This window comes from Phodopus roborovskii, unplaced genomic scaffold (assembly GCF_943737965.1).
Source record: "Phodopus roborovskii unplaced genomic scaffold, PHOROB, whole genome shotgun sequence".
Classification (NCBI taxonomy): Eukaryota; Metazoa; Chordata; class Mammalia; order Rodentia; family Cricetidae; genus Phodopus; species Phodopus roborovskii.
The window spans coordinates 2,697,744-2,769,832 of NW_026125543.1; positions in this window are offsets into that span (position 1 = coordinate 2,697,744).

A 72,089-nucleotide genomic window follows, 5' to 3' on the forward strand; every position below is an offset into this window, starting at 1 on the left:
TCCAAGAGCATGGGAAATCTTTCCATTTTCTGGTATCTTCTTTAATTTCTTTCTTTAGAGCCACAAAGTCCTTATTATATAGGGCTTTTACTTGTTTGGTAAGCTTTACACCAAGATACTTTATGTTGTTTGTGGCTATTGTAAAGGGTGATGTTTCTCTGATTTCTTTCTCTGTCTCTTTGTTGTCTAAATAAAGAGGGTACTGATTTTTTGAGTTTATCTTGTATCCTACTAGTTTGCTGAAGGTGTTTATCAGCTGTAGGAATTCTCTGGTAGAGTTTATTGGGTCTCTTATGTAAACTATCATATCATCTGCAAATAGAGACAGTTTGACTTCTTCCTTTCCAATTTGGATCCCCTTGATCTCCTTTTGTTTTCTTATAGCTTTAGCTAGAACTTCAAGTACAATATCGAAGAGATATGGAGAGAGAGGGCAGCCTTGTCTTGTTCCTGATTTTAGATGTTGGCTGTTGGTTTGCTGTATATTACTCTTAGTTTGTTTATGTATATTCCTGTTATCCCTAATCTCTCCAAGACCTTTATCATGAAAGGGTGTTGAATTTTGTCGAAGGCTTTTTCAGCATCTAGGTAGATGATCATATGTGTTTTCTTTTTCTGTTTGTTTACGTGGTGGATCACGTTAATAGATTTTCATATGTTAACCATCCTTGCAATCCAGGGATGAAGCCTTCTTGGTCATGGTGGATGATTTCTCTGATGTATTCTTAGATTTGGTTTGCCAGTATTTTATTATTTTTGTATCAATCTTCATCAGGGATATTGGTCTGTAATTTTCTTTCTTAGTTGTGTCTTTGTGAGGCTTGCGTACCAAGGTTATTGTGGCCTTGTAGAAACAGTTTGGCATTGCATCTTCTGTTTCTATTTTGTGGAACAATTTGAGGAGTATTGGTGTTAGCTCTTCCTTGAATTTCTTGTAGAATTCTGCACTGAAGCCGTCTGGCCCTGGGCTTTTTTTGGTTGGAAGGCTTTTGATGACTGCTTCTATTTCATTGCAGGTTATAGGTCTATTTAAGTTGTTTGTGTGTTTTTGATTTAATTTTGTTAAGTCATAATTATCCAGTAATTTGTCCATTTCCTTTGAATTTTCAACTTTTGTGGAAAACAGGTTTTGAAAGTATGACTTGAAAGTTGTTTGGATTTCTTCTGTGTCCTTTGTTATGTTCTCCTTTTCGTTCCTGAGTTTGTTAATTTGCATGTTCTCTCTCTGCTTTTGTGTTACTTTGGACAGAGGTTTGTTTATCCTGTTGATTTTCTCAAAAAAAACCAACTCTTCATTGCATTGATTTTTTTTTGTATTGTTTTCCTTGTTTCTATTTTGTTGATTTCAACCCTCAAATTGATTATTTTCTGGCATCTACTTCTCTGGGGTGTGTTTGCTTCTTTTTGTTCTAATGCATTCAGGTGTGCTATTAATTCTCTAATGTGACTATCCTCTGTTTTCTTCATATGGGCACTTAGTGCAATGAACTTCCCTCGTAACACTGCTTTCAAGGTGTCCCATAAGCTCAGGTATGTTGTGTCCTCATTCTTGTTGGAGTTCAGAAAGTCCTTAATGCCTTTCTTTATTTCTTCTTTGACCCAGGTATGGTGCAATTGCACATTGTTCAGTTTCCATGAGATTGTAGGTTTTCTGCGATTTGTAATGTTGTTGAATTCCAATTTTATTGTATCTGTTGAGGTTTGTTATGCCACCTAGTATGTGGGCGATTTTAGAGAAGGTTCCATGTGGAGCAGAGAATAAGATATATTCTTTTGTGTTTGGATGGAATGTTCTATAGATGTCTGTTGAACCCAGTTGAGACATAACTTCTGTTAGTTCTTTTGTTTCTTTGTTGAGTTTCTGATTGGTGGTCCTGTCTAATGTTGAGAGTGGTGTGTTGAAGTCTCCCACTATAAGTGTGTGAGGTTTTATGTGAGCTTTGAGTTTTAGTACCATTTCTTTTACGAATGTGGGTGCCTTTGTATTTGAGGCATAGATGTTAAGAATTATGTATTTGAGGCATAGATGTTCAGAATTAAGACTTTGTGTTGATGGATTTCTCCTGCGATGAATACGAAGTGACTATCTTCATCTCTTTTGATTGATTTTGGTTTGAAGTCTAACTTGTTAGATATTAGGATAGCTATACCTGCTTGCTTCATGGGTCCATTTGATTGGAAGATCTTTCCCCAACTCTTTACCCTGAGATAATATCTGTCTTTGAAGCTTAGATGTGTTTCTTGTATGCAATAGAAGGATGGATTCTGTGTTCGTATCCATTCTGTTAGCCTGTGTCTTTTTTTTTTTTTTTTTAATCTAACCAAGTCGATTTAAATGAAATCAAACATTTATAGACAATATTTGGGAATTTGGGCTACATTCTTTCCAAACTACTTCCTTCTGGTAAGGGGCGCTGTCATGGGGGATTCTAAGAAGATGCAGAAATCCTGCTTGTAGTTTGTAAGACTGCTTTGCCCAGCTGTTTTGAATGTAGGCTCACCTGGTACTCCATCTTTTTATAGGTGAATTAAGACCATTAATGTTGAGGGAAAGTAAGGACCATTGATTGTTAATTCTTGTTAATTTTAGATTTGTTGTTGGCAGTGGTATTGTAAATATATTTGCCCTGCTTTACCCTTTGGTTCTGGTGAAGTAGGATTATCTATTGCAAATATCTATGTGAACCTAGTTAACTTCCTTGGTTTGAAGTTTTCCTTCTAGAGCTTTCTGTACTGCTGGATTTGTAGATACATATTGTGAAACTCTGGCTTTGTCATTAAATATCTTGTTTTCTCAGTCTACAGTGATTGAGAATTTTCCTGGATATAATAGCCTTGGGTGGCATCTGTGGACTCTTCGTACTTGTAGAACATCTATCAAGGACCTTCAGGTCTTGATAATTTCCATGGAGAAGTTAGCTGTAATTTTGATAGGTCTGCCTTTATATGTTTCCTGGCCTTTTTCCTTCTCTGCTTCTATATTTATTGTGTATGTTAGGTGTTTTGATTATTATGTGTCGAGGCGTCTTTTTTCTTTGGTCCAGTCTTTTTGGTGTTTGGTATGCTTCTTGTTCTTTCGTAGGCATGTCCTTCTTCATATTGGGAAGTTTTCTTCAATGTTTTTTTTAAATATGTTTTCTGCACCTTTGAGCTGGGCTTCTTTGCCTTCTTTTATGCCTATTCTTAGGTTTGGCCTTTTCACGGTGTCCCATATTTCCATGATGTTTTGTGTTACGGATTTGTTGGATTTAAGATTTTCTTTGGTCAATGAATCTATTTTCTCTAGGTTATCTTCAGTGTCTGAGAATCTCTCTTCCATCTCTTGTATTCTGTTGGTTATGCTTGCTTCTGTAGTTCCTGATTGCTAGCCCAGTTTTTCTATTTTCCGCATTCCCTCAGTTGGTGTTTTCTTTATTGTCTTTATTTTAATTTTCAAGTCTTGAACTTTTTGAGTTGTTTCCTTCAACTGTTTGATTGTTTTTCTTGGCTTTCCTTACTTTCTTTAAGAGTTTTGTTCATTTTTTTCCAATTATTTGTTTTTTTTTCTTCCATTTCTTTATGGGATTTTCTCATATCATCTTGGAGGGCCTCGATCGTTTTTATGAAGTTATTTTTTTTAACTTGTTCTCTTCTCCTTCATCTGCTTTGGGGTGTTCAGGTCTAGTTGATGTGCAGTCCCTAGATTCTGGTGGTGTTATGCTTGTCTTTCTATTGTTAGGTGTTTTCTTGTATTGTAGTCTTCCCATCACTTCTTCCAATGGATTCAGGTGGGGCCTTTCTCTCTCTATGCCACTCCCCTGATGGACTTTGAGTCAGTAGTTAGATGTCTGTAGCTCTGGGTGGTCCAAGCTCTCTAGGAGGTCTCTCCTCAGGAAGGGGCTTGACTATGGGGGTCAAAGATCAGGCAGGCAGGGTGGTCCTGTGTGGATAGGCAGGTCTAGTGTGCTGACAGAAGATCCAGGAAGTTCCCTCAGGCAGAGGCCTGACTTTGGGTGTCTCCCACAGAGGCCAGGTGATGGGAGTCAAAGATCAGGTAGGGGGGGACTCAGGTTGGTCCCCTAAGAACAGGGGGGTCTAGTGTTCCAGAGCAGATCCAGGAAGCTCTTGGAGGCAGTGAGACTGCTGGACCCACCCTCTGGTCCAGTGCTCAACCAGAGCAGTGGGACAGTGGACTAGGTAGGGCACAGGGTGGGGAAGGCAGGTTCCAGGTAGGGGGGCTTGTGGATTAGAGTACTAGGAGTATTCTTGCTGGGGATAGGATATAGGGGGGAGCAAGATTCAGGGCTAACCCAGGGAGTTCACAGGGAAGAGTGTGGGGGGATTTGACCTGAACTGGTCTCAGACTCACCTCTGGCAGAGGCCTGGCAATGGGGGTCAAAGATCAGGATGGTCCTGCAGGGATAGGCAGCATGTTCTGCTGTGTCTAACTACCCCTCTACCTTTTTTCTTGATGTTCTCCTATGGCAAGAGTTTGCCCTCATCCATGATGATATATTTCAACACTCCCAGTGGGTTCCAGAAAACATGAATAATAGTGAATCTTATATTTTCAATATATACTTATGATAAAATTTATAAATCAGGCAAATTAGTGATTTGAAACAGTAATAACTCACAATATGTAGCACTGTAATGTAAGAAAATATTAAAAGGTTATGAATTACTTATTGCTGGAATTTTCATAGTTTTGGACCATCATTGAAGGTCACTGAATTTGTGAATAAGTGGGAAGTATGTATCTTGACTTTATTTGGAGTCAGCCTTGGTGTCACCACAAATGAACATAGAAAGCATTTCAAACATTAGCATCCTGCTTACCACCAAACAGAATGATAAGGTAGGAAAACCCATTTAAAATGAAGCCATATGCCTAAGATTTAAGCTACTCAGGTGTTGTAGGATATTTTGATTACACTCTGACACTCTCAAGACTACCCATTAACTCATACCTTGAATCAGAGAGCAGAGCCAGTAACTAGCTGACCATAATTGGTCATGGAGAAGCAATTTGGATAGAGAAGGCACACAGGAAGGAAAGGGCAGGGACAAGAGTTTGGGCTTCCTCTTCTTGGGTCTGGGGTAAGGGAAGAGATGTTTCTTGTGATGTCTCTGACTAAAAAGCAATGTCTGTTAGTTGCTATTCAGCCTCTCTGAACTAGCAGGTCTTCACTCCAGTCTTTGACTTCTGAGTCTTATAAATAGGATGATCGAGGCTTCGTTTAAATCTACATATAATGACCATAGCAGAGCTGGGGATGTGGGACAAGAAGCTCTGCCAGGCTGTGGCCTGAGTGACTGGTGGGGGCACTGACTGAGGGGCCTTGGGTCAACAGATGATAATTACAATATTAGCATGTGGTGATATATTGTTTGTGATCTAATAAAGCTCACCTAAAAATCAGAAAGCAAAGCCAGTCACAGCCATAAAACCCAGGCAGTGGTAGTGCACACTTTTTTTTGGGAGAGGAGAGGCGGGTTTCCAGGCAGGGTTTCTCTGTGTGGTTTTGGAGACTGTCCTGGAACTCTGTAGACCAGGATGGTCTCAAACTCAGAGATCAGCCTGGCTCTACCTCCCTAGGGCTGGGATTAAAATCTTGCACCACCATCTAGACATTGGTTGAAAAAAATAAAATAAAATGAGTGTGTAAAAATGGGTGGTACACACCTTTTAATCCCAATACTCAGAAGGCAGAGTAAGGTGGATCTTTGTGAGTTTGAGGCCAGCCTGGTCTACAGAGCTAGTTCCAAGACAGGCTCCAAAGCAAAACAGAGAAACCCTGTCTCAACATAACAAAACAAAAAAGCTTGTATCACAACCACCCAGCTGACAGTACACGTCTATAATCCCAGCAGCTACACTAGTTATTAATAGAGGCCAGGCAGTGGTGGCATGCACCTTTAGTTCCAGGACTCAGGAGAAAGAGGCACAGGATCTCTGTGAGTTCAAGGCCACCATGGGCTATACAAGAGTGAACAACCTAATAGAGAAATGGCTCACACCAAGGAGATCTCAGTACTTGGAATCCTAAGTCTTTAATTCCAGGCCTCAGGGTCTCATGCATGATCACATGGACTAAGAAGTCAGGGCAGCTGCTACCTCCATAGTTGCTGCCTGGGCCTTTTTGAGAGCTGTTCCCTGAACCCTGTAAAGCACGCTTGTGCTTGGAAATTACAGGAGGGGCTCAAACTAATGACGGTGTTGCTACAGACAAACTAAGAAGTCAGCAAATTTGGTGAAACACTTGGGGAGTCCTTAAGGAGAGAGTTAATAACAAAAATAAAAATAGTTTCCATGTTGAGAATCAGAAATATAACAGTTCAGGGAGTTAGGACTCTGTAGAGTACTACTATGGGTGGCTTACAAATGGAAGAAATGATGGGATAAACCACTTAGCTGGTTGCAATTATTATCAGTTTGGTAATTTGTATTTTATCATTTAAAAAGTAGTCTTATAACTGTGCCAAAAATGTAAGTTTGAATAATAAGATAAAAACTTTAGAAAATAAGAAAAATACTCAGACACAGATAGATGAATTTACAGCAGAACCTACCACACCATTGCACTATGCAACAGAAGAGGAGCAGCCTAAGGTTATTAGAACACCAACCTTAATTTATCCAGTTACCATACAAGAATGACCATCAGATGATAGACACCCCTGAGGCTATGAATAAGTTAAGTGGGAGCTGTAGAAGTGTTACATTTGAAGAGCTTTAAAGAGATTTTGTTTCATGTTGTTTGCATTCATCCTTTCTTGAAGAAGATGTTAAATTCATGGGCAACTTGGAACAGGATTATTCCACAAGATTGGAAAGATTTAGCTACAGCAATATTAGAAGCTGATCCTCAGTTATAATAGAAATCACTGTGAAGAGAGGAAGCTAGGGTTATAGAACAACAAAGTAGGGCTAGAGGTTGAAATTTCCCAAGACCAGCTTCTTGGTGAGGGACAGTAAGCTGATTTGCAAAAAATCAGCCTGTGTTTGATGACAACACCTTGGTGTTATTCCATACAGCAGCTTTGACTGCTTGGGACAGGGTTGAAGAACCAGGAAAGATGACTAAGTCATTTACTAAAATTATACAAGGCCCAAAAGAAGCCTTCACTGACTTTTTTTTTAAACAAAGATTGGCATCAGTTATAAATAGAATGATATTAAATCCAGAAGTGAGTCAACTACTTATTGAATTTTTAACTTCTGAAAATGCTAATTCAGAATGAAAAAGAGAGATCAGGACTTTACAGGCAAAACCAGCACCCATAGATTAATGGTCCAAAATACAGCTGCTATTGAATCTCCCACTTACAATGATACTTGGATAGGAGGAGTGATTTATAAAACTTTCAAAAAAATAAATAAAAATGTCCGATGTTTCAATTGTGGCAAACAAACTAATTTGAAAAGGGGTTGCAGGCAAGGTGTTTCTAGAAAATATATATATATATTTTTTTTTTCTTAAGATAATCCACACAGAAGGTTTTGATCTTCTGGAGTATTCACAAATTATGGTAAAGGCTGGTGTTGGTCTTCTGAATGCAAATCAACAAAGGACAGGTAAGGTAACTATTTGCCATCAAGAAATGCCCTAAGGGGCCTCCCACAGGCCTCAATATCAAATGTGGTTCAGTCATTCCCTGTCAACACTGAGGAAACTCATCCTGAGAACATTTAAAAGACTTGACACCTGTTATTAAAAACTACACTACATCTGGGAATTGGTGGCACAGGCCTTTAATCCTAGCATTCAGGACGTAGAGGCAGGTAGATCTCTGTGAGTTGGAGGCCAGGCTGGTGAGTTCCAGGAAAGGCTCCAAAACAATACAGAGAAACACTGTCTCAAAAACAAAAAGCAAAAGAAAAACAAGCAAACAAAAACACACTATTTTGAAAGTTTGGGTGGGGTTAAACACAGAACAGCTTAAATAGACACAAAAAATTTAGGAGAGACCAGAAAACAAGCATTTTGGCAAACTGCTTTTAAATAACCAGAGACCAAAGCTAAAAATAAAAAATAAATGGCATTGAAATTGAGAGTTTAGTAGCCACAGGGACAGGTGTAACAATAATTTCACCAAAATCTTGGCATCCAAAGTGGCCTCTTTAGGAGATAAAGTTCAACTTTTATGAATTGGAATTTAATTTCAGGTAAAAGACACTGCAAGATGGGCTGAGCATATAGGGCCAGATGAACAGATAGGAAAATTAAAACCACATGTGACTAACATCACAATGAATTTATAGAGACATGTTTTGTTGCAACAGTGGAAAACACAGATTAACATTAACAATCTCAGAAACAAACCATAAAATAAAGAATGCTTCTGAGATAAATATTAAAATGTATTATTAAGAAAAGTCACAGACCATTCAAGTTATACATAACCATGTATAGCTGCGGTTGGTCTTTCAAATGTTCCAACAGCCCTACTTTGACATAGTTGACAAACCTGTGTGTATTGAACATTGGCCTTTGACATCAGAGAAATTACAAGCACTAGAACAGCTAGTTCAGGAGCAGCTAGATGTTCAACATATTGAAGAATCAATCAGTTCTTGGAATTCTGTACTTTTCTTTAAAAATAAGTCTGTAAAATGGAGGATGTTAACAGATTTAAGAGCCATAAATGAGCTGATGCAGCCTGGAATTCCCTTGCCTTCTTCATTCCCTAAGGGATCATCTACTATAGTGGCTGATTTAAAACACTGCATTTTTACTATACCATTACAAGAACAAGATAGAGAAAAAAAAATGTCTTTACTGTGCATTCTTATAACAATTCCCAGGCTGTTTAAAGTTACCATTGGAAAATTCTTCCACAAAGAATATTAAACAACTGAACTTACGTCAGTATTTTGTACAACAGCCACTAGGACAACTTAGTAAAGCTTCATCAAACTGTAATTTACCATTGTATGGATGACATCTTATTGGCTGATTCAGTCACAGATTCGTTAGAAAAAGTGTTTGATGAGGTAAAGAGGACCCTAACAGAGACATACATGGTTGATCCCAGAAAGAAAGGGAAAGGAACAAGATCTCCTGAGCAAATTTGGAGCATGGGGGGAGGGGAGAGAGAGTTAAGAGAAAGAGAAGGGAAGAAGAGGAGGGGAGAGGAGGATATGAGGGAACAGAAAGATTGAGTCAGGGGAAAAATACAGGAGAGCAAGAAAAGAGATGGAAGCCATTATAGGTTTAAAGAGAAATCTGGCTCTAGCGAAATGTTCAGAGAACTACAAGGATGACCCCAACTAACAATCTAAGCAATAGTGAAGAGGCTACCTTAAATGCGCTCCCTCTATAATGAGATTGATGACTACCTTATATGCCATCCTAGAGCCTTCATCTAGTAGCTGATAGAAGCAGAAGTAAACATCCACAGCTAAACACTGAGCCAAACTCCTATAATCCAGTTACAGAGAGGGAGGAGTGATGAGCAAAGGAGATCAAGACCAGGCGGGAGAAACCCACAGAAACAGCTGACCTGAACAAGGGTGAACTCATGAACTCAAGTCTGATAGTTGGGAAACCAGCACAGGACCGACCCAAACCCCCTGAACTTGGGTGTCAGTTAGGGGAACTGGGTAGTCTATGGGGCCTCTGGCAGTGGATCAGTATTTATCCCTAGTGTACAAATGGATTTTGGGAGCCCATTCACGTAGAGAGAGACTCTCTCAGCCTAGACACATGAGGGATGGCCTAGGCCCTGCTCCAAATGATGTGACAGAGTTTGAAGATTCCCCATGGAAGGCCTCACTCTCCCTAGGGAGCAGAAAGGGGATGAGATAGGGAGTTTGTGGGGGCAGGGAAGTGGGGGAGGAAGAAGGAACTGGGATTGACATGTAAAGCAAGCTTGTTTCAAATTTAAATAAAATAATCATAAAAAGAAAACTAAATCTTAATCTATCTTTCATATTCCTAAAACACATGGTGACAACTAACTGTTATTGTCATTTTCTCCTCATCTGAGCAAACATCTATTAAACAAACACATGCACACACAGACACACATACCACAGCACACATATACATCTTAAATTTATAAACATGAAACCAAAAATAGTTTTAGAAAATTGATCATAAAGTTGAAAAATGTTTAATATTCATACTTAAGGGAAAGTCCTTTCAAAACAAAGAATGTATTGTATTATATAGAATCATATTTCAGATTCTGTTTTATCATAAATATCTCAGAAACCTCTAATCATTGATAAAATGCAAATATAATATTTTTTCTTTCAGTATCTAATTTTGTTAATAATATTAATATAATAGCTTACCACTACAATTACAAATGAGGAGACATGTTGTGAATTAATAGTATGGTCACTTAAGCAAAAAACAAATTAATTGGCTGTGCATCACCAATTAAGTCCTTATGAGGCACATTCCAGCATTACACTGTTCTATTCAGAATAAATAATGAACACATAAAAACTGACCCCCCCACACACACAAGAAAAACACATAAAAAAGACTTTGTAGGAAACACAAACGCACAAACTTCTTCTTTTTCTTTAAGGGAAAACATTATGGTCTTTCAAATGTTTTGTTTTATTTATTTCACTTTATTTGTGTGTGTGTGTGTGTGTGTGTGTGTGTGTGTGTGTTTGTGTGTTTGTGTGTGTGCGCGCACACTCATGCTCAGCTCTGCACCAGCAGGGGTGTTAGATTTCCTGGAACTGGGGTTATGGTTGGTTGTGAGACACCATGTGGGTTTTGGGGATTGAAGTAGAGTCCTCTTAACTACTTGAGCCTTTTCTTCAGACTCCATAACAAGATTAAAGAATCATGTGGTACTGTCTAGTGAAAATCCCCATGAATCACTCAGTCTCAGTGAAATATACAATTACTACTGACTAAAGAAAAGCTTCCTCACATCTGTGTATACATACATATATGTGGATTTTTTGAGCATCAGCATAACTAGAACTCAGATACCATCCTAGAGTGTGGTCCAGTGTAAAAGACAATTTAGAAGGTCTATTACTCACTTTCTGATGGAAAATGCTACGGTGGAATAGAAATAAAAATACCCATTTTGTTTGGGAGAAGTGATGAGTCCTCACTGAACAGGAATTTTGGATGCCATAGGGTCTTTGTGGTTTCTCAGATGCAGACACCCTGAGCAGGGATTACTCAGGTTTTACCAGCCAGCTAGAGGGAAGTGACAGGGATTTCTGTCACACAGACTGCAAAGCCACAGTAGGTGTGATAAAGTACAGACATAGGACTTCAAATAAACAGACATGTTTCAAGAGCTGTATCCTGCTAAATGTGGAGCAGCTGATAAGACCCTGCTGGGCCTTGCTGGCCAGTGATGGCCCCTCATCATCCATAGGCAGTCACGAAAGGAAACAGAGTTGGTGAAATAGCTTTACTGATTCGAAACATTTTTTCACTTTGTAGAAAATTTTTATCAGATGTTTTGAAAATTGCAGCTGAAGCACAGATTCGAGTGTTCACTGAATCTAGGCTCAAACCCAAGGCTTTGTACTGCCTTCCAGAAGAATTTCCCTGAGCAAATAACATACTTTCATTGGATCATGAGGTTCCCACTTGTACAAAGAGGAAGCTGTTTATTCATATTTGTTTGATTTGGACCTGGAGTTTTCTATCCCTACCTCCCTTTTCCATTTGTGTGCCTGTGTGTGAGAATTTATGTTTGCATGTTTGAGAGCATAAGGGTGTACAGAGATAATGCATGTTGAGTCCTGAGGTTGCTCCTCCTCTTTGAGGCAGGATCTCTCAGTCAAATACAAAACTCACTGATAGGGCTAGTCTTGCCCTAGTGAACCCTTTATCTGGGTTCTGAGGCTGGCAAGGATGGGCTGCAATGTTCACTGAGCAGTTATGTGGGCTCTGGGGATCTGAACTTAGTCCCTATGTTTGCAAGGCAAGTGTTTTAACTATTAAGTGATCTTTCCAGCTCACCAAAGATAGATGTGTTGATGGCAGAGGCTACTGAAAAATGGTAGGAAACTTAGGTGGCAGGGCCTGAATTAAGGCCTTCCTGTCATTGGGTGGGATGAGCATGCTTATGAAGTGGCTAATGGGACCCCTGCCCCTCTGCTGCTGCTCTCTCTCCTGTTTCCAACAGAAGATGAGCAGCTATTCTATGGTACTCTCCATCAAAATAACTGGGCCAGTCAAGCTTAGACTGGGACCTTTGAAATCAGGAGCCAAAGAAGACCTTATCTTTAACATGTGAATGTCATGGGTGAGCAAGTCAGCAAGATAAAGCTGGGTGGGCAATGGGGGGGTAGTGCTGAGAAATACATGAAGGACTGAAGAGGCGGGTGGAACTAAATGTCAATTCTGGTGATGACACTGAATGGAAAAGAAGAACATACATGGTAAAGTTATGTTCCTGGAGATGAAATGGTAGAGGGAATGGAAATGATGGATAGACTGAGGATTTTATTTAAGATGGGAATAGAAGCCATCTATATTACACCAGAGCAAAGAAATTCCATGAACTTTACCCAGGCCCTGGGGTTTTATGGGAAACTAAGCTTAGAAACAATGGGCTAGTTTATTTGACAAAGAAGATTTTGAGCCTTCATAGGATTAGATGGTACAACCACCATGTCACTAGCTGCTTTTAGCAAGTTTACTAAGAATAACAAAGGCAGACAGAGTAGAAATTTATGGGAAACTTGCCCCAAAAGCTTGAAAAAAGTGTATGTAAAGACACAACCACAGAGGGCAAAGTTTCTGATGAGTTTAACAACTTCAGAAGAATTAAGAGACTTTCCTCATGTTAGTAAGGAAGATAGTAGCCTAAGGACATCTCAGAAATTGAAAAACCTCTGCCTGTAGCAGGTCCAGAGATGTAGAAAGACAAGTTTATTTTAAAAAGAAGAAGAAGGATTTTAGAGAACAAAGTCTTTTCGGAAGGTAGTCCCTGGGTGCCTCGTTTACCCTGAACTGCCTAGGCTATCAAGCCCCCAATGAGCCACTGAAGCCATGTCCCTAGAATGTCTGGGGAGAACTTGTGCAAGCAGTAGACCTTGGTGTCCTTATGATACTGGTTTTGCAGGCACATGTGGTGGAAGAGTTGTGGGGTGTTGTGTGACTTACCTGGGGAGACATGAACTAACATTTAATCATTCCTCACTTGGCACCAACAGCAGGTGTAAGAAATGATTCTATCAAAGTCCAACTTAGCAAACTGATGAGTTTACTAGGGCTACTATGGGAAGTTTGGATGGGTACATCACAAACTCATCTCATCCTGGGTACCAGCTTGTGAAAGCTACAAACCCAGAACTCTGTATATTGTGCCTATCGTTAAATAAGGATCAGGATAAACAAATAGGCTGAATAGATGTTTATTCAGGGAGAAATAACTTACAACCTAGACAGATGAACACCAGGAAATTCCACCCGATGCTCTCCTGTCCAAGACTGGGGAGACCAGATGCCTGCCCCACTCCCCGGTAAGAGAAGACCAATGTGAAAATACATAGATCAGCAGAAATGGGTTAATACTTAAGACAGAACTAGCCGATAAGAAACTAGTAACCGGCCAACAGAATTATATCAAATACAGAGTCTCTGTGTGTTAATTGGGGCTGGCGAGGCAGTGGGACAAGACTGGCAGCGGGCAGAAAAACTGTACTCCTTACATATGGCGCCCACGTGGCTAATAAGAACTTCCACTTAAAATTTAGCAAAAGCTTAAAAAAGGGTTTTAGAAACAAAAGAACATAGACAAGCAAGGTTTCTTGGTAACAGCATTTTTCTGGGTTGCACTCTGTTTTGTGTGAGATAAGCAAAAATTTCCGCAGCTCCTTTAAGGGAAGGTTCCTGACTCAGCATAAGTGGCAAAAAACCGCATAGCTTTTAAAAAACTCTGCTAACAATTTATTGGTGTGTATGAGAGATGGCAATGGCAGGGATCCACATCTCCAAGCTGGCAGCATCCTTGCTGGATGGCAGCAAGCAGACCAAGGCAGTGAACACAGCTCTCATTGCTGGCGGTAAAATAGCTGCCGCCATCTTTGATAACCGCAGCAGAAACAACAAAGACTTTCATTTTAGCAATGTTGTTGTTTACCAGATAAAAGACTCGTGGCCACAAAAAGATAAAGATTTACAGTAAAGACAGATTCATATTAAGAAAAACCTCCAAAGGTTTACAGTGTGTTTTAAAATATATGTAGACATGGGAAAAATAAAATAAAATGGTTTTAAAAAGACAGAGAACAGCTGGGTGTGGTGGCACATACCTATAATCCCAGCACTCCAGAGACAGAGCAAACAGATCTCTGTGATTTGCAAATTAAACCTGGTATGCAGAGTAAATTCCAGGGCAGATAAGAGTTACACAGAGAAACCCAGTCTCAAAAAATGAAAAAAATAGAAGTAAAAGAAACAGAGTAATAAAAAAGCCACGTAAAGATGAAAAACACAGAAAAATTATGGATGCTATATACTATTCTGTTGTCTTTAAATTGTTTGGCTGCTGAGGAAATAACAACTGATAAACCAAATGCTACTAGATCAATCCAATTTATATATTTTAAAAATGCTTTGACTCTAAAATTTAAGTTCAAGGACAAGTTACTGGGGAAAAGGATTTCTATTTTTGTTTCCACAGAAAATAAAAAGCTGTGGATTCTTTCCAGACTAATGTGGTTTGATCAAGCCAGACCCCCTGAAATAGAGTCACTGATGATCCAACATTCAAAACAGCTTGAACAAAGCAGCCTTGCAGACTACAGCCAGGATTTCTGCATCTTCTTAGAATCCCCCATGACAGCGCCCCTTACCAGCAGGAAGTAGTTTGGAAAGAACAACGCCCAAATTCCCAAATATTGTTTATAAATGTTTGTTTTCATTTAAGTGGGCTTGGTTATAAATGGTTAATGACCACAACCAATATATTTTTAAAGGTAAAAAGGGGATTATGGTATAGATATGAATACTTTTTTGGTATGGATTTTCATTTATTGAAACAAATTTAAGGTCAATTTTGTGATATGTATACTTCTCCTCTTGTTTAGGTATTGTGTTTATATAGCTCAGTTAGAAATGTAATGTATAATTTTGTGCAGATTATAGATAGTTACCTATAATAGTCAAAACTTATAGTTAAGTTAGTTAGGTTTTCTAGATATACAGAGATGTATTTAAGATAGATAGAATTCTTCAAACCTTTCAAAGACCTACAGAATATGGCATTTAAAATGGTTTAGGGTTTTTCTTTTTCGTTTATTTTTTTTTAATTTTTAAAAAAATTTATTTTACATAACAAAGTCCATTTAAATGAAAACAAACATTTATAGACAATATTTGGGACTTTGGGCGTTGTTCTTTCCAAACTACTTCCTGCTGATAAGGGGCACTGTCATGGGGGCTTCGAAGAAGATTCAGAAATCCTGGCTGTAGTCTGTAAGGCTGTTTTGTCCAGCTGTTTTGGATGTAGGATCACCTCATGCTCTGTTTCAGGCAGTCTGGCTTGATCAAACCACATTAGTCTGGAAGGAATCCACATCTTTTCATGTTCTGTGGAAACAAAAATAGAAATCCTTTTTCCCAGTACCTTGTCCTTGAACTTAAATTTTGGAGTCAACGCATTTTTTTTTTCAAATTTAATTTATGATTTTACATGTCGATCCCAGTTCCCTCTCCCTCCCTCTTTCCCTCCCTTTTACCCTCTCTGCCCTCTCACATGCAGTATAACCACCCTCCTCTCCATCCCCCCACCCCAATTCCATATGTACGGGAATGCCATCCAGTTGGGGTCATGTAGATCTGACAGTTCATGTGGAGTATGTACTAGGCTTCTCTCCTGTCTCTAGATTAAGGCAGTTATCCCTCCATGGGGGATGTGTTTGCAAAGTCCTTTTATGCACCAGGGATATATCCTGGCTCCACTGTCTGAGGTCCCTTAGACTGCTCAGTCCTTCTGGCTGAGACCCACATTCAGAGACGCCTGAGTCAGTCCCATGCTGGCTTCCCAGCTATTAGTCTAGTGGCCGTTAGCTCCTCCTTGTTCAGGTAAGATGTCTGTATGTGTTTCTGCAGCCTGGTCTTGTCCTCTCAATCTGCATCTGGGTTCTAGTTCGACTCAGTGTTTATGTATGGGTGTTTGATCCTGTTTCCAACAGGCATTAGTTGAGGGCTCCATGGAGAAGTTAGTGGTTGATCTCGCTCTCCGGGAAGGGTATTTATGATGGCCTTTCCACGGAAGCTCAAGTTGTTAGTTGGGAGCAGTCTTGTAGTTCTCTAGACCTTTCTTTGTGTTCAATTTTATCTTCAAACCAATATTGGCTCCCTCTTTTATGTTCTCTCTCTCTCTCTCTCTCCTGTCTTCTATTCCTAACCAGGCTCAATCTTCCTGGTCGCACATGTTTTCCTTTCCTCCCCCTCATATTCTCCTACTTCTCTCTCCATTCGCTACCCCCCCACTTCCCCTGAGCTCTGGGGGACTTGTCCCTTCCCAGTTCTATGAGGGACTTTATATGAATCTATTAGAATACACCTTGTATCCTAGTTCCTCTGGTGGTGTGAATTATAGGCTGTTGACCCTTTGATCTAGGTCTAAAATCCATATATGAGTGAGTACATACTGTGTTCCTCTTTTTGTGACTGGGTTACCTCATTCAGGATGGTTTCTTCAAGTGCCATCCACTTGCCTGTGAATTTCAAGATGCCATTATTTTTTTCTGCAGAGTAGTATTCCATTGTGTAGATGTGCCACATCTTCATTAACCGTTCTTCAATTGAGGGGCATCTAGGTTGCTTCCAGGTTCTTGCTATTACAAATAATGCTGCTATGAACATAGTTGAACAGATGTCTTTGTTGCATGGATGTGAATCCTTTGGGTATATGCCTAAGAGGGGGATTGCCGGGTACTGTGGTAAACTAATTCCCATTTTCCTGAGGAACTGCCATACTGATCTTCAAAATGGCTGTATGAGTTTGCACTCCTACCAGCAGTGGAGGAGTGTTCCGGTTTAGGGTTTTTCTTGACAGTGAGACATAAATGCTCCTGGCAATACCATCTGCGTCAGAAAGGAAAATGACCATTAAAGAAACACGTTATGGAGTTTGCCTCCAATATGGCAAGACTAGCCATTTGGACAAGATACTGCTCTTGTTTGGACTGTTTGACTTTGTGCTATATAAACATGCAGGACCAACAGAAAAGTGATTGCTGATTCAAGATGGACATTGCTATAGAGTTCCTGCTTCATGGAAGAGTCTGCCAGACAGTCTGTAGGACATAGAGGAAAGTGACTGACAAACTGCCAATACAAGAATACAGTTTAAAGTTTCCTACTTTGTTGAAGAGTCTGCTAGACACTATGGCCTATGGGCTGAAGATGGAAGATTACAGAACTTCCAGTGACTTGCTAGGCAGTGAGTTGTCTCTGTCATTTCTAGAGTTTATATACTATCCTTCTGTGGTCTTTGATGGAGTTGAAGACAGATAGTTATGGTTATAGTTTTCCTTAGTTAAGCTTAAAGATAAGTTACATATAGGACTTTAACTCACAAAGATAAAATAGATGATGGAATATTTTCTTCAAATCTTGCTAAATGTTAATGGACTAAATAGTGTTAACTGTGATTCTTATTTAATAACTGTTATGTGATATATTTTGCTATGTTAAGGTTAAAACCCTTCTTTTTATTTTAGAATGAAAAGAGGAGATGATGGGAGATGTCATTCTGTATATGTTTCTCATACTGGCTAATGAATAAAGCACTGTTGGCCAATAGGAAAGCTAGATAGGCGGGACTAGGAGGAAAGAGGAAAGAGGAAGGAGGAAGGAGAGGAAAGACAGAGAATCTGGAGAGAATAGAACCGCCAGCCACCTCTCACTGGTAAGACTACGTGGAAATACTTAAGACAGAGCTAGCCTATAAGAAACAAGTAACTGGCCAACAGCATAATATCAAATACAGAGCCTCTGTGTATTATTTGGGGCTGGCGGGGCCAGCGGGACAAAACTAGGTGGATGGAGGAAAAAACTGTACTCCTTACATTGTGCCATCAGCTTAATACAGATGGGGAGTCTCCTCTCTGTCCATCAGTCTTCATTGCTTACTCCTTGGGGAGAAAATGTCATGTGAAGCTTCTATTTTCCAATGACTTCCTAAATCTTTTACAAAAATATTTCTTTTATGTGTATGAGTGGTTTGCTTGCAAATATATTTGTGTGCCCAAGGAGGCTAGAAGAGGGCATCAAATTCTGTGGAACTGCAGTTACAGACCACTCTGAGGTGGTATGTGGGTGCTGGGAACTGAACCTAGGACCTCTGGAAGACCTCTTAGCACTGGGCCATCAGTCTAGTTCCTTACTTCCTAAATTTTAATGTCTTTCTCCTGGGAGTTGCAGGCACTATGCCGAGCCAGTCCTAGTTGTTCCACATCCTGAAAAACATAAAGGTTTGGCTTTCTAAGCCCTGGGGAGCTCACATCTCACCACAATGTGTCCTTGGTGTCTGCAGTGGAATTATCAGGTTTAACCTTTGTCCTGTTGGATTTCAGGTGACTCCTTCTGATCTTTTGGTGTCTATATATTCTAGGAGATATACCCTTTACTTGTCCTTCCATTATGTGATTCGATTACTTCAAGTATAAGTAGATTAACTGAAATCTGGCTAGCACACCACACTGGGTCCATATCATCTTAAAATAAGATAGCGCTTGTAGAGTACTTGGTAGATTAAAGGCATACAAATGTTTATTGCTATGGTGGTTAGAGATACCTTTCAAAATGAATAAAGTGAATGGAGCAGCTATACAACCGTCTTGTTATGCTGTGCTCCTTGCCTGAATTACTTTGTTTTTACAAGCTTGGTGCCTGGCATCAGAAGGAGTGAACATGGTGGAGGCATTCAAATCAGTCATGTTTTAACAAGACTGCTATGCATTCTGAATTTTAAGCCTTCTGCCATTAATTAATTGGGAAGGTATATGGTAATAAAATTTAAGTTCCTTTTCTTTCCTTTAAAACTTGTTGTGAACTGCATCTAAATTTTCACTAAGTAGGCAATCGAAATCTTCTGCTTTTATCACAAAAGAATTATGTAGTAGAGAAAGACATTGCAAATGCATAAATGATGGGGTAGGATGATGATTTGGTGTATACATCCTGATAATTACTACCTTCTTCCCCCTAAGATACATGTGCTGTCTTTGTAAACTCCATTAACAAGAGATTGCAGATTTTAATGGGACATGGTAATAAATCTACCTTAATCTTAGAGCACCATGTTCCAGGTAACTGTTAATTCTGTTATTTTTTCTAAACTGCCCTCTTTAACTATTCACTATGATTCTTTAAGGTTGGAAATTAAATACTGTGTTGGTATCAAATACACTGACATATAATTTCTGTGTTAGAGATGATTGTCAATTTTCCTTAGTTCTGTGAGAATTTCATTCAATGTGTTTTGATCACATCATTCCTCTTTCAACTGCTTCCAGATCCACCTCTTCCTAAGTCCTAAGCATAGAGAGAGACCCGCAGTGAGAGACTGTAGAATGTTTATCCTTACATGGGCCCTCAATAATATACCTCTCCTCCTAAGACTCGGACATCATTGCAGAAGAGGAGGCAGAAGGGGCAGGAGTGGTAGAGGAAACAATGTTTTATGAACAAAGCCACACAGCTGTTGGATACAGCAGTTATAACAGCATACACAAGATCTGTGTAAACTGAAGCCTAACAAAGTCCCATCCTGGAGGGGGAGGTGAAGGTGAAGGGAATTAAAGCTTTAAGATTGCAGGTGAGACCATTGTGTTCTTAAGAACAAAATCCCTTGAGCCAGAATATAGCAATTAAAGTTTTCTTAGCTGTGTGTGTGTGTGTGTGTCTTAGTAAATAATGCACTAAGAAAATCCAGATTCCCCAAATGGAAATGCCTTCACTGACTAGAGTACTTTAGGAAAGTATGTGGGCATTTTTGTGTTTTCTCAATAAAAATTAAATCACACCACATTATCAGCAAATAGGTACATGGCAGGATGCAGTTGTCCAGTTCAAGGCCCACTGTGGACATGATGCTGGCGTTTCACTCACTGGACTACCATCTAGTCTTTCTAACATTCTTCTTCCTTTTTCAAATGTTTTCTATTCGGTGATGTTTGTAGCTCTTTAAATTTAAGGAATGACAATCTATTGAAGAACTAAATAAACAAAGTATACTAGGTGATGTGAAGCTCAATTGACAGAACCCAAGTAAGAGCCTAAGATTCTCCTGGAAGATTATTGGGTTCAGAAAAAAAAAATCTAACTAGAAAACAGGATTTTTCCTTCAAGAGAAATTGTTCTTTAAAACTGTCAGGGGTAAACAAGCAACAACAATTATTCTCTGGTTCTCACTTCCTGAAACACTAATAGCTCCCCAGATTGGTCCTTTGGGAGATGAGAGGCCTCTGCATTTTTTTCTGAGTAATAAGTTTTGGAAGTAATTTTATACTTGTATTTTTCCCCTTTCTCATCACAGTAACAATTAAGCTCTGAGGCTTTTTACTTTTCTTTTAAGTGATTCCTATACTGTTTTGTAGAAGATATTTATCATCAGTTCCTTCCATTTAATTTGAATTTTGTTTTTTAAAGAGAAAGCTAAGTAGTACAAAATAACACACACATGCATTTTATTATGAGTTACTATTTTGAAGATGTGATATGGTGTGTGTGTGTGTATGTGTGTATGTGTGTGTGTGTGTGTGTGTGTTATAATGAAAACTCAGGAGAGGGACACAACTCAAATAACTGATTAAAGACATTGGCACATTGATTAGTTTCCTTGCCAGCAGTTTACTTAGGGAGTTTTAGCTGTGGGCAACCTGTGCTTTAGAACAATCCCAACAGGCAGGAGCTGCCATGCTTCCACACACCTGAAAACCTCCATCTTTGGCAACTGCAGGAGACTCCACTTTCTGAAATAAATTTTTATCTCTTCCAAAAGACAAGATCCAGGATCAGACATGGAGTTGCACACCTGAAAGTCTTTTCCTCTACTTTTCATATTCAGTACTGGGGGGAGGGGGAGGGCTGGAAATCAACATGAAAGTCAGGTTATCATGAGGAAATTTGGTTATCCATGATTTAAACACACTGACCTCACAGTAAAGAAATTAAACTCAAAGAAATGAAGTGGGGGATTTGCACATTCTTTCAGCAAAAGAGAAGGGGTTTGGGATGTAATAGAAATAGCTGGGATATGCAAGGATGGGTGATAAGGAACAGAACCTTTGCATCTCACTTAAGTTCTAGTCTTCTGTGAGAGCTGGTCCAGGTCTACGAGCATGTTCCCTGCTTGGTCTGGACCATGAGAGTTTATACCTGAAAACCTGGTGTACTTAGATTTTCTTTCTTATTCTAAAGCATACCAGCTTAGAAGATGAATGAAAAAACTTACCTTATTTATGAGTTTACTTTCCAACACAAAATAAATGTTTATCCCCTTCCTTTGAAGTTCTTAGAGACTTGTCTGCCCAAATTACTTCTTTAGCATGTAAAATTATCATGCCTACACAGGATCAGATGTCTTGATATGCTGTACTTATTATTTAACGTTTATTCTTCAGATATGGAAAAGATGATGTAAAGGTCAATTCATTCATTCATTTGTGAGCACATGTGTGTGCACCTGTGTGAGGAATGTGCATGCTTATGGTGGCCATGTATTATGACATGTACTAGGGTGCATTCTTCTGTTACTCACCATATTATTCTTTTGAGTCAGGGTCACTTACTGGGACCACAGTTCATCAAATGGCTATACTGACTAGCCAGGGAACCCCAGGAACCTTCTGTCTCTGCCTGCCAGTGTCAAAGATTAGAAATAAATACCACCATGCTCCACATTTTGCACAGGAGCTGAGGGTCCTAACCCACGTCCCTGAGCGTAAACCCACTCATTCATTTCCCCAGCTCAAAGGAGACATTGTAAACATTCTTCCATACTCTCAGACATAGTCATAGCCACATTTGGATTTAATCTTGGTTTTGGATCTACTACACTGAATTGCCAATTCATCCCTGATTTCTTGTGACTGTCCTTTGCTAACAATGAAAGGTTTACTAGCCTATGCAAGTGAAGGTCGCAGTCCCCTCTGTTCCAATATTATCAGGACCTCAATTTCCTTGAACACAGAATAGATGGACTCTCTCTCTCGCTCTCTCTCTCACTCTCTCTCTTCTGCTTCCCCCTCCCCCATTTAAATAAGACCTGGATGAGAGGACTTCCTTCCATTTAATTTTTAGAGCCCAACACAGTATCTGTCCTAGCTTGAAGGTCATCACATCACTTTCCTTCACATGATTCTGTTTTGCTTGCAGCACCAAATTGAAATCATCTTCCAGAAAGAATGGTATTCCTTCTCCATTCGTCTCCTATGCCTCCTAGCACCTGTTTGACCAACAAATACCCGGCTGCAGAGTAAATGTGAGTATTATTTTCTGAACATGTGGATTTTAATGGCAATCTGCTAAATGTGGCTTCAATGTCATAAAGGCTCTGCGCCACTTGATCTATGCCAAACGCCGTTCAGAGCACCGAGGGAATTGCAGCTTGGCAGAGCTACCAAAGACACAGATCTGTCTTTAAATGTCATCTTCTCTGTACCCCACTGGTCTCAATATCCATAATAATTCTGTTTCACCCATCTCCTGGTATTTTGTCTGAAAGAAATATAGTACCCAGGTTTCATTATAACTTAAACAGATGTATGCCTGTAAAGAAAGGATGAGTTACAAATAGTTTCTGTTCTTGGGGGTTGTAACATAAACATGCAATTAATTTACATCTAATTTTTTGAAGTAAAATGTTATCCAAAAGAAAGATTTTAATGGTTCTTGTCTCAACCTACATTACTTCAGATTGAATCCCTTCCTTCCAAAATGATAAGTGTCAAAGGTCAAAGCAACTGTTACCACTTTGTCCTACAATCACATAGAGAAAGCAGAGGCATGCTCATCATTTGTAAGCCCCAGGAAGCACACAATGTGTTACTGTGGACCTCCATTGTGTGATTCTGTTTGTTTTCCTTGTATTCTGTTCCTTTCATCCCTTGAATGATCAGATTTAGGCAGGATGGGAGGGATAACACTTGAAGCATCTCTCTATTATTAGGAGGTTTTTATTTTGTTTTGTTTTGTTTTGGTTTGGTTTAACTTCTTTCTTAAGTTCATTGCTGGGTCTACAAGAGTTTTGGGGCCATAAACCTAATTTATCCATTCTTCATCCACAATTACTGATTTCTGAGGATCACAACCACAGCAGTTACAAAACAAGCCACAATAGAACAAAGTAAAACAAAAGGCACCCTCACCCCCTGCAGAAACCCCACCATGGTGATGTGGTATAGTTGGGAACTGTCTTATCATTCAAACTTTAAAAGGAGTTGTCACAACCTTGTTCTATTTCACAGAGTTGGACAAAAAGCTATTACCTTTCTGATGTCCTTATGTCCCCTCACCAAGCCTGTTAAAATTTTTATTAGGTCTTTAATGTATGGGTTGAAATCAATAGCAGGCAAGCTATTAAAAATTATTGGTCAGCTGTGACTCCTCACTAAATATTAAAGCAGGCTGGTAAATTAGCTCACACACCCAGTCACCAGACCTGAGAGGAATAACTGTCCAGGAAAACTGACATCAGAATGCAAATAGAAAAATACTGCCAGGAGCTGCTTGCAGTCTTTTGGATGCTTCTTTTTGCTGTTAATATTTTTTTTTTCCTTTATTAGTGTGAAGAGACAGCAGGGAATAGTTTGGAAAGACAGTTTTTTTTGTTTGTTTGTTTTTATAATTTAAATTTAAATTATAATTTAAAGCTTGTTTTACATGTCAATCCCAGTTCCCTCTCCCTCCCCTCCTCACCTGACCCCTACCCACCCTCTGTCTCATCTCCTTTCTGCTCCCCAGAGAGGGAGAGACCTTCCATGGGGAGTCTTCAAAGTCTGTCACATCATTTGGAGCAGGGCCTAGTCCCTCCCCCATGTGTCTAGGCTGAGAGATTCTCCCTCTATGTGGAATGGGCTCCCAAAATCCATTTGTACACTAGGGGTAAATACTGATCCACTACCAGAGGCCCCATAGACTGCCCAATCCTCCTAATTGACACCCATGTTCAGGGGGTCTGGGCCAGTCCTATCAGTCTGGGGTCCATGAGCTCCCCCTTTTCAGGTCAGCTGTTTCTCTGGGTTTCTCCAGCCTGGTCTTGATCTCCTTTGCTCATCACTCCTCCCTGTCTGCAAATGGATTCCAAGAATTCAGCTTAGTCTTTAGCTGTGGTTTTCTGTTTCTGCTTCCATTCAGCTACTGGATGAAGGAACTAGGATAGCACATAAGGTAGTCATCAATCTCATTATCAGGGAAGGACATTTAAGGTAGTCTCTCCACTATTGCTTAGATTATTAGTTGGAGTCATCCTTGTAGATCTCTGGATATTTCCCTGGTGCCAGATTTCTCTTCAAACCTATAATGGCTCCCTCTATTGTGGTATCTCTTTTCTTGCTCTCTTCATTCTTGGCCTGTCTCAATCTTCCTCATGTCCTCCTCTCCCCTCCTCTTTTCACGGTCTCTTTTTCCTAACACCCTCTCCCCGCCCCCCCCCCATGCTCCAAATTTGATTAGGAAATTTTTGTCCCTTTTCCCTTCCTTCTCCAGGGGACCATGTATATCTCTCTTAGGGTCCTCCTTTTTTCCTAGCTTTTCTGGCTGTGCAGATTGTAGGCTGATGATCTTTTGCTCTATGTCTAAAATCCATATATGAGTGAGCACATACCATGTTTGTCTCTTTATGACCTTTTATGACTGGGCTACCTCACTTAGGATGGTTTCTTCTAGTTCCATCCATTTGCCTACGAATTTCAAGATTCCATTTTTTCCCACTGAGTAGTACTCCATTGTGTAAATGTACATTTTCTCCATTCACTTTTTAGTTGGGGGGCATTTAGGTTGCTTCCAGGTTCTGGGTATTACAAATAATGGTGCTATGAACATAGTTGATCAGATGTCCTTTTGGTATCAATGTGCATCTTTTAGGTATATGCCTAAGAGTGGAATTACTGGATCTTGAAGTATACTGATTCCCATTTTTTCTGAGGAACTGCCATACTGATGGAAAGACAGTTTTTAAGGATGCTTTCTACTGAGGGTTGGTATCTAAGCAACTTGGAAGAAACTAGAAACAGGTGTAGAAACACCTGGGTTATCCTGTCTTCCTGTACAGTGCCTGGAAGGAATAGACAGTTTTCTGGGAGGGGTATGCCTTGTATTTCAGGAGCATTGATCAACAATACTTTGCTATATGTGATATGTTCAAGACTACACAGAGAACATAGTGTGGTGCTAGGGAACAGGGCTGTGTAGGGAAAGATGTGATTCTATCTAATAGGTGAAGAGGAAAGGGTACAGAATGAGGTTGATCACTTGGTCAGCCTGAAGCTGGAACACTTAGACATGCACCACTCACAAAAGTGGCACTACCTGAATCAGAAGTATTTGGATTTGGATAGAGTCTCAGCAGGGCACTTTCCTTCTTTATGTTCAAGTTACCCAACAAGTGAATGTTTCCAGTAAAATTACCAATCAGCAAAAGATATTTTAAAAATGTTTCTGTTTTTTTATTATTATGGAAAATTAAAAATGAAATAGTGTCTTTAGGATCGCAGGATGGAAAGTGAGGAAATTATGATTTGTCACATGTCTACCCAAGACACTCTCTAGTAGTTGTCCTTCTAATCTGACATGGAGAGGGAAAGGGCTCATTTATACAATGAATTCAAGAAATTAAATCAAGAAAACTCGTGTTTTTATATATTGAGTCATACTTGCCAAAATTAAAGTTAGTGTTTTGGTAGTTGGCATGACATTCCAGATTTGGGAACTCTGGACTCTTTGCTCATTCTTTGGTTAAATGAAGAGACACAACGGAGCACACATGTTATTTTCTTACAGCACATGAGCAACAGTTTGGCTGAGCAAATCATCCCCTAATGGTGTCCCACCAAGGTCCTTCCACTCATTGCAGCATCACTCAGCAGTTTTTAAGGCAAGTAAGAGCTCTGAGCCTACCCCACTTTTTACTACTGCTGTCTTTGATTGATGTTGATGGAGTTCTTTTTTAACTTAAGAAAATTTTTCCTGGACAGTATAGACAGTCTCTTTTCTTCTGTAGTGTAAGTAGCAAAGGGTGGGTACCAAAGAGCCTTACAAAGCAAAGGATCTGTCCTGTGGATTGGAACGCTGATGAAGACTGATATCACATATAAGTAGACAGAAGGGACCCCAGTGTGAAATAGCACAGTGGCACGGTGGTACATTAACCAATGAAAAAGACCACCTAGAATAGTTGTCCTATTTCCAGACAGATAAATCTTTGGCATGATTCTCTGATTGTAACAAGAATATAATGACACAAGATAAAACAAAATGATATGCAATAAAGTCATTACAAATTAGGTCAGACACCCACAGCCAAGAAGATGATGAAGTAGGAAGGAAGTTGGGCAGGGAAAAGAGAAAAGGAGTCATGTTTCTGTTGGCAAATAGTCAGATTCTCTACATGACCACTGAGTCTATACTCTCTGCTATGGTTGTTAAGAAAGGAAGTATACATAAGTGTTGAGTGAAAAGTACTCTAAGAGCTGGAGAGATGGCTCAGCAGTGAAGAGCATGGGCTACTCTTACACAGGACTCAGTTTCCATTCCCAGCACCCACAGGGTAGCTCATAATCATCTGTATCCAGTTTCAGAGTATTCGATATCCTCTTCTGGCCTCTGAGGGCAAGGCATAGATGTGATGCACACATACATGCAGGCAAGACACCCATACACATAAAATAAAAACAAATAAAAACCAACACTCTTTTAGAAGATTTGAGATCTTGTAACTGGAAGTAGGTCAACCTCTGAAGGTATCTATTTAGGGTTTTCATTTAGGATGTCATACAACACCAAATGGAAATTCTCACATTCTTCCAACTTACCTTTTTTTTTTACATCTTTGAGTATTACTTTTTAGAATGATTTCCTTTCTTCTCTCATTTTCTAATTATCCTTCTTTTCTCTCATTGTGTTCATACTTATTCTTCCTTGGTATTACAGGAAAGAGACTACAAATTCCCTCAAGTTGCCCTCTGACCTCCACATGCAAGTTTGGTATGCCTTCTGCTACCTACAACAAGTAGATAAATGTGAGAAAGAATTAAAATCACTTTGTTCTCTCCTTAAACTCTCAGAGTTTTAAAGCACTATTGATCCACATTAAAGATGACTGATTGGGGTGTGGTCAGTGAAACAGGTTCAGGCAGAGTGGATATCTCACTTAGTTCCAGTCTGCAGTAGGGGGAGTTGTGTGAAGCCTGGAAAGTCAATATGCAGGGCACTTTATTACTGCTATTGAAGAGATGCTTTTTTTTCAGTGGATGATCTTTCCAGGAACTGCATCTACATTCTGGTGGGAAGAAAGCTTTTACATGGAAAAAAAAAAAAAAAAAAAAAAAAGCAACCATGAAGATAGGACTTACTTAGCATTGTATAACCTTGAGAAAGCTAGTTTCTTAGAACTGCATAGGTCCTCTGCAAGAGCAATACATGTTCTTAAACACCAAATCAACATCTCTAACCCCCACCCCTTGATTAATTATTTACATTGACAAAAATAAACATATGTATACAGTGTGATCTTCTGGTTCATGTAAACATCATGAAATGCCTATAGAAGCTACTGAACAAGCCACCTTGTACACTTTTTTTTTTTTTTTTTTGGAGAATACCTAGTACCAGCTTTCAGCAATTTTCAAATTTCAAATATACATCTTATTAACTATCATTGACATGTTAGTTCAAACTTACTCCTTCTATCACACTGAAACAGAATCTTTTCACCCCAATCTTCCCAGCCTAGCACATGAACATCTCAGGTGTTAGGCATTTTAATTTATTTATTTTCATGACATTGCTAAGTGAGTTAAAGAAATTGAACTATTTCATCTCAGTTTGGTAAAATGTATTTTATTCTGATGCTATATGTAGTATTTTCATAAGTTTAAACTTTAATCATTTTTAAATTCTTAATTTTTCTTTTATTTTAAATATTCTATTTCTTGGAATCTTCATCTTGGTTGGTGGCCACCATTTATTCAAAAATTGGTATCTGCCATTGATGTCTAAGTTCAAAGGTTATATCAGCCAAACCAGACCTGATTCTCATTCCAATGAAACAAAATAAAACAGAACACAAAGCCAGACACCTCATCTTTATTTATATACTCTATGGGATAATCTTATGGAGTTTTAAATAAAAGAAAGGTGCAAGAAATTACTTTATCATTTTGTTGTTGTTGTTGTTGTGCACAGCATTTTGCCCTTATGTGAAGTTTTGTTCTTTTTGAGATTTAGTTGCTCATGATGAACTAGAGTTTGAAAGTAATATGTGTAAATGTTTCATAAATAAACAGTTCACTAGTTTCATTTATCCAAGTTTTCAGTGATAGGGATCAAGCCCATAGCCTCACTCATGCTAGGTAAGTGCTCTCCTCTGGAGTTTTTTTGTTTTAAATTGTGTGCTGTTCTGAAAAGCATGGCAAAATATCAGATTCTGCCAATCTGTTCTGCTTCTGCTTGGAGTTTGATCCCCTTCATTTTGTATGTAAGTAAAGGAAAGCACATGCATATATGTACACATACTCGCACGCGCCTGCACACACAGACAGACAGACAGACAGACAGACACACACACACACACACACACACACACACACACACACACACAGAATATGAAATGTCACAGGAGTCAGCCCTTGCATTTCTGGTTTCAAGGCTGAAGCTGTGAGCTGGAAGTCTTATTCTTAATTATGTGCGTGGGTGTATGCAGTTGGCCCCAGAAGGCAACATGCAGAATCCCCTGGAGCTGAAGTTACAGGAGATTCAAAATGGGTGCTGGGAACCGAAATCACATCCTATAGTTTGGAAGTGCAGTACTTTGTCTTAAAGCTGAGCCATTTCTCCAGCTAGGGATCTTTAGGAAAGTGTGTGTTGAATAGAATACAAAATCACACTCTACAGAATGTCAATGAATCTGAAGAGACGTGTTTGAATTTATGGATGGATCATCCTGAGTGATAAACTAGCCCTAAACCAGGGCAAGCCTTCCGTGAAATCCTATTAAAATAAACAAAGGCCTCAGGCTCTTCTGGGATGGCAGCTGTTCTCATTTCGAAATGAACCTGGCTTCTCATTCAGCCACATGCTCTAGGCACACTTTCCCCAGAGCTCATCTCGTCTACAATCCTTTGGGGGATGAGTTCTCAGGGACATTCCTTTCATGGCCGGGCTAATGCCAGTGGCCCAGATAAAGCTAGGAGCTTGAATAGGAATATTTCTTCCAGGATGGCTTTAACCTTTCAGCGGCTGGAGGTTTCATTATCTTTCCAGGGATGGTTGTGCTCTTGCCAGAGAGATGGAAGAGCATCATTACAAACCTAACAGAGTGTCTGAGAGGAAGCAAGCATCACGCACAGGAGTGGCCCGATAGGGATCTGTTTTCCCGGGATCACAGATATTCCAAAGCATCGTGTCACTCAGCCACAGTTTGTGACACACGCTTGGACTTTCTCAGACAGGCCTGACTTCCAGGATTCTATGAGTAACACAGGCACAAAAATAATTCGCTTTATATTTTCAGCTAGACATCTCAATGTTCCCATCTAAATGAAGCAGTCGTCAGGGACAATAAAGCGACCAGTTCCTCAGACTTCAGCGAAGTGAGACGAAAGCCAGCCGATGAACAATAACACCAGGGCTGTAATGAAGAATTATGATTCTTGCATGGTAGCACACACCTTTAATCCTAGCACTCAGCAGGAGCAGGAGCAGGAGCACCTCTCTGGATTCAAAGCCAGCCTGGTCTATTTAGGGAACTTCAGGCTAGCCAGGGCTATACAGCATGACCCTGACTCAAATAGATAAAACAGCAAATATTTTAAAATTATGAATTTTGAAATTCTATACTATAATTTCAACAAGAGTCAAGGCCAGTTTAAGGAGGATTCTCTTTGAGTCCTGTTCCAGCCCCTCTCTGCATGAAGACAAGTGAGTGGGTGTGGGGAATGAAGAGGAGGGAGGGCCCTGTGAAGAGTAAGTGAACTTGACCTCATGTGTGAACACCCCATTCAATGTTGACTCACCAAATTCAGTAATCCTGACACTTTAATGTCTATGACAGTTTAGAACCATGTGTTTTAAGGGAAATGAATTATAAGCATTAGATACTCAATTTTGTAGGAACTGGGAAAGAGTGATTTTTTTTCCTCAGCTACTTCTTTTTATTTTTTTCCCCTTGTTTTACAATTTCACATGTTTGCACTCTGGTAAACCTTCCCAACAATTTCAAGGTACTGTCCCAGAGGGGATAGAAAGCTACCTGGATGTTGTTGTTGTTGTTGTTATGCTTCCCCCCCTCTTGGATTAAAGGCATTTCCCCCTCTGCGGCAGAACTGCCTTACATCTCTTGTAGCCTTCTAACAAGACACTAGTGATTGCTGTAATTCTTTACAGAAAACTGACATTTCCAGGCTATTAAACTTTTCCAGCTTCTGGAAAAATAGATGACTTAGATGAGGGCCAAAGGGTGACCAGAGTCTCAATCCTACTCCAATTCCCAAGGCTACTGACATTACAGATGTCTCTTTCTGGCTTCGTTGTTTGAATCAATAACCAAGGGAGGGAAGGACAGACTCACTTGGTCGTTTGTCCTCATATACAGTAATTCATAGAACTAAAGGCCTAAAGGGAATATTATGAGATAAAGCCCCCATGACCCTGCCTTCAAGAAAATGTTCATTTGGAGAATTCAGGAGAGAAATCCAGCTATCCTGGAAAGGGTCTGTAAGGAATCCTGCCACGTTAGCCGTGTGCCCCAGGGTCTTATTATTCCTTACAGGCAGGTGATTCTTCTCAACCTGAGCTTAGCTAACTCCAAAACAAGCTAAAAATGCTTTTGTCTGCTTCATTTACAGCATCCAATTTCTGGAGAGAATGATTGGTATCTAATAAGTGTTGGCTAGATAACTTTTGAATGAAGAACTACACAATTGAATAAATAAATCAAATTAAGCCGTACAACAGAGAAAATGTCACCATCATTCAAGTTGCCAGGACTCACAGGGAACTTCAGCCACACATACCATTGTTAAGGGAGTATGTGCAACTCAAAGATGACAAAGTTAATGAATTGTTTTTTTTAATTTATTAATATTTTTATTTTACATGTCCATCCCAGTTCCCTCTCCCTCCTTCCTTCCCTCCTTCTTACCCTCTCTCTCCCCGAACATGCACCCTGACCACCCTCCCCTCCCAATTCCACATGTAGGGCAATGCCATCCAGGTGGGGTCATGTAGATATGTCAAGTCATTTGAAGTAGGGACTAGGACTTCTCTACTGTCTCTAGGTTAAGGCAGTATCCCTCCATGGGGGTTGTGTGTCCTTTTGTACACCAGGAATACATCCTGGTTCCACTGTCTGAGGTCCCTTAGACTGCTCAGTCCTTCTGGCTGAGACCCACATTCAGAGACGCCTGAGTCAGTCCCAAGCTGGATTCACAGCTATCAGTCTGGGGGCCTGTTAGCTCCTCCTTGTTCAGGTCAGCTGTCTCTATGTGTTTCTGCAGCCTGGTCTTATCCTCTCCATCTGCATATGGATTCTAGTTGGACTCAGTGTTTAGGTATGGATGTTTGCTTCTGTTTCCAACAGGTATTAGATGAGGGCTCCATGGATATGTTAGTTGTTAGTCTCACTATCCAGGAAGGGCATTTATGGTAGCCTTTCTACAAAAAATCAAATTATTATTTGGAAGCAGTCTTGTAGGTATCTAGATTTTTCATTAGGTTCAGTTTACTCTTCAAACCAATAATGGCTCCCTCTTTTATGTTTGTTCTCTCTCTCTCTCTCTCTCTCTCTCTCTCTCTCTCTCTCTCTCTCTCTCTCTTTCTCTCATGTCTTCTATTCCTACCCTGACTCAATATCCCTATTCCCATGTGCTTTCCTCTACTCCCCCTCTCTTTCTTCTACTTCTCTTTCCATTCACTGCACCTCCCCACTTCTCCTGTGCTCTGGGGGAACTTGTACCTTCCCGGTTCTGTGAGGGACTTTATATGAATCTCTTAGAATACACCTTGTATCCTAGTTCCTCTGGTAGTGTGAATTATAGGCTGGTGATCCTTTGCTCTAGGTCTAAAATCCATAAATGAGACAGTACATACCATGTTCCTCTATTTGTGACTAGGTTACCTCATTAAGGATGGTTTCTTCAAGTGCCATCCAATAGCCTGAGAATTTCAAGATTCCATTATTTCTTTTCTGCAGAGTAGTATTCCATTGGGTAGATGTGTCACATCTTTATCCATTCTTCAGTTGAGGAGCATCTAGGTTGCTTCGAGGTTCTTGCTATTGCAAATAATGCTGCTATGAACAAAATTGAGTACATGTCTTTGTTGCATGGATGTGGATCATTTGGCTATATGCCTAAGAGGGCAATTCCCGGGTCCTGTGGTAAACTAATTCCCTGAGGAATTGCCATACTGATCTCCAACATGGCTGTATGAGTTTGCACTCCCACCAGCAGTGGAGGAGTGTTCCCCTTTCTCCATATCCTCTCCAGCATGAGTCATCATTGGTGTTTTTTTTTTTTTTTTTTTTTTTTTTAGCCATTCTGGCAGGAGTAAGATGGTATCTCAAAGTTGTTTTGATTTGTATTTCACTGATAGCTAAGGATGTTGAGCACTTTCTTAAGTGTCTTTCAGCCTTTTTGATTTCCTGTATTGAGAATTCTTTCTTCAGTTTTTTAATAGGGTTTTTTGGTGTTTTTTTGACTAGTTTCTTGAGTTCTTCATATATTTTGGAGATCAGCCCTCTGTCAGGTGTAGGATTGGTGAAAATCTTTTATCAATCTGTGGGCTGCTGTTTTTTGTCTTGTGCACAGTGTCCTTTGCTTTACAGAAGCTTCTAAGTTTGAAGAGGGCACATTTATTAATTGTTGATCTCAGTGTCTGTGCTCCTTGAGTTTTGTTCAGGAAGCAGTCTCCTATACCAATTAGTTCAATGGTATCTCCAACTTTCTCTTCTAAGAGGTTCAGTGTGGCTGGACTGATGATGAGGTCTTTGATCCATTTGGACTTGAGTTTTGTACATGGTGATACACATGGGTCTATCTGCAGTCTTCTACACACCATCATCCAGTTGTGCTAGCACCATTTGTTGAAGATGCTTTCCTCACCCCATTGTATTCTTTTAGCTATTTTGTGGAAAATCAGGTGTTCATAGGTGTGTGGGTTTATATCAGGATTTTCAGTTCAATTCCACTGGTCTACTTGTCTATTTTTGTGCAAATACCAGGCTGTTTTCAGAACTATAGCTTTGTAGTAGAGCTTAAAGTCATGGATGGTGATCCTTCTGAAGTTCTTTTATTATACAGGGTTGTTTTGGGTATCTTGGGTCTTTTGTTTTTCCATATAAAGTTGAGTATTATCCTTTCAACATCAGTGAAGAATTGTTGTGGGATTTTAATGGGGATTGCATTGAATCTGTAGATTGCTTTTGGCAAGATTTCCATTTTTACTATATTTATCCTACTTATCCAAGAGCATGGGAGATCTTTCCATTTTCTTTCATCTTCTCTAATTTCTTTCTTTAGAGCCACAAAGTTCTTATTATATAGGTCTTTCATTTGTTTGGTGAGCATTACCCCAAGATAATTTATGTTGTTTGTGGCTATTGTAAAGGGTGATGTGTCTCTGATTTCTTTCTCAGCCTCTTTGTCATCTGAATAAAGTAAGGCTACTGATTTTTTTTTTTAGTTTATCTTGTATCCTGCTTGTTTGCTGAAGGTGTTCATCAGCTGTAGGAGTTCCCTGGTAGAGTTTATTGGGTCTCTTATGTAAACTATCATATCATCTGCAAATAGAGACAGTTTGACTTCTTCCTTTCCAATTTGGATCCCCTTAATCTCCTTTTGTTGTCTTATAGCTTTAGCTAGAACTTCTAGTACAATATTGAAGAGATATGGAGAGAGAGGGCAGCCTTGTTTTGTTCCTCATTTTAGAGGAATCGCCTTAAGCTTCTCTCCATTCAGTTTGATGTTGGCTATTGGTTTGCAGTATATTGCTCTTATTATGTTTAGGTATGTTCCTGTTGTCCCTGATCTCTCTAAGACCTTTATCATGAAAGGGTATTGAATTTTGTCGAAGGCTTTTTCAGAGTCTAGGGAGATGATCATATGGTTTTCCTTTTTCTGATTGTTTATGTGGTGGATCATGTTGATAGATATTCATATGCTAAACCATCCCTGCAATCCAGGGATGAAACATACTTGGTCATGGTGGATGATTTCTCTGATGTATTCTTGGATTTTGTTTGCCAGTATTTTATTGAGTATTTTTGCGAGGATGTCCATCAGGGACATTTGACTGTAGTTTTCTTTCTTAGTTGTGTCTTTGTGAGGTTTGGGTACAGAGGTTATTGTGGCCTTGTAGAAAGAGTTGGGCAAGGGACCTTCTGTGTCTATTGTTTGGAACAATTTGAGGAGTATTGGTATTAGCTCTTCCTTGAATTTCTGGTAGAATTCTGCACTGAATCCATCTGGTCCTGAGCTTTTTTTGGTTGGAAGGCTTTCAATGACTGCTTCTATTTCATTGCGGGTTATAGGTCTATTTATGTTGTTTGTCTGTTCTTGATTTAATTTTGGTAAGTGAGAGTTATCCAGAAATTTGTTCATTTCCTTTGAATTTTCAATTTTTGTGGAATACAGGATTTCCTAACACAAAAGAGTATACCTTCTTCTCTGCTCCACGTGGTACCTTCTCTAAAATCAACTAGTATGTGGGTGGCATAACAAACCTCAAGAGATTCAAGAGAATTGGAATAGTCCCCTGTATCTTATCAGACCATCATGCTTTAAAATTGGAATTCAACATCACAAATTGCAGAAAACCTACAAACTCATGGAAATTGAACAATGTGCAATTGCACCACACCTGGCTCAAAGAAGAAATAAGGAAAGAAATTAAGGACTTTCTAAAATTCCACGAGAATGCGGACAGAACATACCCAACTTATGTAACACCTTGAAAGCAGTGTTATGAGGGTAGTTCATTGCACTAAGTGCCCATATGAAGAAAACAGAGAGTAGCCACATAAGAGAATTAATAGCACACCTGAATGCATTAGAACAACAACAACAACAACAACAACAACAAAAAAGCGAACTCACCCCCTGAGGAGTAGATGCCAGGAAATAATCAATTTCAGGGCTGAAATCAACAAAATAGAAACCAGGAAAACAATACAAAAAAAAAAAAAATCAATGCAACAAAGAGTTTTTTTTTTTTTTTTTTTGAGAAATCCAACAATATAGACAAACCTCTATCCAAACTAATGAAAAAGCAGAGCGAGAACCTCCAAATTAATAAAATCAAAAATGAAAAGGGGAACATAACTATGGACACAGAGGTAATCCAGACCTGTATTCCACAAAATTTGAAATTTCAAAGGAAATGGATAAATTTCTGGATAACAATCACTTACCAAAATTAAATCAAGAACAAACAACTTAAATACACCTATAACCCGCAATGAAATAGAAGTAGTTATTGAAAGCCTTCCAACCAAAAAAAGCCCAGGACTAGATCACTGCAGTGCATATTTCTACCAGAAATTCAAGGAAGAACTAATACCAATACTCCTCAAATTGTTCCACACAATAGACACAGAAGGTTCCTTGCCAAACTCTTTCTAGGAGTACACAATCACCTTGGTACCCAAGCCTCACAAAGACACAACTAAGAAAGAAAACAACAAACCAATATCCCTGATGAGCATCGATGCAAAAATATTCAATTAAATACTGGCAAACTGAATCCAAGAATACATCAGAGAAATTGTCCTAATTCTTATAAGCAATCTTGGTAGCAACATAAAAAACTTTGTATATGCTAAATTCCAGAATTCTCAACTATTATTAATGATAATAGGTATCTTGTGCTAGCTCAAGATAAAAGGTGGGCAGAGAAGGGAGCTATGGATAAGTCACATATCACAGCTGTAGGCTTGAAAAACTACATAATGGTCTAAAACAAGCATGGTATGTAGTCATTAGGAGTGAGTTACAGGCCACTGATAATTGATTTTTCAGCAAGAAAACAACCAGGTGACACATAAGCTCAGTTTTCCAAACAGATCATAACAGTGGAAACAAAGAAATATCTAATTGAAAATCACTTCTCAAACTATTATCTGGCAAATGCATATATGCACAAAATAGTAACAAAAAATAGAAGCCATAGTCAGTGATTAAAAAGAGTTATTAAAAGAGTTTTAAATATGTAACCTAAGTTAGTGCACAAATGTCTCCAACTTGTAGGGTTACTGTGATTTCAAACATATAATGCTTGGTGATCCTTAAGGACAATGCCTGATAAGAGGAAAAATTAATTGTTGTCACAGTTACTATTAGTGTTCAATAAACCATAATCATCTTGGGGCTGAAGAGATGATTCAGCTGTTAAGAGCACTGGCTGCTCTTGCAGAGGACACAGTGCCCAGCAACCACAAGCAAGCTCAGAACCACCTGTAACTCTAGTTTCAGGGAAAGGACACTCTCAAATAGCCTCTGTAGGCATTGCAAGCATGGGGGCCATATATGAACATGCTGTAAAACACTCATACACACAAAATAAAAATAACTATTTTTTAGCTTTCATTTGCAATTACACTTTTTGTGAATTAGGATTGCCTAACTGTGTCACTATGATGATTTCTGTGCTTCATTTGTACATTTAGTGAACAGCTCCTCTCTTCTTGCACTTTCTCAGAAGCAAGATGTGGAAAAGCATTTGAAGTAACACCATTTTCAGGAGTTTATCATGGTGTGGGTCTGTTAGTACAACTTCTGTGATGCTGGCAGCCCCATTGCACAAACTTAAACAAAGCTGTTTTATTGGATATTTACTCCGTGAGGGCCAACTGCCTCATTTCCCCCATACACTTTTAATACCTTGAATGAACACAATGTGATCCCAACAGAAATTCAATATATAAATGATGACATCTGATTATATCAAAATTGACCCTCTTTCTTCATATATCTTTAAATGCCCAAAGTGACTCAACAAATTCTTCTAGAGGTGTACCAAGCTTGTAAAGGAGAAATAAACTTTGCAAATGGGCAAGGTGGAAGAGAGATTTGAAAAGAATAGCTATGAGCCCTTGGTGGTTTGAATGAGAATACTTACATCTAGCCTTCATTAGTTTATTAGTAGGGTTCTCTAGAGTAAAAGAACTTATAGAATGAATCTTGCTTTCTCTATATAGAAAGGAGATTTATTAGAATGACTTCCAGGCTGTGGTCCAGCTAATCAAACAGTGGCTGGCTATGAAAGTCCAAGCATTCAGTAGTTGCTCAGCCCCATAAGGCTGGATGTCTCAGCTGGTCTTCGGTATATGCTGGAATTCTAAGGAAGTAGACTTCAATGCCAGTGAAGGAATAGACTTGGCAGCAAGGTGAGGGCAATCAGGCAAAGAGCAAGAGCCTTCTTCTTCCCTGTCCTTAAATAGGCTTCCAGAGAAGGTGTAGCCCAGATAAGATTGGGATTAAAGATCTGTTTTCAAGGTGTGTCTTCCTACCTCATGATATAGACTAAAAATGTGTCTTATGTGGGGGGGATATCTGGAAAAATGGCTCAACAGTTAAGAGTACTAGCTACTTTTCCAGAGGATTCAGGTTCAGTTCTAAGCACCCACATGGCAGCTCACAACTGTTTGTAATTCCAGTTCCAGGGTATCTAATACCCTGGAAAAGAAAGAACGAAAAAGAGGAAGGAAGAAAAATGTGTCTTCCTATCTCAAAGATCCAAATTAGTAGATCTTCCCATTTCAAATTAGGCAGAAATTCCTTACAGGTATTTCTTCCATTTTTAGGTTTTAGTTCATTCCAAATGTAGCCAAGTTAACAACCAAGAATACCCATCACGATTGGATTAAATAATACCCTGACAAGTAAAGAGCTAAAAGATGACAGAATAAAATGCAATGATTAATACCAGATAGAGAATTAGGAAAACCAGACAAAGTATGATATACTGAAAATACTAAGTTGAAAGAAATAAGAAAAGAAAAAGAAAGAAAAAGTTGAAAGAATGAATACAATTACTTAAATTTGCCATTATAAATAGAGGTATTTCTCATATTGGATTTTAAAAAGATAGGCTATGGTATTTAGAGACATTGTAAAAATGATCTAGGGTGTTGAAGGAAATAAGCCCAGCACATGCTAACTGAAATTTAAAGGAAGTTGATATGTGCACATGTGTGTGCCCATGTTTTGTTTGCATATATTTTTCTTATACAAATAGATACTTTGTTGGTGAGATGGCTCAGTGGATAAAAGTACTTGTCACACAAACTTGAACCCAGATTCAGTGTTTAGAATCCAAGTGAAAAAGCCAGATGTGGCTGTAATTCCAGCACTCCAACATGGAGATGGGAGGTGGAGATGGGAGAATTGCCTGGAAGTACATCGTCCAGCTTGTCTGGAGACACAGAGTGGCAGGAACAACAAGAGAGAGTCTGCCGTACAAACACGCTGTGGGGCTGTGGGGCTGTGGGGCTGGAGAAAACTGGTTGTTTTTCCACAGGACCCGGGTTTGGTTCCCAGCACCTATATGGTGCCTCACAACCTGTACTCCTCCAATTCTAGGGATCTAACACCATCCTCTGACCATCTTCCACATGAGAAACATGATATTTCACATGAAGAAAGTTTATTAAATAAGTACAGGAAAAGGAAAATTGAATCATTTCTTGGCACCCTTTCTCTGGATTTGCCAGACATGTGCTAGCATATTAAGACTGGTATTAACAGTAGTACAAATACCACTGACACAGAATGGCTAGTAAAACCACCATTTGGAACCCTGTTCTTCTATTTCTTAGTTCTTGGGTTCTCACAATAGAATCTTTTCTGGAAGAGGGCAAATTTAATTTGAGCTGAATCATATGTAGGCTGTGGAATTACAGAGGCTATGCTCAGTTACTTTTAAAATAGAGTACTAAAGTCTTAGGTGACTCAAAATGATGTCATACTCAATACATGATGAAACTTTGGTGGATATTACAGCTTCAAATTAAATAAAATCTTAGATGTGTATGCTTAGTTTGGGAAGTGATGATTATTGTTGGATCCAGTTTGAAATCTGAACAGAAAATGATTTTTTTTTCAATTTCCAGATACCCACTTCCTCTTAGACATTTTTAAGAATTTTGCATCCCTCTACATTTGGGAAATTTCTTGGAATGGAAAATGAATGTATGTGTCCCCCAAACCTTGTTATGGAGTATGGCTATGCTTTCATTGAACTACCATCTAAGGACATTTTCTTTGGAGGACTTAATTTTTTCTCACATTTTACTATTTTCTCAAACTATGTTATTTTCTTTCCTTCTTTTTTCATTCCCTCTCATTCTGTATTAATTTTTACCATCTGATAATGTAACATATTTAACTATATTCTAGTGGAGCTACAGATGGATGTGAGCCACCATGAAGCCCAGGTCTTCTGCAAGAACAACTAGGGTTCTTTGCCACTGAGCCATCTCTCTATACCTTGAGAAAGAAATTTGAAAATGAGAGTTCAAGGTGGCTTGCAAAGAACAGACTTCCAATAAACTGGGTCCCTGCAAACAACATTATATCAGAGTCCAGAGACTTGAGGTGAGGTTGGCAAAATTGCTGACATCATTTGAGAAAAAAAAAAAAAAGAAAAGAAAGAAAGATAAAATGGAACTAAAACTCTTTCAAATATATTGAAAGCAGGACAGCCAGGGAATAGGGAGGGATAAATCTGTGCTGGCTAAAATGTCTTAAGAGAGAAGTGCTTTAAGAACTCTTGTGTCTGACAAAGACAACATGCTCTGGGCAGTTGATGGAATGAGGACCCACTTCATTAGAAAATGATTTAGGCAGCTGATGGAGTTTCCACATACCAATGATGAGAACTCTGTCCTCCAGCGTGCCTGCTGATACCTGTACTAAAATATTATGAAGTTTATTTTCTATCTAAACCACTGCCTTATCCAGGTCTGACTCCAGCTCCTAAACACTGCCACAATAATTAAAAAATAAAACAGAATCTGTGATGTGGCAAAGGTTTGATAAAAGTTCCACACAGCCAAAATTGTGAGTTCTCATTTTCCTGTCACCCTAAGTCTCCTTTGTGTCACTGTAGCCCTTGTGTCCATGTGCTTTCTGACCCTTCATCCTCGTCATTATAGTCAGTTACCAGTTACCAACACCATGTGGCTTAATCAAACTTAGCATATGCTATGAACATACTAAGCATAGTGTTTTTCAACTGTGACAAGCACAGTGTTTTTAAAGTATCCAAGTAGGGATGATGAAGGGTTCAAGTCTATAAGCAAGAAGTTATTTCAACAATCCTCAGAGAGACCATGGGTGAAAGGCCATGTACATAGTGTGCAGAGGCAAGCTGCCTTGGTTGTCGCTACCTGAATACTTATGCCAAATTACCAAACTACTCTAGATCTTCTTCCCCTCATTTGTAAAGGAGAACTGAGATAACACACATGCTGCTTCATGTCAGGGCTATATCTCAGTCAATAGAGTGCTTTAGTAGCATGGAAATTTGAGTTTGATCCCCACCAGTACATACACCGGGAGCAGTGCAACACATGCTTGTCATCCCAGCACTCAGGAAGTAGAAGCAGGAGAATTAGACAGTTCAAGGCTATCTGTTGGCTTTGAATGAATAATACCCTGTCTCCAGAGAAGAGGAGGAGGCAGAGGAGAAGGAGGGGGAGGGAAAAAAGAAGAGGGAGAAGGAAGGGGAAGAGGAAAGAAGGAGGAAGGGGGAGAAGGAGGGAAAGGAGGAGGGGGAAGAGAAAAAGGGGAGGGAAAGGAGGAGGAGAAGGAAGGGAAGGGGAGGAAAAAATTGGAGGGGGAAGAGAAATAGGAAGAAGAGAAAGTAGAGGAGGAAGAGGAAGATGAAGGGGAGGAACAACCACCCACTGCTTAATAAGATCAATGCCAGCTGCTCTTTTCTTAGACTCAACCAGAATGCTAGAATTCTGAGACTGAATTGTGTGACTGGAAAGAAAGTGTGTTCACAAGAGTTAGGCCTAAAACTTCCTTTCAGCATATACTAACTATAAGAAGTTGAGTTGAGATATTGAAGACATGTGTGGCATATGTCTGTAGCCTTTAGAGCTAAAAATAAAGCACTGAACATTGTCATGATGCTCAAAAGGATACTAGGGAAGTTTAGAAAATTACAAACACAGATGCACTGTGACCTCATCCAATTAATGGCAATCTTAGGAAGTCATCTCTTAATGTCCATTAAGGCACCAAAGGGTATCTTTGTTGTTTTCACACCTGTGTATTTAGGACAATATTAGTATTTTTTTTCTGGGATGAAAAATAGACTTGCTTCAGGTTATCCAAAGCTTGGGTCAGAGCAGAGATCTAGAGACAGGTTCCCAATACTGCTGCTATTGGCCTATATACTTCATTATTGAGTGTTGCGCCCAAACTCTACCAGCAAAGAAGACACGACTCAGGGAAGATCTTTTTCTAGCAGTTTAATCAGAACCCTTGAACATGCTTCTTCTTCTGACTCCGGGAAATGTCCGCACAGGCTTAAATCCCCTTGCACTGACCAACCCCAGTGAGCCACGTGGACCCTGCAGATAGGCTGCACTTATATGGAAGCAAGTAAGCTGAACAGGCTTAGCCAAATAAGGACTTGTTTATGACAGAGAGTGCTCACCATCGGGAAGGTGGAAGGCAGAAGACAGTGCCATCTTTAAGGGGCAGCACTTCACAGCTCTCTACAATTGAGGAACCTCCCTGAGCAGATGCTGTAGAGGATTCCTTCCCACTGGTGCCAGGAACTATTGGTGGCCCCAGACCTGAAGGGCTGCTTGCTAGATCCAGAAACTGAAGGGGTTAAAAATCAAATAAACCTCAGCAACATTTTCAGAGTAGAACAACTGTCTTGACCTCTGAGTTACCCAGTTCCACCCTGTTCAAGGAATTAAAAAAAAAAAAAAAAAAAATCAAACCACCTTAAAAAAAAAAAAAAAAAACCAAACCACCTTTTGGGAAAATCGGAAAGGTCATGGTGCAAGGCCGAAAGAAATCATAGAATATTCCCTCCCCATGACAACCAATGAAAATATGTAAGATACCAGGTTGTACTGCCAAAAATATGAATTCCCCTAGCTCCCACATCAATGAATCCAAAGGTCACCTACTTTTATCCAATCCTGAACAGCCCAGGCACGTACCACCCTGCTTGATGTTTTTTTCTTTTTCTTTAAAAAAAAACCCTTGCAATTGAGGCTAGGCACCCTTTTCCTAAGGCTGCTGTGCCAGTTTGCTGGACAGGGTCCCTGCTGATGCTTGTAACTTTAATATTAAGCCTTACACCACATTTGCAACAGTGAGTCAGCTCCTTAGTGGTCTGTTTTTGGTGGGAGGGTGGGGGGTGTCTCACGAACTTGGCATAACAGAAACCAACAAAATGCTCGAGTTAAGGAGAATAGAAGCATCTCAAAATCCAGAATAATACTGTTTCAGCACTGGGCCTTATTCAGCAAATTATTCTACTGGTCATCTCTTGTCTTTATAAATTTTGTCTGTGGCATTCCCCTACAGCAGCCGAACAGCACTAAGCAAGCATCTGTGTATTTGATCTCAGGGTTTTCCATAGATTCCCACTGAGTAAGAAGAATTCTTTGAAGCTTGGAGCCCTTAACATTGCAGAAGCAGAGGGAGATGAGTGGGAAAGGAACAGGTGACAATATGAGAGCTGGCCTTGTTCTGTGCAATGCTTACTCCACAGCAGCCTAGTGGAGGGTATAAATCAGTCAAGAACCCTCATGTCTTCTTTCTAAAGGGCTTTTTTTTCCCTTTCCCACTATGATGTGATGTCAGGCTCTTGAACAGCCCTATGCACCATTAAGGTGCTTATGGTTTGGCAATCTGATCCCTGTTAGGAGTCGCCTAGGAAAATTAATTAATTAAAGCACAGGCTGTATAGGCAGGTGAGACTCGGTTCATGTATAAAACCTGCAATTAACTTCAGCAAGTGACGCTTTGCTTTCTTCATCAATGAAATGGAAGTTACCGCATCCATTTAATAATTTGGTTTTGAGGAGTAAAGGAAGGTGACAGACAAATTGCCTTAGCAAGAAGTTGTTAAAATGCAATACATGTTCAATAGGTTAAAAGTGCTACTGTGAGTTTTGATACTGAGCCATGTTCATTCAATCTGAAAATTGCCACCATTGTAGAATTTAGAGTAAGGTAAATCAAAAAGTCAATATGCTGTCAAACCATAAAATTTTGTAAAAGAAGAAGAAAGTACCCTTGTAAGATTACAGTTTTATTTGCAACACATTGATCAGTCTCACAGGCCTACAAGCCCACACATGCATGTATGTGTTCTGGCAAGTAAGATATCAGGGCATGAGGCATCTGAAGGGCTCCATTCTGACAGAGCTTTCTGCCAAAATATTCTCACACCAGCTTGACCAGAGGTCTTGGATCTCCTGATCCCTTTCATGACTTTTTATGACATTTGATAGCCTTTCTCAGATCTATTTAACTTAGGTTTCCATCTCTAGAAGATAAGTTTACCAACTAACTTGTAGTAGCATCAGAAGCTGTTTGAGCTTCCTTGATTCTCTTAACCATTGCTGGCCAATGACAAGATCTGATTGACCTTTGGTTATCTCTTCAGCCTTAGACAAAGTGATTCCCATGTTGATCATCCAATATTTTCTAGTTAGATTTCAATTTTAGGGATTTGTTTGCTAACTCATGTTTTCTATAAGTATCTGAACAGCCATTCATTTATTGTTTTCACCAGTCCTTAATGACTGATAGTTAGCACTACTGAAATCATTTTTAAGAACTGGTAGAAGCTTTACATGGAAAGTTAGTACTCACAATTTTGAGGATAACTTGGATGACCACTGCCCCATTACTCTTTGTAAACTTAATATCAGAACATCTCCTGAAGTAATTTGGTTTGGGATTTGTTTGCAGTCACACAAAATCCCTTCTTTATTTAGGTGCTTGCCAAGCCTCTGACTAGTCATTATAATCTTCATGGCAGAAAATTCATACGAATCTTTTTCACTGATCAAAATCTTAACTGAGGCTGACAAACCCCGTTCCCCATACCATAAGACAAATATTTTATTACCTTTCCTCATTTCTACCCATTCATCACTACTCAGCCTTCAGGTCCTGGTAGTATCGTGTTGTCAGGCTCTGATTCTGGGGTCAGAACAAGTGGCATATCAATTTCCAGAAGATCCTTGGCTCACCCTGAGACCTTATCAATGATCAGAACAAGACAGAGGAGAATGCTTACTGAGAAAATACAAATTGCAAACTGTCCAACAGCCTTTTATTACATTTACTATTAATCAACTGTATTTTAATAAATATGTCAAAAAGTTAAATCATGCATGTGTGTGTGTAGCTCATTGTAATGTCTATTCACATTTTCCCCTAAGTCCATCCCCAATTATCTATGCTGTCTTTCTTTTATCAGCTCCTTCTCTTGCTTCTAACACAGCACAAGTAATTTATTAGAAAGCAAGGATCTACAACACACACACACAAACACACATCGGTATAGCTCTATAGCACAGCATAACTACAGAAAAGAATCTAAAATCCCATTTGTCTGGAATCTGTTTGCTGCCTATTTTTTTTTTTTGTTTGTTTGTTTTTATTTTAGTTTCTGGAGACTCTCTGCTTATAGAATTTTCCTGCATCAAGTTTTATAAATTCAAGTGTTTACTCTTCTGGTAGGAAATCAAACAAGGACAAGAAAGTGCTCAATCAACATTTCCAATCAGTTTTTATTCCTTTTTTTATTTTTTTCTAGTCTCCATAAATAATGAGTTTCATGTGTACCATGAATTTTTTTTAGAAAAGTCTTACTGTGTAGATCAGGCTATCCTAGAGCTCACAGAGATCCTCCTACTTCCACCCACTGAGTGCTGGAATTAAAGGTGTATACCACCACACAAGGTTTACTTCAATTTATAATGATATCTCACAATTACAGTAACACAGGATATTATTGTGGTACAGAGTGTTATTATTTTGAGATTTTAAAGCAATAGTAGAATGTGGAATGTAAACTATAAATAGCTCTTAGCTACTTCAGTAAATGAAAAATTCTAGGTCTATTTGTTGTTGTTTTCATTATTAGCAGGGGTAGAATTGATTGATAGCTCTTTGATGAATTCCAGAGATTGTAATTTTAAAGAGTTATTTAATTAGTTTTATTTTATGTGTGTGTGTGTTTTCCTTCATGTGTTTATGTGTACAGAGGCCACAGATTGTCAAATTCCATGGAAGTGGAGGTATAGGCTTTTATGAATCACTTCTACAAGAACAGTAAGCATTCCTAACCACTGAGCAATCTATGCTGGATAGTTTTCTACAACTTGACTCAAGCCAAAATCATCAGAAAGGAAAGAATCTCAATTGAGAAAATGCTTCCATAAGATCCAGCTTTAGGGCATTTTTTAAATTACCGATGAATGAGGGAGGGCCCAGCCACTGTAGGTGGTATCATTTCTGGGCTGGGGGTCCTAGGTTCTTTAAGAAAGTAGATTGAGCAAGCCACAAGGAACATGCAAGTAAGCAGACCCCTTCCATGACCTCTATATCAGCTCCTGCCCCCACCCCTCCCTGTTGACTTGCTTCAGTTAACAATGATGTGAAAAAATGATGGGTCAGTTTGACTTCATCTTAAGATTAGAAGCCATCTTGTTATAAGGTCAAAATTCCTTATTTCTGTTCATTCCTATTTTCTGTAGAATTTAAGTTTGACTGTGTCTTGACCCATTTTCTGGAATTTTACATGTTCCATACCCTATATATACCCTGACAGGAAAAGATGTTCTGTCAACTCTGCTATGTTTCTATATACTCCCAAACCCTTGGAAACTCCCTAGCCTTGCACTTTAGGCTGCCATTTAAAAAATTCTGTCTTTTGGAATTATTCTCTCAAATCCCACTTGAGGGAGATAGCCCCGTCAGACAGAAACTAAAGCTTGCTTAATTAGACCAAAAAATTTGGGTCAGTGGTCTTTACTCTTGTTGGGTGGGGTTAACAGTATAACACAAATAAATTCCTCCCCAAGTTGCTTTTGATCAGGTGTTTCATCGCAGCAATAGTAATCCTAAGAGATTGTTACAAGGAAAACAGTGTATTGCTGGGACAGAACAGGCTATGTTTTGTGGAGGATCATGGAAGGACTTTGGAACTTTAGACTAGAAAACACATTGAGTGTTGAGAGGCTGTGTGTAGGTTGTTTTGTAAGAGTTTCAAGGATAAGAATGTTGAGAGCAGTTCATCCAATGGAGGCCTGGCTCGTGAAGCTTCAGAGGGAAGCAAAGACTCTTCTGTGCCATTTGTGTGAAGAATATGTGGTGTCTGGTCAGCTAGAGATAAAGAGATGACTAACAAGAGACCAGAACTACTAAAGTAAAACCTTTATATTTCTGGTCAATTGGATCTGAGAAATTATCTGTAATTGAGAAAAGACCACATCACTGAAGTGAAATTTTCTGGGATGTGTTTCCGTAGGGTCAGCACACAGAAGCTGGGTTCCAGAGGTTGCCAAAGCTGTACCTGGAGCTGGCAACTGAACTTTGGTAGGGTAAGTATCTTCCAGGTGGTGCTGATTTTGAAGGCATGCAAGAGTTATGGAGAGCAGCTGATGTTTAGCACTGGAAGAGGCCCGGAGAGGGCTGTTGATTGCTGAAGGTGCAGCCTCAGTGGCAGTTAAAGGCCCAAGATTGAAGGAATAATGCTGAGAAGTTGGGGCTTAACACCATGAAGAAAGCCCATGACAGCCTTGTAGTGAAAGAGCAGCCTAACTGTAGCAGAAGACCAAAGCATATTGGCCACAGAGTGGCTATCAAGAATAGCACTAGCCTTGGAGTGGAGCCAGCCGGAACCTGGAAGACAACTGTGTGTGTTGCAGTGGGTAGAGCCAGAGAAGTTACACAAGCTGCTGGGAGGATCCCAGAAGATTTTGAGTGTATCCCAGATATTGATCATTGAGTTAGGTGCTGTTGGAGTTTGGTTTTCCTTTGATTTGATGACGACTCTGCCCTGGTTCTCCCTCTTAAAGTAAGAATGTATTTAATTTACTTTTTGTTTTATAGGCGTTCACAGTTCAGATACTGAACGTTAAAAGAAAATTTAGGTTCTAAAAGAGACTTTGAATAAAAAAGAATGACCTTTAAATAGTGTTTTTTTTTTTTTTTTAAAAAAAAAAAAAAACTGAGTTTAAAGACTGGGGATTTTTAAGTTTGTACAATGTATTATATTGTGATACTGATATTAGTGTATGATCTTGGGGTGAACAAGAAAGGAAAGATTGAGGTTTAACAATGATACATTTGTCTATCAAACTGACACAGGGTCAATTGTGCTGCATAGTTATAAGTCAACTTGACACAAGTCTGAAGTCATCTGAGAGGAGTTAAGGAAATGTATCCATAAAGTCATGCTATGGTCAAGCCGTGGGGAATTTTCTTAATTAGTGATTGATAGGGGAGAGGGGAGGGTCCAGTCTCCTGTGGATGGTGCAAATCCTGGGCTGGCTGTCCTGAGTTCTATAAAAAATACAGGCTGAGCAAGCCAGTAAGCAACACTCCTCCATGGACTCTGCATCAGTTCCTGCCTCCAAGTTCCTGCTCTGTGTGAGTTCCTGACCTCACTGCTTTTGATGATGAACTGTTATATGTAAATGTGAGTGAAATAAACCCTTTTTCTCCCAAGTGGCTTTTGGTAATGGTGTTTCATGACTATAATAGTACCTCTAATGAAGACAAACTGTAATTTAAAAAAAAGTATCAAGAAAAGATATTTCACAACCCACAAATAACTTTACATGTTTCAGGTATGAGATCATCACCACTATAAACTGCAAACACCAGACCCTTGAAGTAACTCAATGTATACTGCTCAGTCTATCTTTGTGGGTGAGCATGGCTTCAGAGGACTGAGGTGTGTGAGGTGTCTGTGTGTGAGAGCCCCAAATCCAAATCCATCCTAGTAAATCTGAAGACATGTTTTACAAGTCCAAGTCAGGGTATTTAATGAACTGTGAAAACATCAAAATCCCATCATGCACTCATATTACTTCCTCAATCCTAATATTATGTGGCTTACATGATAATCACACTAAGCAGTTATCATTATGACAACCCTCAGCCAAGTCATTTTAATGTTGCATCTGCCTCAACTAGTTGAAGACATTTGTTTGCAATTGCTCAACAATTAAAATGGTTCTGTTGGGGTTCCTGAAAATGTCACAGCCTGCAGGAAAATGATCCTAGTGAGGTGAAGAATAAAAGTCTCATCAGTACCACTTTAGTGGGTGCTGGGCAAAAGCATCAAGAGTCTGACTTTATTTTTCTTACACATTTTCTTATTTTTCTTACACATTTAAACACAGTAAAATTTTGGGGAAGAAGTCTTCAGGTGACAATTGTCACAACAAAACTTTAGGGATAGCTACCTCAAAACTCCCTTGCAAAGCACACCTCTATAGCAAGGCATCTGTGACCTTTACAATAAGAATTAGTTCTATTGACTGACAAACAGAGCTCAAGGTTATGGTCTAGGGACTAAGGGTTTGTAATAAGCATAAGAGTCTATTGATAGAGAATGAAAAAAGCATGGGACCTCTTTCTAACAGAAGGTTCTATTCACTGAGAGACAAAGCTCTGGATTAGGAGGGGTTCAGGTGAAGGCTGGCTCCATAGAATAGTAAAAGATCATCAGGTTATTAGACAACATCCACTCCAGCTTTTCAGGTGAAAACATATCATTTTTCTTTCCTTGAAGAAAACAGGCCTGTGTGTTTAACAATCCTGGTTTTCCAAATGCTTTCTCAAGGCTGTGCTTCCTACAAGTTCTCACCCCATTGTTCAATCAGCACAAACACACTCAACAAAACACATCATCAGAGAGATTACTGCATCTAGGAACTTTGCTGAACTTGAAGTCAAAATGGCACTTCGGACTTTCTGGAAACATTTCTCCTTCACTGAAACCATAACATTAAATATCCATGCTCAGGAGAACTTTTACCTCCTCTACACCTTCCCTTCATTTCTTTCTTTATTTTTCTTCCCTTCATTTCTTCACAACTGCAAATTAACCATTATCCCCTGGTCCCAGTTATCATTTAAAACTTTGTTCTGAGAAAACAGCCCAAGGGCAAAGGAAAGTTCCAAAATGACAGTCTGACCAACACCTTGAAACTTTTTTTCTCTTTCAAATGAATCAAGAAAATAGAAAATGAGTATTAGCCTTGATTTGAGAGAAGTTCAATAAAAAGCTGAAATAAAGCAGGTTTCAGATTTAATGGCAGTGATGAACTGGGAGGAGAGAATGTTCTCAATACTGCAGAAACAGCTGGGGCCATGGTAACAATACTTCAAAGAAATGGGTCATACTAATGTCAAGCTTTCTGTGTATAGTTCAACCCATCTACAGAGTATCAACAGGCTTTTGTCTAGAAGTGTATAGACAAAATGCTTGGTTCTGAGGTTTGCAGCCTGAGGCTTCTAAAGAGGCTAATCTTCTTGTTGTCATGGTAACTCACAGAGCGCCATCTTTAAAAGCACTGAGCTCAAGAAAAATACACACTTAGAAATTTAGCCCTAAAGCAAATTCCCCATTTGCCCATTTGCCTGCACATCTCTGTTCCAAGAAAGCTTTGCTTCTGGACTTTATTTACATACAGTGTTTCATGAATAAAGAATGTAAAGCAAGTAAACAAGTGTGTTATACACTAAAGAATTTCCATATCACTTCTCTGCCTTTTAGCAGAAATTATCCACGATACATTTTAGCTTTCGAACTAAATGGACACTGCTCCTACAAAACAAATGATGTTTTTTTTTTCTTGTTTCTCCTTTTTACTGATATTTTATTTCTGAACTTTCAAGGTCAATGATTTGGAGAAATGATGAGCTTCTTTCCAATAGCATGTATTTTTGTGTGCTCTAGCTAGGTTCTGAGATAGCTTGTAAGCCAGATGAAGAGAGTCCCTTAGAACTTTTCATGCTTCAAGAATGAAAATATGTACATACAAAGAACAGTAAATAGGACCCCAACATAGTGGTAAGAGCACTGGAAGGAACTACTCTACTCAATTAATTTTTTTTTGTAAATGAGAAAAATGAAACACAGAAAATACAATAAAGTGTCTTGCCCAAGATTTGTTCCATTAAAAACAGCCTTGGTGCTGCAAGTTGGTATCTTATTTAGGGTTACTATAGCTGTGATGAAACACCATGACCAAAAGCAACTTGGAGAGGAAAGTGTTTATTTGGATTACAATTTCACATCACTGCATATCTTAGAAGGAAGTCAAGGCAGGATTTCAAATAGGACAGGGAACTGGAGGTAGGAGCTGATGGAAAGACTGTGTAGAAGTACTGCTTACTGGCTTGCTCAGCCTGCTTTCTTATAGAACCCAGGACCACCAGCCCATGGATAGCACCACCCACAATGGGCTGTCCCCCCCCCCCCCATACACACTTAAGAAAATGCCTTACAATGGGATCTTATGGAGGTATTTTGTCAATAGAGGTTCCCTCCTTTCAGATGATTTCAACTAATGTCAAGCTAATATAAAATTAGCCAGTGCAATAGAATTCTTGTCAACTTGACTTATAAACACATCACTATTAAGCCACAATCTTTCTATTTATTTTTCATTCCCAAGAAAACACTTTACAAACCTGAAAATTTCCACAGTCTTTACAAATTCAAACACTTTAAAAATCTGGTCTTTCTCAGGAGACAGAGGCAGGAGGATCTCTGTGAGTTTGAGGCCAGCCTGGTCTACAGACTGAGTTCCAGGACAGACTCCATAGCTGTCCTGGAAACAAAAACCAAACCAAAACCAAAAATAGATAGATAGATAGATAGATAGATAGATAGATAGATAGATAGATAGAATGATAAATCTGAAGTCTCTTTTAAACCCTAAAATCTTTTTTAAAACCCAGGCTTTCAACTGTGAACTTCTATGAAATCAAACATAAGTTAAATATCAGGATACAGTCACCATCATAGAAAAGCAAAACCAAACTCCACCTGTATAAATAACTCAATGTCTAATATCTGGGATTCACTCATAATCTCTGTGCTCTTCTGTGGGGCTTAGGCCACTTCTCCAGCCAAGTTTGGGCAGGCTCCACTCCACTGCTACTACTATTCTTGTGGCCATCCCATGGCATTGACATCTCCAAAATGCTTTACTTGATACTTTTTCTATTACAGTTTGTTTTAAAGTTAGGGTTACTAATACTGCCATAAAACCCATTTCCAAAAGCCACTTGGGGAAAAAAGATTTTATTTTATTTGCAATTCCATATAACAGTTCATTATCAAAAGCAGTGAGGGCAGAAACTCACACAGGGCAGGAATCAGGAGGCAGGAGCTGATGCAGAGTCCACAGAGGAGTGCTGCTTACTGGCTTGCTCCTCATGGCTTGCTCAGCCTGCTGTCTTATAGAACCCAGGATGACCAGTCCAGGAATGGCACCATCCACAGGAGACTGGGCCCTCCCCTCTCCCCCATTAATCACTAATTAAGAAAATGCCCTATAGGCTTGCCTATAGCCTGATCTTATGGGGGCATTTTTTTAATTGAGGTTCCTCCTTCTCAAATGACTTCAGGCTGTGTCAAGTTGACATAACACTATCCAGCAGACAATTGAAGATGATATAAACACAGTTACAGGTACCCAATGTGCTATGTTCATAAGAATAATCTTAAATATATGTTCTATAATGGTTTAGCAAGAACTTAATGAGATCAGGTGAATAGCCACATTATAGTATAATTAGTGAAGAGGAAGGCCTTGTTAGGTTGTTTAACGTATGTGACTACTAGAGCATTTCAGCCAAGTCTAATGGGCTTTGCTGTTTTTCTTTGCTTAAATTGATGTTCATGAAAGTTAATGGTAATTATGCTTCTTACTTATGAGAATTTGCTTAACAAATTGTTTTTTAAAGAATAATTTCTCTCCATGAGGCAAGTAGAGTTGGGCTTTCAAATTGTTCCTACAGGAAGTTAAAGAAGGCCTAAGTGCCCTCCATATTGAAAGTTATTATTATTAAATAGTACGTGGATACCAGGAAACTTCCAGGGCAATATTGTGATTAATTTCAAAAGTTCTGCCAAGTGCCTATCATGACACAAAATTTCACAGGATAGAGGAGTATCTGGTGGGATGAAACTTTAGTCTGGATTTCCCCTCCCTATTTTCTTTCTCTGTCTTGAATGGTGCCTCAAAACAGACAACTGCTTTGTAATTGTGAAAAAATGGCTAGATGATAACAGGTTCTCAGACCATGGTGTAGTAACCCATCTTTGTGGGGCTTCAGTCTGATCCAGCTGTCTTGCCTGGTTCATACCTGAGAGGGTTAGTGTGGATTGAGAAATGGCAGGTAAAGATACTAAGGAAAAGTCAGAGACATAGGATAGTCAGGAGGTCAATCCAGTATACTTCAATATTCTTAAACACCCAAACTAAAAAGGGGGAAATGGCAAAAGACTTCTTTATCATGATACAAGGAAGAAACAAACTTTCTTCCTTAGTTCTCCAAACATTTAGTCTAAACCACACCTTAAACTAAATCTCTAGTTATTTGGCCTTGAATGTTAAAAGTAACCCCAAGTCAGACCAAGTCTCTTGTTATTTAGATAAGACAACATGCCTAAAACCAAACATCCTATAGTAACTATGACTTACACATTTAGGTCTTACGACTTTAACCATGGAAGAATAAGGATAATTTTGAACTCTTTGATCTTAAGTCAAAATGAAGTGGATCCATCTCTGTGGGCCCCAACACCATAGTTATTTTCTATCATGGTTGCAGTGAAAGTGTCAGGGACAGCAATACTTCTAGCAAAGTTACACAGTCACCCATGTTACAAGTAGTTTTCCCACTGGTCTGATCCCACTGACACATCAGCCCCAATTAACACACAGAGGCTCTGTATTTGATAAAATGCTGTTGGCCAGGTACTATTTTCTTATTGGCTAGCTCTGTCTTAATGATTAACCCATTTCTATTAATCTAATTATTTCCACATAGTCTCATCTTACTGGAGAGAGGGGCTGGCATTCTGCTCTCTCCAGTCTCTCCACGTTGACTCCTCCCTACTACTTCCTCGAATCCTCCTTGTCTCCTAGTCCTGCCTATCTTGCTTTCCTATTGGCCAACAGTGCTTTATTCATTAATCAGTATGAGAAACATATTTACAAAATGATATCTCCCATCATCTCCTCTTTTCTGTCTAAATAAAAAGATAGGCTTTAATCTTAACAAAGCAAATATATATAACACAACACGTACCAAATAAGAATCACAGTTAACAATATTTAGTCCATTAACATTTAGCAAGAGACATCTTGCTACCTGGTCAGGCACCTGAAGTTCTTCTGTAATGTTTCATCTTCAGCCCATAGGCCATAGAGTGTCTGGCAGACTCCTCAGCAAAGTAGGAAATTTTAAACTGTCCATCTGTAGTGGCAGATTGTGAGTCATTTTTCTCTGTGTCCTGCATAATATCTGGTAGACTTTTTCATGAAGCAGGAACTCTGTAGAAATGTCCATCTTGTATCAGCAGTCACTTTCCTGTGGGTCCTGCATGTCCAGTTTATACATCATAAAGTCAAGCAGTCCAGACGAGAGCAGTATCTTGTTCAAATGGCTAGTCTTGACATATTGGAAGCAAACTCCATACGTGTTTCTTTGATGACCATCTTCCTTTCTGACACAGGTGGTGTTGCCAGGAGCAGTCGTGCCTCACTGTTAAGAAAAACCCTAAACCATTTTAAATGCCATATTCTGTATATCTTTGAAAGGTTTGAAAAATGCCTATCCATCTCAAATACATCTCGAAAACCTAACTAACTTAACTCTAAGTTTTGACTATTATAGGTAATTATCTATAATCTGTATTACATTATACATTATTGTGCTATAAAAGCACAATACCTAGAGAAGAGGAGAAATATACATATCACAAAATTGACCTTAAATTTGTATCAATAAATGAAAATCCATTCCAAAACAAAGTATTCATATCTATACCATAATCCCTTTTTACCTTTAAAAAGATTGGTTGTGGCCATTAACCATTTATAACCAACCCCATATAAATGAAAACAAACATCTATAAACAATTATTTGGGAATTTGGGTGTCATTCTTTCCAAACTGCTTCCTGCTGGTAGGGGGCACTGTCAAGGAGGATCTGAAAGAGATGCAGAAATCTTGGCTGTAGTCTGTAAGGCTGCCTTGTTCAAGATGTTTTGAATGTTGGAGCACCAGGAACTCTGTTTCAGGGGGTCTGGCTTGATCAAACCACATTAGTCTGGAAGGAATCCACAGCTTTTCATTTTCTATGGAAACAAAAATAGAAATCATTTTCCCCAGTAACCTGTCCTTAGACTTAAAATTTGATGTCAAAACATTTAAAAAATATATATATATATATATATGTATATATATATACATATATATATATATATATAAATTGAATTAATACAGCAGTATTTCTTTCAATAGTTGTTGTTATTTCCTCAGCATCAAAGAATTTAAAGACAACAGAATAGCATATAGTATCCAAAGTTTCTCTGTGCTTTCCATCTTTACATGGCTTTTTTATTACTCTATTTTTTTTATTTCTATTTTTTTTATTTTTTGAGACAGGGTTTCTCTGTGTAACTTTGGCTGCCCTGGAATTCACTCTGTACACCAGGTTTACTTTGAAATCACAGAGATCTACTTGCCTCTGCCTCCCAAGTGCTAGAATTAAAGGTGTGTGCCACCACACCCAGCTACTCTCTGTCTTTTAAAAACCATTTTATTCTTTTTCTCTCCCAAGCCTACGTATATTTTAAAACATACTGTAAACCTTTAGTGGTTTTTCTTAATCTGGATCTGTCTTTACTGTAAATCTTTTATCTTTTTCTGTCCACGAGTCTTTATCTGGTAAGCAACAACATTGCTAAAATGAAAGTCATAGCTGTATTAGTCATGATTTATCCAAGATGGAGGCGGGAACTTTTACCGCCAGAACTGAGAGCTGTGCTCACTGCCTTTGTCTATGCTGCTACCCAGCAGCATGCTGTCAGCTTGGAGATGTGGTCACTGCCATTGCCAGCTCTCATACACACCAATGAATTGTTAGCAGTGCTTCTTAAAAGCCTGCGGTTTTTTGCCGCTTATGCTGAGTCAGGAAACCTCCCTTAAAGGAGCTGCCCAAATCTGTGCTTGTCTCTCACAAAACAGAGTTCAACCCCCAAAAATGCTGTTAGCAAGAAGCCTTGCTTGTCTTTGTTCTTTTGTTTTTAAAACCCTTTTTAAGCTCTTGTTAAATTTTAAGTGGAAGTTCTTATTAGCCACCTTGCGGTGCCATATGTTACCAGTAGTTTTCCTGCCGGTCTGGTCCCACCGCCACACACCCACACAGCCATTCAAGTTCAGAAAATTTCAACTTGTGTTAATTAGATGACTGAGTGGAGACTGTGTTAGTTTTTCTTCATTGTGATAAAATACTTGGGGCAAAATCCTCAGAGGAGAGAAGGTTGGTTCATGGCTTCATTCTGTGGTCCTCTGTGTTGCTTCTGAGTTTGTGTTGGGGTGGAACACAATGGTTGAGAGCAAGTTATCATTGGAAGTGACTTACTTCATGGTGGATAGAAGCAGGCAAAAGATATGGAGATATGGAGAAGGAGGTGGTTATAAAAAAACACCCTCAAGGACACATATCCAATGACCTCCTTCTTCTAATTAGGTCCTACCTTCCAAAATGTCTATCATCTGATACCCAGTTAAGCTATAAACTTACCAGTGAATTGATGGGTGAAATCATAGTCCCCATGACACAGTCACTTCCCCAAATCCCAACTTTGGAACACGGCTGCCAATCCTGGGCCCAAGCCATCAGCCCATGAGGTTTTGGGAAGATACTTAAGAGGCAGATACACCATGATTTGACTCGTGTCTGGAAAAGTGGCTACAGGAAAAGACATGATGTAAAGTATGGAAAATTATAGTTTTTAACCTAACCAGTCAAAAATCTTACTTTGAATTCTAATGGAAAAAACAACAAGAACAAAGTCTGTGTTTGCTTATCAGTCCAAATATTTATGAAAGGTGTCACTTATGGTTATAATGTGGCTGAAAAACACCATATCTTTGACAAACTGCACAGTTATGTATTTTCTAGAATGATTTCTGAGGATGGATTAATAACTATCACTGAATAGAAAGAAGGGTTTGGGAATCAACAAGACAAGTTAATGGTTGGCAAAAAAGAGTTATTTTTTTTCTATTAGAAGTAACACATACAGGAATGTTACATTCATTATTATATTCACACTTCTTTATTGACAGAAGCCTGGAATTTTGTTTGAGACTGTTTCTACCCAGTGTGTATTCCACTTGGCCTAGGTAGGCTCCACAAGGAAGAAGACTCCACAAGGAAGAAGACAATACATTACCGGTAGGGGTCAGTGCATAGCATTGTCCTGTGATTGGTTAGTTTTTATGCACATAATTCCAAATGGATCCAGACTCTTACTCCATGAAGGCTTGAACCTGGGAATACATATACATAGTTCATAACTGCAACCCTGTTTAAAAAAATATTGACAGTCAATACAGGAAGAGAAATGTAAAGAGAAGACAACATCCTAATTGAAGGCTTGACTCCTATATTTTGCTATATTCTTAGGAAAATCCTTGCTTGCAAATTGAAATGGAAAAGCTGGTACATTCCCTCAGTTGAGTTGAGGGTAAATAAATATTAATGGGTAACATTCCTCAGGAAGGGAACAAAGAAAAATAAAAACACAAAAATTACAGTCACATTTAATTTAACATTAATTTTTTTTCTCTTCTAATTTTTCCACTTTAAAATTTTTCCTACTTTATTTGTACATCAACACAGGTAACTTTGGTTTCAACTCTGAGGTGTGTGACTATTATTGTTCCTATTTAGGCAAATGTGTCTATCAAATTGTTTTCTAAAAGACTATACTAATTTTGTATTCCAACACCATACACACCCTTATTTATTATAATATCTACTTATTTAGTAGCCAAATGTTATCATATTCCTAGACTATGTTTACTTTACTACTTAGAGGATTATCTATGTATTCCTGTCAGGTTTCCATTTCCTTTTATTGTCCCATTGCTTTTTCTCTTACTGAATTACCTTTTTCATTATTTTTTAATAATTTTAAGCATAACACAGGTCACCAGTCCCTGTTTTGACACTCAGTGTCACATCACAAATGGAGTCCTAGGGCTTCCAACTCCTGAACTCCAAACTGTGTGGACAGTAGTTCTTTCTTTTCTCGAAGAAATGGCTGAATTGACTTCTGAAAACAAACAAACAAACAAAAACAGAACAAATAAAATTGAGTCTTTGTGTACAACCATGGCCCAGTGGACTAAGTTTGTCAAGAAAAGCTGAAACATGCAACTGACCTGTTATTGATCTAGCTGCGTGAAGAAAACCTGTGCACTGTTTATTACACACCATTGTATCTCACTGACATGACTTCTTACTTAAGGCATTTATTTGGTGTAAAAAGCCTGCTGGAGAGTTTAAAACAATCCTTCTTTCACATAAAATGTCATCAACAAGGCTGCAACTTTATTTACCAGAGAAAACGCATTCTGTTTCTTCAGGGTTGTTGCATTTCCCACTGGGATCACAGCACAACACCTTGTCTGCTCTTGCTCATGAGGTTGTCTCCTCTTGTTTGGATGTTGGGTCATTTCCGAGGAATGAGAGAGTGTAATAGGACTTTGAAGTTCAAGTCTACAAAATCACTTTTAAAAGCTACTTTTATTGACCCAGTAAGTAAACATGACAGTCTATTTCCCTGCTATGTAGAAAAGAAATATCAATCAAAGGAAGGGAGGGAGAAAGGAAGGAAAGGAGGGAGGGAGAGAGAAAGAGAGAGACAGAGAGAGAGGGGCGAGGAGGGAAAGAGCTTTTTAAGTTAAATCTTCATGAAAAATCTCAAGTGGTTTTACATCTACTTTTCTTACTTTTCTTCCAATGATGAAATTTTAATACCCAACAGACCTGTTAATTTTGTGGTGATAGACTATTTCATGTGGAATATATAATTTCCTAGTAAGTTTTTTTTTCCCTTCTACCACTTTTTTGACCTCGTCAATTAATTACTATCCAAGAGAGGTTGGAAAAGTGACATAGAGCGATTTCAGCATGGGATTTGGCACTCCTCCCCACATTTAAACACATGAATGGTGTTATAACACAATTCCTTAGTGCTAATTACTACAGAACCTGAGAGGGTCTCATTTTCCTCATGGTTTATTTTATGACTTTGTTCTACTGATTATATTTATTATAAAAGTCACTGAAAGGTTTTTTGTTTGTTTGTTTTTTTGGAAAAATTAACGGGCATATTTTGGGAAGCAGTGTGTGTGTGTGTGTGTGTGTGTGTGTGTGTGTGTGTGTGTGTGTGTGTGTGTACTTTCAGCTTACAATTTCCTAAAAAGGAACTGGAGAGATGGCTACATTTAAGAATACATCGGAAGAGTAGTCATACTCTTCCAGAGGAACCAAGTTCAATTCCCAGCACACATGTGGCAGCTTACAGATATCTAACTCCTGCTCCAGGGAATCCAAGACCCTCTTTGACTTCTGTGGGCATTGGGAACACATGAATTGCACAGACATACATGCAGACCAAACTTTCATACACAAAAGCTAAGTAAATCTAAAACATTTAAATGTTTAAAATTTCCCAAGAAGAGAGATAAATCACCAACCAATGGAATGTGAGATCTATTTATTTACTCACTGAAGGAAAGAGTCCGTTTGAAGTCAAAGAGGCAGAAGGGCTAATGTCTCTGTCATCTATTGTGTTCTCAGAGCAATGTGTTTCCTTCAGCCTCCTGTATTTCTCCGTCTAGAAGCACAGTCACATCTAATTTCCTTCTGAACAATCTGAAAGGGAGCAGCGATAAGTGTGGAAGGACGTGTGGCATGAATATATATGTATCTGATACAGGCAGACAACAGAGCTGTGAGCTGGTAGGGTTGTGAATTCATGGCCAGGAGAAGAGGAAGGAGTTAGAAAAATGAATGATGGGTTAGAGGAAGAAGGAAGGAACCCTTGTAAGATCCAGAGGTAGAAGAAAGGCCTGACTCAAGGGAGTCTGACTAAGTGATGCCTAGAGTTGAGGAAAGCTTGTCCCAAGAGGGCCAATGCCTATTATCCCAGCCACAGATTAGCAGGAGAGACCCTCGATTCTCTTCTCTCCCCTGCCCACGACAGTGCCATGTTCTTTTGATCTTAGCCCCTTAACATTCTAATTCTATACCATCTCTATATTCTTGGCTGCTGGTGGCATTCTTGTCCACACTGAATAATTTTATAACTCTTTCTGGAGAAGGTCTGTACACCAGACATTTTTCTCAAACAAATTGATCACACTTAATGCCATTTGAGGTAATTAAAGGACCTGGCTCATATCTATCTATATCTATCTAAAGATGAAATACTAACCTGCACTCTAGAACTGTCAGATGGTGTCAGTATGGTGGGTTGAATAAAAGCTGCCTCATAGGCCCATAGGGACTGGCACTATTAGGAGGTATTACTTTATTGGAGAAGGTGTGACCTTGTTGAAGGAAGGTGGTCACTGGGGGAGGACTTTAAGGTCTCAGATTCTTAAGCCAGGCACAGTGTGGTATACCTTCCTGCTGCCTGCCAATACAGATGTAGAACTCTCAGCTCCTTCTCCAGAACCATGTCTGCCTGCACACAGCCATGCTTCCCACCATGAAGATAATGAACTAAACCTCTGAACTGAAAGTCATTTCCAAATGTTTTTCTTTATTGGACTTGCCATGGTCACAGTGTTTCTTACAGCAATAGAAACCCTAAGAAATTCAGACACAGATGACTTTAGGTTCCAAAGACAGGCTCATATATGTACCCACCCCAACCTCCCCTTTGGTGCTCTGTTCAGTATCTGAGTGTTGCAAGGAGTCCCTGGATTACAGTGGCAGCTAGTGGCTCACCCTTTGGAAACATGGACTAGAAGCTCTGGGTCTCTTGGCTCAATGAGAGTAGGTCATAAGGGGCTCTGTCTGAATTCAGTGGTCAAGTACTCTCATAGCTCCAGAGGCTGATGCAGTTTATATTGGTGTAGCTCCAGGGTGGGCAGTCAGAGAGTGACAGGACTCATGGAGGGTACCTGGAAGACTCCATATGTCCTAAGGATAAGGGGTTGTGGGGGTGAAGTGGAGAAGATACACCCTGTCAATTGGGTGAACAATACTGGGATCTTTAAGTATAAAGATTATACAAATCATAAGGATTGCTAAGGTTAAATGGCTCTTCCCTTGGGTGCAGTGGGGACCTCACCCTAACCTTAATCTTATGTGCATGCATATGTATATGTAGTGTAGTCCTGATGGCAGTTAAAAACATGAAGAGAAAGAAGAACAGATGGGAATTCTTCAGTGATAGTAGGAACAAGAAAACAAATGTAAGTGGCTAAGCTGTGAAAAGACATCCCAGTGTAGTTCTGGAGAAGCCCTGGCAGAAGGCTTCCTTAAATGCAGAACACATCACTGGATAAAGGCAGTGATATGCCCGTGGGTGTTTATGAAATTTCTGGCAACAGTTGTCTTTCATAATTTGCCCATCCATCGTGATTAGAAGGGAAAGAGATCATCTTTCCCCAACCTTCCCACACATACATTTGATGGTGGTAATGGCCACAGTGCTTTCTGCTTTTCCCACATCTGTGGGAGACAGGGAGGTTTTGATATCCCCTGGGCAGCAATAAAAGGCTGTCTGAAGTAGCAAAGGCAATTCTCTGACTTTGGCATGTGTGGATGACAGAACTAAAAACTATGGAGTGAAACAATGATGTGGAAATCTGAATGAGATGTGACCTGGAGCTGGAGCCATTCAACAAGGGGAAAAATAAGAGAGGATGGGGATGGCACCAATCCTACCCCTAACCTATAGTCTTATGTAGGATTTCCTATTGTTGCAATGAACACTATGACCCAAACGTAAATTGGGGAAGAAAGGGTTTATTTGGCTTACACTCCATTATGATGTTCATCATCGAAGGAAGTCAAAGCAGAAACTCAAACAGGGCAGGAACCTGGAGGCAGGAGCTAATGTAGAAGCCATGGAGGAGTACTGCTCACTCTGCTCACTCTAGATAATTTGTTCAGCCTTATAGAACCCAGGACCACCAGCCCAGGGATGATATCACCCACCATAGATTAGCTGGGTTCTTCCCCATCAAGAACTCCCCCATCAAACCTGATCTTATGGAGGAATTTTTCTGTTTTGTTTTGTTTTTTAATTGAGGATCTCTGCTTTCAGATAGCTCTAGTTTGTATGTGAATTTGACACAAGACTTGTCAGTATAACTGAGCCCCTTATCAACTTGACACACAAACACATCACTGTTAAGCCACACTTCCTTTCTTATTCATCTGTAAGACTTCACATTAAACACAAATAACTTTAAAAGTCCCAAGGCTTTACAATTAAAACACATTAAAATTTCACTTTCTTTAAACTATCAAAAAACTTCAAAACCCCTTTTAAAAGTTCAAAGTCTTTCAGCTATGGTCTCCTGAAAAAAAAATCTAAGTTAAGTCAAATACCTTCTTTAAGAGTGAAGAACCAGGACACAGTCACAATCTGAGCCAAGAAGACCCAAACTCCAACAGTGCAAATAGTTCAATGTCTAATTACCTGAAACCCACTCCCAATCATCTGGGCTCCTCCATGGAGCTTGGGTCAGTTTCCCAGCTCTGCCATATGCAGTGTACAAAACTTGTTTTCTAGGCTCTGGCTGGCTGCATTCCACTTCTGCTTGCTCTTCTTGGTGGTCATCTCATTGCACTTGCTTTTCCAAAAATGCTAGGGTCCCTTACTGCAATTGGCCCTCACTTTCACCAAGAGCCTCTCAGAAGCTCTCTTCATGGTGCTAAGCCTCAACTTCTCTGCATGACCCCTTCAGTCCTGGGCCTTCAACTGGCACTGAGGCTGCACCTTCATCACTGGGCTCTCCTGGCCTCTCACACTCTCACCATTGGCATTCTTGCGTGCTCTCCATGATCCCTTCATGCCCTAAGAACCAGTACCACCAGGGTATCTCTTACAATATCAAGTCCCGCTGCCACTGCCAGCATGAGCTCCTACCTTAGTTGCCTCTGCAGCACAGCTTCTGGGTGCTGACTCTCAGGAAACACTTCCCAGAAGATTTTACCCCTGATGCTGCTCCCCTTTTAATCACCACTAAATTCTCAGCTCCAGTAGACCAGCATCAACTATCCCAGAAAAACAAAGGTTTCTTTAGCTTTAGTTGTTCTGTTAGTCTTGTTAATTACAGTGTATTTTTTTTAGCCCCAGCTAACAGAATATTAAGTCAAAATAGGAAACTGTCTTGATATAGTCTTGGAAATTTTCTCTGAAATTTCATAAGCTAGACCTCCATTCTCTGCACTGCTCTCAACGTTCTAATGTTCCAAGTTTCCACAGAACATCTCACTGAGCTCTCAACACTCAATGGCTTTTTTTAGCCCAAAGTTCCAAAGTCCTTCCACAGTCCTCACCACAACATGGTCAGGTCTGTGACATCAATACCCCCAATGTTGGTACCAACTTGTCTTACTTAGAGTTTCTATTACTGTGAAGAGAAACCATGACCATGACAACTCTTATAAAAGAAAACGTTTAATTGGGTCTGGTTTACAGGTTCAGGGCTTTGGTCCATTATCATCCTAAAAGGAAGTATAGTGGTATGCAGGCAGACATAGTTCTGGAGGAGGAGCCAAGCTTTCCATGTCTGAAGTGGCAGGCAGCAGGAAAAGAAAATAACACTGTCTTGAGTTTGTGAAACCCCAAAGCCCACTACCAATGATACACTTTCTCCAAAAGGCCATAATTACTTCAGCAACTACATCTTCTAATAGTGCCACTTCCTGTGGCCTATAGGGGCCATTGTCATTCAAACCACCACATTTGCATCACTCTGACAGATATTTTCTTCATTCATCTGGTACATCTGAGTACATTGCATATATCACTATATGACCAGGCCATCGTTTCCTTCTCTTAGTAAGGAAATTGACTATAATTACAGATGGTACTGTTTTTATTATGATTTAGACTTATGATTTAGAGTGGGTCATGGGTAAAATTTATAAGTCCTATATTACAAAGGTTTTAGTTTAGTTTTATGCCAGTTAAAGGTAAGAAAACAAGTCCCCACAGTCTAAAACAAGAGAGGTTACTTGATTTTCTGATATATGCCTACTATTTAAATAAACAAATCAGAGTAATAAATCTATAATTGTGTTTTTATGATTCTAGCTCTACATATTCAATATTTACATGAAGGTTTCAGAAGCATATTGAAGCATTCATTTTAATACTGCCAATACAAAGTCAAACTTACATTAATAATGGAGAGTAGCTATAACTATAGAATCTGATATTAAGAACTTATTTGTGTGTGGTGGGGGCATGCACATGCCTCCTAAGATATTCTTCTAGCATCTCCTCTCCTGACTCAACCTGCATCTCCCACATGCATCACCTTTTAAGCAAGGACCTGCCTGTCACCTGGACTCCCTGACTTTCCAGCTTTCTTTGATTAGTTATTATTATTGTAAGCTTTATGTTGTTGAGAATTCTGTTTTATAGCTACAGAATGTCTAGAACACAGTAGAGGCTCAATTTTATTTGTGGAATGGTTGAATTGTGAGACATACAAAACCATTCTTTAAACTGATGGGCAGGAGAAGGTTATGTATTACTCAGGGTTCTTTAGAGAAACACAACTAATAAAATGAATCTTTCTATGTGAAACTTGGATTTAGAATAACTTACAAGGTGTGATTCAACAATTCCAACAATGGCCATCTCCCAACAGAAAGTCCAGGAATCTAATAGTTGTTTTGGTTCAAGAGGTTGAATGTCTCAGATGGTTTTGGGTAGATGTTAGTATTCTGAAAATGCAGTAATGTCAATGAAGGAATGGGCTTGCCAGAGAGTGAGGGCACAGACAAAAAAACAAACACCTTCTTCTTCCATGTCTTATATAGGCTGCTATTGGAAGGTGTGGTCCAGATTTAAAATGTGTCTTCCTACCTCAAATGATCTAATGAACAGAAACAAAACAAAACAAACAAATAACAACAATAACAAAACTCTCATGGTAAAGTGTACCCAGAAGTCTGTGTATCAATAAATTCCAGGTATAGCCAAGCTGACAGACAAGTGTAGCCTTCATGGTTACAATGGGAAAATGGATGCAAAAATCTCAGAGGAAATCTATTTAATAAAGAGGTGGTAGATTATTAAGCTGGCAGAAGTGAGGAAAACACATAAATAAGACACCATGTGTGTCTTCAAATGTAGTTGTTTTGTCCTTATTATGACCAAATACTTGTAACGTAAGGGAAGATGGATTCATTTTGGATCACAGTTTAAGTAGGTACAGTAAAAATGACAGAGAAAGCATAGGAGCCTCAACTCTACAGTGGTGGGAACACTGTCCTGAACTGTACTGTAGACAAGAGTGTGAGAGTGGTTTCTGAACTTCCTCACCTCCTTATGTGTAAGGAGAGCATGAAGCAGCAAGAGAACTAGAAGTGGAGGGAGGATATAACCTTCAAGGCCTGCCCTCTAGTGTTCCACTACCTCTAAAGAAAGCCTCCCCAACAGCACCAGCAGATGGAGATCAATCACTGAAATACTTGTGGGGGTAGGTACATTTCACATTCTGTCCATTACTACGTTTTTACTAACAATTCAACAAGAAAGCCAAAATGCACTGGTACCTAGTGTCTTAGAGATATGGGATCTTGGGTTCCCTTTTGTATTGCCGGTGGAAGCAGGAATCACTACCACCTTTCTGGAAAGGAAAAGAGGTGTACATGGAAGTCCCACCCTTGGCAATTGGCAGCTGCTGGTATAGACAGTTTTGTTTTAAGAATGTGGCCCCATTGGTTGACAGTGTTCCAGGAGATGTCCTGCCTCAGAGCAGGGGGACTGCACAATTGGACCCCATGGGTTTTAAAAGGCAATGGAGATACATAGTTGGAGAAGAGATGGGATGGTACATCTGGAAGGAGTTGAGAGAAGGGGTGAATGTGATCAAAGTACACTGCATGAAAATATCAAATTATTGATTAAAAACCCCAAATATGCGTATTTGTGAGTTAGTAGATCCTGGTTCCATGGAATTTCAAAGGGTAAATTTCACAAGCCTTATTCTCTTTAGATCTTCTCTTATTCTCTAAGGAAAACATTGCAAAATTATAAATACAAAACAAAGTCTGGAGTATCTAGTGATTATGTACTTTAAAGCTGAGGGTTAAGTAGCATCCTAGCAAATCTTGCCGATGCACACATCCTTTGACATGAAGTTTCAGGCCGTGAATGTACAGTACAAAATCAAAAGGCTGGTACATAAAAGATGTGCAGGAAAGGCTGTTTCCAGGAGCTCCATTATATTAGTTACTATTCTATTGTTGTGAAGGGACACCATGACCACAGCACCTCTTATAAAAGAAAGCATTTCATTGGGGGCTTGCTTACAGTTTCAGAGGTTTAGTCCATTATCACCATGGCAGGGAGCATGACTGCAGGCAAACATGGTCTTAGAGGAGTAGATAATAGCTATATTTTGATGTGTAGGCCAAAAGAGAGACTTTTGTCTTGGCATGGGCTTTTGAAACCTCAAAGCCCACCCCTAGTGACACACTTCCTCCAGCAAGACCTCATTTCCTAATCCTGTCAAGCAGTGTCACTTCCTGGTGACCCAGCATTCAAATCTATGGCCCATGGGGGCCATTCTCATTCAAACCACTACAATTACTCATCATGGGATAGGAGTTGGTGATGACCTGAGTGTCTGTTAATAGTGGTCAAACAAATATAGTACTTCCATTCCATGGATTGTTATTCAGCTATTAAAAGTAATATCCACCTTTTATTATATAGGAAAGCTCACAACTGTTGTAAATAGTGTAATCCATCTTGATAACTGTAAGAAGCATAGAAAGAACAAAATTAAAATTAACACTGTATGTACATATGAATAAATTTGATGATGTGTTTTTGCACATGTGTGTTCCTATACATAAAGTAAAGATATGGAAAGATTAACAATGAATCCTTCAGGCTGGAAAATAGTTGAGAATAGTATGAGTATGAATGGCAAATTTTTTCTTTATAAATTTTGAATTATTTAACTAGTGACAATGAATCTATCCATACTACTTTTATTCTTCATGGTGCTGAGAATTAAGGCCATGTTTTGGCCTGTGCTAAGGAAACACCACTGAGTTTGATTCCAATCCCTACCCATATTCAGGGCCTGGGAATGCAAAGTAGGTACCCTACCACTGGGTTTCACTCCAATCTCCATTCATATTCTTGTATTACAGGAATGAGTAAAAACTTTAAAGTAAAAGCCCTAAAGTCATCCCCTTCGTTGTATGCAATGATAATATTATGGAGGAGATGATGTTGTCCACAACACAATCTGACTTGTCACTCATTGAAAAGCATTGTTTGGTCCTTGTTCTCAGGAAGCAAACAGAGGCAAGGGATATGATAAAGGGAGGTGGTTAGAGTATTTACCAAAGAATCTATAAAAAGCAAGGTGTGTTCAAAAGGAGATAAGGTGAGGGATTAGAGGTATGCCACATCATGTAGAGAAGTGGCATAGAACTACCTTAATAACCAACTGGTCAAGAGAATGTATCATCCTTAAGAAAGGCAAAAACTCAAAACAATGTAGGGTGGAGATGGAGAGATGGTGCAGTGGTTCAAAGTACTTGTTCCTCTTGCAGAGACTCTGGGTTCATTTCCTAACACATGACCACTCACAACCACCCGTAACTCTACTTCTAGGGGATCTGACATGCTCTTCTGGCCTCCGTGGGTACAGGTAGTGCACATATATACAAGGAGGCAAAACAGTTGCACATATACATGAAGAAAAGACTAAGGGGTGGGGGATAGGACCTTACAAAGATGCAGTACATTGGCCAGGGCACAGTGATTTTAGAGGCCTAGCTCATTCCTTTTCTACAAGGACTGTGAAATGAACACTCTAATGATGTCTAATTTACCTATCGGGAAACTAGAAATTATGCTGCAACAATTGATTGTAATCCAGGTATGCCTGAGCCAAAGCCATCATGCTTTATTTTATTACTCTCTTAGAAGTGTAGTGTTTAGCTGGTAGTTTCCCTTGCATTAGGTTTCTACCTACCCTGAAATGCATACCCCATCAAGCCATCTCTTTCATTACTCTCCCATTCTACCCACCCCTCAATCCGATCCCTCATGTACCCATCCCTACCCACCCCCAGTCCACCCAGGAGATCTCTTTTTCCCCTTCCCAGGGAGATCCATGCATCTCCTCATGAATCCCCCTTGTTACCTAGTCTCTCTGGTCTGTGGATTATAGTTTGATTATTCTTGATTATTGTCTTTAACAGCTGAGTAATACTCCATTGTGTAAATGTCCAACATTATTTTTATTCATTCTTTGGTTGAGGGGAATCTAGTTTGCTTCCAGATTTTGGCTATTAGAAAAACTCTGCTAGGAACATAGCTGAATAAGTCTTTATGGTATGATTGAGCTACTTGGATATATGCCCAAGAGTGGTATAGCTGGGTCTTCTGGTATATTGATTCCCCATTTTCTGAGAAACTGACATGTTGATTTCCAAAGTGTCTGTACAAGTTTGCACTCCAACCAATAGTAGAGGGGTGTTCCCCTTGTTCATTTCCAGCATGAACTTCCATTAGTGTTTTTGATCTGAACCATTCTGACAGGTGTAAGATGGAATTTCAGAGTTGTTTTGGTTTGGGTTTCTCTGATGGGTAAGGATGCTGAACATTTCTTTAAGTATATCTTGGGCATTTGAGATTCTTCTGTTGAGAATTCTCTGTTTAGAGCTGGACCCCATTTTTAAAATTTTGATTATTTGTTTTTTTGATGCCTAGTTTCTTGAGTTCTGTATATATTATGGAGCTCAGCCCTCAGTCAGGTGTGGGGTTGATGAAGATCTTTTCCCAATCTGTAGGCTGCTGTTTTGTCTTATTGACCATATCCTTTGCCTTACCGAAGCTTCTCAGTTTCAGTAGGTCCCAATTATTAATTGTTGATCTCAGTGTCTGTGCTATTAGTCTTCTGTTTAGGAAGTTGCCTCTTATACCTACACATTCAAGGCTATTTTCCACTTTCTCTTCTGTCAGGTTCAGTATAACTGGATTTAAGTTGAGTTCTTTGATCCACTTGGACTTGAGTTTTGGTCAGGGTGATTGATGTGGATCTATTTGCATTCTTCTACAAACAGACTTCCAGTTATGCCAGCACCATTTGTTGAAGATTTTCTCTTTTTCCAATTATATAATTTTGGCTTCTTTGTCTAAAATCAGGTGTTTATAGGTGTGTGGATTAATGTCAGTGTCTTAGATTCAATTCCTTTGATTTACCTGTTTGTTTTTATGCCAATTCCATGTGATTTTTATTACTATAGCTCTGTTATAGAGCATAATGTCAGTGATAGTGATGCCTCTGAAAATTTATTGTATGTGATTGTTTTAGCTATCCTGAGTTTTTTGTTTCTTCATATGAAGTTGAGTATTGTTCTTTCAAAGTTTGTGAAGAATAGCAATAGTGAATAGGTAGCCAGAACTGGCCATTTCCTGTAATCAGAGTAGTAACTATCCCAATTGTCATTTGACTGCCTTAGTCCAGTAACTGATGGAAACAGATATAGAGATCCATAGCTAAGCACTGGGTCAAGCCTTGGGATTCCTTTTGAGAAGTGGGAGGAAGGATTGTATGAGATGGAGGTTCAGGGTTATCACAAGGGAACCCACAGAAGCACCTGGCCTGCTCATGGGAGCTTATAGACTATGGACCCATGGCTAGGGGAGCCTGCATGGGACAGACCTAGACCCTCTGCATATGTGTGTCAGTTGTGTAGTTTGATCTACTTGTGGGGCTCCTGGCAGTGGGTCTGGACCTGTCCCTAAGGCTTTAGCTGACTTTTGGGAACCTGTTGTTCCTGTTGCTGGGCTGTCTTGCCCAGCCTTAATACAAGTAGAGGAGCTTAGTCCTGAACAGAGGTGAAGGAAGGATAGATTGGAGAGAGAAGAGTGAGGGGAGGGAATGAATGGGAAGAGAAGTTAGGAGAAGCTGTAGTCAGCATAAATTAAATGAAAAAATAATTTAAGAAAAAGAAGTGCAGTGATGACAAATACAGGCATGTGAGGTTCCTACAGGCAATAAGATATGCCCCAAGCAGAAGCAATAGAGAGTTAGTAAGCAGCCAGGTTGGCACAAGGAAGTTCCCAGAACTTGCTGTCTTAGAGTTATGTTCAATTTTATTGTAAATGTTGGGGCTGATCAACTTCATCTCCTGCCCGGCACCACGATTTTGATGGATTCTACCACATCTCACATTGAAGAGCAAAGAATTAGTTTATTGGATAAGTAGAAACTCTCGCAAGGAAAGAGTCTGCAAAAGATAGGAAATGTCCTGTTATCTATCCACAAGAAAACAGCAGGGTGTGGTCTGGGCCTGTGGTGTGTTTCAGCATCAGTCTACAAAGATACACTCCAGCTATCTATGGTTTTAAGGGAATGAGTCAGAAGGCACCTGTATTCTATGTGTTGTAGAGTGGCTACATGAATGAATGGTGTCCAGTTAAATGTGAACACGACTCCATAACTGCTGTGACAAAATAAGGCCCAGAGTCCTTAGGTTATGAAAGTTTTCAGTCTCCTGTTAGTCATAATTTTCTTGCTGTTGTAACAGGTCCCAGACTTTAACAACTGGTGCATGTAGGCAGCAACACCTGCCATAAAATGAGAGCAAAGACCTAATCCATCCAAATTCAAAGTTATAGAAAAGTTGCTACACGTACTAACCTTGATTTTGGCCTCTGTAGTTCCATTTCTGGACAACGGTTCTTGCTAACAGGAGTTTCAACCCAGGATGTGTCTTGTGTGCTGAACAATCCACCCTAAAATGGTCTTGGGACTGTAGTAGGGTCATGAACACCCAGTGTAACTGTCAGGTGGCTAACACAGACTTTCTATAGGCTGGAATCCATGTCTCAGTTCTTCTCTGGTGGACACCTCACAACATTGTGACAAAATATCTGAAGTAAACAAGTTTAGAGAGGGGGAAATTTATTTTGGCATGTGATTTCAGAGGATTCACTCTAAACTGAGCTAGCTCATTGCTTTTAGGCCTAAGGTTAGGAATAATACCACAACAGAAAGTGTGGAAGAGAAAAGGTACTCATGGAATTGTGGCCAGGAAGCAGAGACACAGAGACAAAGTGCTTAGGGACAAAATACCACCTTTGACAGTGTGCCCTAATGGTCAACAATCTACTTCAGAAATACCATTAAAATTTTAATACAATATTGTTTTAATTCACTAGGGACAATAGAGGCCTCATAATGTATTTACTTCCACAAAACCCCACTTCTGAATATGGCTGCATTTTGAACCAAGTTTTCAACATGTGAATCTCTGAGGAGGGGTGGGGTGTGTGTTGTATCTATACCATAACAAGATCCAATTTTATACAATGCATGAATGGCTCTTCCCCAAGTATGTCTTTGTCAAAGTGATATTTGACTTCATCTATGAGCAGCCTGGAACTGGACTAATGACCCTTTATCCTTCCACAGTGTTCTATGATATGGAATATGTTGGACATATTTTATAGTAGACTTCAACTCAGTGGTTCACTTGGCTTTCCCAACCAAGATAAGAAGTCATGGAGTCTGGGTGGATCCTATGCTGGTTTTGACAGACTTTGAAGACTCCCAATGGAAGTCTGCTCCCTGGGGAACATAAAGGGGATGGGATGAGGGTTGGTGGGGGGAACAGGGGAGGGTGTGAAGGTGTAGGAATTGGGATTGACATGTAAAACAAGCTTGTTTCAATTCTAAATTTTAAAAAATTACCAAAAAAAAAAATAAGTCTGAAAGTTATGGAGAGCTAAAGTAAAGATTTAGCTAGGATGACCAAGTCCTTCGGGGCTACTAGGGCACTTCTTAGGCTTAAAAGCCCAGATTAGGCAGAACAAATGAATGGGTCCACTGTTGTGTACATTAAGCACTGTCTCTACCACAGCCATCTCTTCTAGAATAAAAATTAGTATCTGGACACATTGTTGAGATGACTCAGAACATAAAATCTAGAAAAGGAAGGCCATCATCAGGCTCCCCAGGTTGCTGGTTTCTATTCCATTGCTAACTAGTTACTGTCTTAGGGAACAGGAAAACAGAGCAAGTTAGTGGTTGTTTCAAAAGTCACCAACCATGAAAATGAAATTGTTTAGCTATTTTTTCCTTTGGAGTTCATTTCAAATCTGGTTATTAAAAAAGAATATGGGAAAAACTGATGACCCAAGTGAACAGAAGAGGAAGGTTAGGGCAAATAAAATTTATGACTGACTGGGACTTTTAATCTCAGTAGCTAAAATGATGAACTTGGGATCACGGGAACTGGAAATAGTTCACTTAACAGATGGTAGGCGGCTCTTGTCAAAGAGAACTCTGCTCAGAGTGTGAGCCTAATTGAGTCATTCATATCTGTATAAATTAACATTTTAAAAGCTGTAGTATGCTCAGGAGAATTTTTAAGGTAAACATATCAAGTTTTCTAGATCTTTCAGGTGGGAGACTTACCACTGGACAAAAGTGATGTAATTTGTTCAAAATAATGCCATCCATATTCAAGACAGAAACACAGTGGCTAAAGACACTTTCTTTTGGCATTCATGATGTTTTTATGTAAGTTCTGTTGTCTGAATGGCTCCTTGGGGCAAACATCTGCCTACTTGAAATTTTATTAGGAAAAT